Genomic DNA, 60,149 nt, shown 5'->3' on the forward strand with positions numbered 1-60,149 from the left:
AGAAAAGGCCTTGCCTACCATAAAAACTTGCGAGATATTTTATTCTAGTTTTAATGAGATCATGTGTTAAGCTGAAAGCATGAGAGGCGCAGCTTCAGAAAACTCTTTAAAATAACTAAATCCCACCATTATGTTATCATGAAGTTAGGCAAATTCAGGTCCTGTATCATGAAGTTAGGCAAATTCCAACCAATACTCAAATCCATGATTACATCAATGTGAAAATGGTTTTGAGCCTTGGCATTCATTGAAATTACACATTAGACTTTCCACTTTCCCCTTTGCCTTTTTGCCCCCCCCGCTAAGCCACTGAGAGAGACAGGGCGTATAAACCTGTACAATATTACATTCAAAAAGTGCCACTAAATGAGAATTTTTTTTACAGAGACAGCAATCACTATTTACCCCAGGGGGAATGGAGGATTTTAGGGGGATGGCAACTTTTTTAATTGACATGAGGAGGGGGGCCAGGAAATTTGACCTTGATATTGGAGGGGACATGAAATTATACACAAGGAATGGAGGATTTAAGGGGGACATGAAATTTTCCCTTCAATATGTGGGGGATGCGACATTTATCTGCAAAAATCCTCCATTCTCTGCCCTGGCGTAAATAGTGATCGCAATCAAAGAGAGACAGGGTTTAAACCTGTAAAATATTATAGTCAAAGAGTGCCACAAAATGAGAATATTTTACAGAAACAGAAATCGACCTTTCTCTGGCCATCAAAACCTGATTATTAGAGAGACAGAGTAAAACCTATACAACATTATTGTCAAAGAGTGCCACAAAATGAGAATATTTTACAGAAACAGAAATATACCTTTTTCTGGGCATCAAAACCTGATTACTAGAGAGACAGAGTGAAAGCTATACAATATTACAGTCAAAGAACACCAAAAAATGAGAATATTTTACAGAAACAGAAATGAACCTTTTCTGGGCATCATAACCTGATTATTAGAGAGACAGAGTGAAACCTGTACAATATTATAGTCAAAGAGTGCAACAAAATGGAAATATTTTACAAAAACAGAAATCGACCTTTTCTGGGCATCAGAACCTGTTTATTAGAGAAACAGAGTAAAACCTATACAATATTATTGTCAAAGAGTCCCACAAAATGAGAATATTTGACAGAAACAGAAATTGACCTTTTTCTGGGCATCAAAACCTTGATTATTAGAGAGACAGATTGAAACCTGTACAATAATAGTCAGAGTGCCATTTATAAAATGAAAATATTTTACAGAAACAGAAATCGACCTTTTTCTGGGCAACAAAACTTGTTTATTAGAGAAACAGAGTGAAAAAAGGTGCCACAAAATGAGAATATTTTACAGAAACAGAAATATACCTTTTTCTGGGCATCAAAACCTGATTACTAGAGAGACAGAGTGAAAGCTATACAATATTACAGTCAAAGAACGCCACAAAATGAGAATATTTGACAGAAACAAAAATCGACCTTTTTCTGGGCATCAAAACTTGTTTATTAGAGAGACAGAGTGAAACCTGTACAATATTATAGTCAAAGAGTGCCAAAAAATGAGAATATTTTACAGAAACAGAAATGAACCTTTTTCTGGGCATCATAACCTGATTATTAGAGAGACAGAGTGAAACCTGTACAATATTATAGTCAAAGAGTGCAACAAAATGGAAATATTTTACAAAAACAGAAATCGACCTTTTCTGGGCATCAGAACCTGTTTATTAGAGAAACAGAGTAAAACCTATACAATATTATTGTCAAAGAGTCCCACAAAACGAGAATATTTTACAGAAACAGAAATCGACCTTTTTCTGGGCATCAAAACCTGATTATTAGAGAGACAGAGTGAAATCGTTACAATATTATAGTCAAAGAGTGCCACAAAATGAGAATATTTGACAGAAACAGAAATCGACCTTTTTCATCAGAACCTGTTTATTAGAGAAACACAGTAAAACCTATACAATATTATTGTCAAAGAGTCCCACAAAATGAGAATATTTTACAGAAACAGAAATCGACCTTTTTCTGGGCATCAAAACCTGATTATTAGAGAGACAGAGTGAAACCGGTACAATATTATAGTCAAAGAGTGCCACAAAATGAGAATATTTGACAGAAACAAAAATCGACCTTTTTCTGGGCATCAAAACTTGTTTATTAGAGAGACAGAGTAAAACCTATACAATATTATAGTCAAAGAGTGCCACAAAATGAGTATATTTGACAGAAACACCACCCGACCCTACTCTCTGCATCAAAACCTGATTATTAGAGAGACAGAGTGAAACCTGTACAATATTATAGTCAAAGAGTGCCACAAAATGAGAATATTTGACAGAAACAGAAATCGACCCTTTTTCTGGGCATCAAAACTTGATTATTAGAGAGACAGAGTGAAACCTGTACAATATTATAGTCAAAGAGTGCCACAAAATGAGAATATTTGACAGAAACAGAAATTGCCCTTTTCTGGGCATCAAAACTTGTTTATTAGAGAGACAGAGTGAAACCTGTACAATATTATAGTCAAAGAGTGCCACAAAATGAGAATATTTGACAGAAACAGAAATTGACCTTTTTCTGGGCATCAAAACTTGTTTATTAGAGAGACAGAGTGAAACCTGTACAATATTATAGTCAAAGAGTGCCACAAAATGAGAATATTTGACAGAAACAGAAATTGACCTTTTTCTGGGCATCAAAACTTGTTTATTAGAGAGACAGAGTGAAACCTGTACAATATTATAGTCAAAGAGTGCCACAAAATGAGAATATTTGACAGAAACAGAAATTGAAAAAAAAAATTGGAAAAATGATTGTGAAATTATGTTCATCAGACATAGGCCTAAATATGCCTGCTTTGAACACCCCCCCCCCTGTCCCTCCGCATCCCTCCCCAAATATTGTACCACCAATGATGCCGTCGTAAAACAAATTTAATAAAAGAGCCTATTTAAAGAGATGATATTCCAGGTAATATTCCAGGGGTTGACATAGGACAAACGCACGGCGCATGCGCGGACCGGGAACTTTGAAGAAATCGGAAATGTCACTTTTTGATGTAAACAAAAGGTTCGTACATGGAAACTATACTGAAATTTCACCTTTTTACTGTCTATAAATAACGCGATCGGATGAAACTAACTTGACGAATATAATCACTACAGTCATAACTTTTATCAGCATTAATGGTTTGGCTTGGTTTGAAAAAATAAGATCGAAAAACATCGTTTTACATTCCGCCTTCATGTCAAAAAAAATTAACGTAAATTTCCGCATAATTTTAGTGTAAAAATGTAGCCAGAACCATGCCAATGGCAAGCTGAGTTTTTCATTTTAGGACCTGAAACTAAGAAATAATGTTTGGAGTAGTGTTTTCTAATTAAAAAATTCTGAGACGGAGGATTGGTTCACTGAAAGTGAAGTAACAATGCAAAATACGGCCGGGCATGATTTTCCCAAAACGACCCGTATTTGCTCAGTGCACAGTAGGTAAGCTGAAACGTCTCACAAATTCAAAATGTATCTAGTAGCTTGTATCAAAAAATTTTATAAGGACCCTGTTTACTCATAGAGATGACATGACTTTGCATCTTGCAAATGTGAATAAATTCAGTGCATTTTACATTTTCTCCATTTTCAATAGGTTTGAAGTCAAAACCTATTTGAGTCTGGGCAGTCGGAAATTGTCATTGGAGGTATTGTAGGCTCAACCCATGGCCTAACTGGCCTATTTTAACATGGTCTGTACAATAATTATGAGCCCTTGGATTGGAAGGGAAAAATTAGGGAAAAGATTTTTGGCAAGCCTCCATTTTAATAAGTTTGAATGCCAAGTTTGCATCTTTGAGCCTGCGGGTCTGTACAATATAGGCCCTAAATTATGAGCCCTCAGGAGGGTAAAATTGGAGGGTGGGGAGATTTTTGGCAAGCCGAGAAGGGGCATAAGCAATTTTTTTTCCATTTTCAATAAGTTTGAATGTCAAGTTGCATGTTTGAGTCCTTGGAGATGTTGTAGGCCTATGGTGTATTATATGAGGTATGTACAATTTATGAGCCCTCGGGAGGGTAAAATTGGGGGGATAAGATTTTTAGCAAGCTGAGAAGGGGCACAAGCAATTTTTGAGAATAGGGGTTTGGGAGGGAAGCAATTTTGGCACATATTTACTGGCACCTTTTGGAAAACACTTGCAGAAATATTAAATATGCAAATTTCCTGCTCGCTACACTCCCATCATATTCTAGCACATTTAGGGGGCTATCATTTTCTTCGGAAGGGGTCCCAATTTTTTTATTTTAAAGTTGGCATTAATAAAATTGCAACCACCTGTATTTCGGGAACAAAAAATTGATGACCCCCACACCACCAATACACCTATCCCCTAAACAGGCTAAAATTGTATTGAAATCAGTCTTTTTGAATAAAATAAACACACTATTTGTGTCATCTTGACTCCTACATTGTGGTCATCAAAATTGTATGAATATTTGGGAATATGATAGCCTGTTAAAGATTTGCAAATTGGGCAGTGCTGCAGTGCAAATTGGGGGGGCAAAGATTTTATTTTGGCAGGCCAAGATTGGGGGAAAGCAATGTTTGTTGGCAGGCCAAAAGGGGGGGGGGGGGAGCAATTAAAATAATTACCCCCATACTTTATTGCACAGCCCTTAACACAATCAATTTTACAATTCCACTGATTCAATAAGGTACATAGAAGTCACATGCATTGCCATATGACAAAGTGGCAGGATGATCCTCCATGCACTGCTTGGTAGAAAAAACCCATGGATGCACCACAGCAATTTATAGGCCTAATGCTGGTTTTGTACCATGCTGCTGAGCGGCGTGGCGCAAAATGTTCAATGTACCAAAGCAAGAAGGCCATGAATTGTCTCTATCAGTTAAAGCGCAATTCAAATTCATTTCACCATACTTTACAGAGCATCAGAACCTGAATTTTCAAGCTTGGAGTCCTGGATTAAGAAAAGATATCACACTCTAGAAAAAGTCCAAAGAAGTTGGTCCCAGAGATTAAGACATTACAGAGGAAAGACTTCAAAAGCTGAAGTGTATACCTTAGAGCAGAGAAGACTGAGGGGTGACTTAATTGAAACATTCAAGATTCTAAATCAATTTGAGAGAGTGGATCAAGAAAGTCAAGCTAGCAACCACAGACACAAGAGGACACAGTCAGAAGCTGTTCAAACCGAGGCTACACAAAGCACTCAGAAGACAAGATTTCTACTCACAGAGAGTCATTAATCATTGGAACTCCTTGCCAGCCTACGCATAAATACCAAGAATACAAACTTGTTATTGGAAAGATTTCTTAGGCGTAGTAAGTGTAAGAGACAGATTGGTTGAAAACTTGTACATGACGATATTGGCAAGCCTTGATTGAAAGTCTGACAGGGGCATTACACTAGCAGTGCTGTAGAGCTTGAGCCATGGACTTGGACTTAAACTGGATTTAAGTAGTGTTGCCAAAACTTTTCAGTGCATATTGGCTCACCAGGCAGCGGTAAAGGAGTCTCAAGTAGCCTTTTTTTAAGCTTAAAAAAAACACCATCCAAGTGCTAGCATTAATTCCACTGTAGCATTAATTGTAGTCCTCAATATGCCCGCTGCCATCAGTGCCAATCACAGAGTGTGCATGCAAGCAATATATTGAAAAAGTTGAACAAAATCCAACTCCATCAAGCGGACCCTAAATTTCCACCTTTTTTTACCAAAGCTTGTAAAACCCTGGCTCAGATTTTATAGCATCGATTATGTGATGTCAGACTTTAAATGCACATGTAGGCAGTGAAAGGAAAATACATTTTCAAAAATTTCCCCTGTCCCAAATTTAAAAAAACTTTTTCTTTTGTACTTCACCATTAAGAACCAAAAATATTTTGTGCAAAAGCTTGTGCTATGCTCCTTTTTTTGCCCATTGTTTTCTAGAAAAACAAGCTAAGCTAAATACTACTTGGGTGTATGTATGTAGATTAAAAGGGCCTGTACAAAAGGCAAGCATATAGTGCTACAGGTAAAAAATAGCACATGAGATCTTTTTTAACTGTGTGGGCAACAACAAAATTTTTTTTACCTGGGGGCTATGTGCAAAATGGCTTTCACATACTTGTGTTTGTGAGAGAGATACAAATGTTGGGAGGACATAAACATATTATGTTACAACACAATTTAAAAAGGTGATTAAAACATTTTATAAGAGTGCCTGGGGCAAGAACACCCAATTAAAAGGGGCAAATTGTCTGCAGGCCAATGCTAATTCCAAGTTGGATCAGTGAAGGTTGGAGTACTACTGAGCATAGACTATGTACTGAGTTGGTTTAAAATTTTACATTGTATCCCTACAGGGTTAATAGCTTGATTCAATTGATTTAAATCAAGATTTAAATCATTTTCATGATTTAAAATCAAATGATTTTTTAAGTCACTGATATAATCAATATCAGTGTATTTTTACCATTTTTGATCAAAAGTTAATCATTAAATTGACTGTTTTACTATATATATTAATGCTTCTCACTTTTTGATTACAATTAGATTACCAGTGCCCCTATCATGTCATTTTATCTATTGCTAAAAGGTGCAGAATTCAACAGGTTTTTTTTTTCTGGAAATTTTTCCATGATTTTAAATTTTTTTGAAATTTTCAATATTTTCACCTGTAAAAAACTACCCATAAAAGTGGTAATTTTTGTTTTACTGGGGGGAAAGAGTACTGACTGGGTGATTTTGCCTAAATGCTAAGTTGCTGTTCAAATTGACAAATTTAAGGGTCTTTGGGTGACAGATCAAATGGAAAAATAGGGGGTCTTTGGGTGACAGGGCATGTGTTCGAAATGAAAACAAAAATGGGTCTTTGGGTGACAGCGACGCTGAAAAAGGGGGTCTTAATAGCCCTACATACACATCACCTCAAAGTTGGTGTGCCTCCCCTTTCAGGGCCGGAGTTACCTTTTTTGGGCCCCCCTCACCATGAGGAAGGCATGTGCCAGGGATTGAGTTTTAAGGCACGCCAGTGTGATCACACATCTTAATTCACCTGCCCGAGTGCGGCATTTAAAATTTTTAAATTTCTTACAGAGAGCTATTTAACAGCACACCCAATAGCCAAGCTGACAAGATCTTAACATTTCTAGAAGTGTGATTTGTACACGCCAAGCCTGTATAAATTTTCAAAACTCATTGCAACCCCTGATGATGTGCACTCAAGTGGTCAAGTTTTGGTTTCATAATGAGTGGCGTCGGAAAGATTTTCAGGAGGACGGGCATATTTGTTTCGATAGGACTATGCTATTTGAAGGGCCAGTGACAGTGTGCAAGAAACCATCAACACAAGCAGAATTTTTGGCTGCTTACCCCCCCCCCTCGCCATGCCAAAATCTTTTCCCCCTTTTGATGTGCCAAAACCTTCCCCACTTTGTGCAAAAAATCTTTGCCCCCCTTACACATGCAAGATTTTGGGGAACCTTAAATTTAGGGATGTTTCACCGTTGTTCATCACCGTTTAACAATGCTTGATCGTCTGCGTGGTTTATTTCAGCGAGGGCAGCTTTAGCTGCCCGAGCAATAAACTGCGAGACGCTAAAAAACGGATGATGAACAACGGTAAACATGAATGAATCCTTTCAACAACGAAAAGAAGCTGAAGATCGTATAATTCACGATTATTTCACGAGGAAATGTCAGTTAATCATTGTCACTAAGCCTTACAAAAACTTCGACGATTTCTCTGTTAATATCAGCAATGACTACAGAATAAAACGGCAAAGTTTAGCCGCTACCTGAAAAATACTGAATTCAACTTGTAAGCTTACATACGCACAAAGGTTCCAGGCATGACGAATTTTGCGGCGCTCTAGCGTAAGCTGTAGTCTCGCTTCGCGTTGTCAGTATACGCTTAAGTAAAAGTGTGGATTCATCACGAATTAACAACGGTTGGCTCCTGTACAAAGGTATAGGAGGAGTTGTTGAATGTCTTATCATAGTACGAGCGCAGTGAGCTGGAAATTTTGCATATTTGAATGTGTCCTAATCCTAACCTTTTCCTACACTTTTTAGGGTGTAAGCCAAAAATCGCTTGACAATTGACCCCCCCATTTCGACCTGCCAAAAAATGCTTGGCCTGCCAAAAAATCTCCCCTATAATTCACCACCCCAGGGGTGCAGTGCAATTTGGGGGACCTGGGCCCGGGCCCAGCTGGCCCAATATACACTGAACCCTGCTCTGGATAGAGCTGCTGTACCAAAATACTGAACAGGTTTCAAATACTTCATAGCATTATTATAAGGACCGTTCACAAACACTTGTTAGGGGGAACCTGATGCAAAATGGGGGCCCTTAAAAGTTTTGACCCTCCTAAGGGGAGGCCTGAAAAAGTTGACCACAAATGTTCCTGAGAAAATTGTGTTTAGGCCTAAATGCTTTTCTATGGGGTTGACCCATAATTTTCATGTCAAAAAAAAAGGGGGGGCTGAAATTTTGAGATCCGAAAGGGGAGGGCAAACAATTTTGTGATGATTTTTTTTTGCATCAGGCCCCCTGAACAAATGTTTGTCACGTCTTTGACTTGTGAACGGTCCCGTGCAGTTGTAAGCTTACCTGTACAATTGAAGGCAAATCATTGCACTGTTCGCAGGTCTATGCCCGCCATATTTTGCTTTGTAACTTCACTTTCAGTGAACCAATCCTCTGTCTCAAAAAGTTTTTAATAAGAAAACATCTCTCCAAACATGATATTTCTAAGTTTCAGGTCTTAAATGAAAAACTCAGCTTGCCATTGGCATGGTTTTGGTAACATTTTTATACTAAAATTACGAGAAAATTTACGTTAATTTTTTTTTGACATAAGGCGGAATGTAAAACGATGTTTTTCGATATTATTTTTTCAAACCAAGTCAAACCATTAATGCTGATAAAAGTCATGACTGTAGTGATTATATTCGTCAAGTTAGTTTCATCCGATCGCGTTATTTATAGACAGTAAAAAGGTGAAATTTTAGCATATAGTTTCCATGTACGAACTCTGTTTACATCAAAAAGTGACATTTCCGGTTTGTTTAAAGATCCCGGGCCGCGCATGCGCCGTGCGTTTGTCCTATGTCTATTCCAGGGGCAACAACGTTCAGGGAAATTCCCGAATTGTGCAACACCGCCCTCTGTTGTTAAATAAAACTTAACATCAAGGGAACAAACCAAAAGATCGATAAGCCTATAATAAACATCACTAATTTTAGTAGTATTTCTTGACAGCGGACTTCCTCTCTCCCTGTCTGTAAGCATGGTAAGCAGTAATTGCGTGAAAATAACATGGATGTTTTATTAGAGTATAGGAGAAAGGTAATTGACATTAAACCCTAACGAAACCCGGACTTCTTCAATCTTTTGGTTTGATCCCTGACAAAAATAACTTTGAACGACTGGCCAAGAGGCTAATGCTCTTGGTGGCATACGCCTCCTGGACAAACATGTAAACAATGGTCACGATGAGATGAAAAAGCTGAAAAAAGGTGTTAATATTGCAAAAACAACTACAGTTTTGAGACGAAAGTAATTATTTGACCTTAAATATTCTTCATATGAATTTGGATTCATTATCAGTGATAAATATTTCCTGAAATTCCACGTTTACTTTGCACCCAAATTCTGTACTCGTTTCCCGAACTGCATGCTGTGTTTATCATGTTTATATAGCTTCGAATTTCATAAATTTAATTTTGGAAAGAAAAATAGGGGGGATACACAGATAGTGTGTTTATTTATTTAAAGACTGATTTTTAATACAATTTTAGCCTGTTTAGATAAGACAATTTAAGGTTTAAAATTCGGGTTCCCCAAAATCTTGCATGTGTAAGGGGGGGGCAAAGATTTTTTGGCACATCGAAAGGGGGGGGGGTTTTTTGGCAAAGATTTTTTGGCACGGCCAAAGGGGGGGGTGGCAAGCGATTTTTGGCAGACCATTTTGAGAATTCACCACCCCGGGGGTACACATAATTATTGCACCACCCCTTAGGGGTAGGGTGTATCGGTGGTGGGGGGGGGGGGTCATAAAAATTTGTTGCCAAAATAGGGGGGTCACAATTTTATCGACGTTAACTTGTTTAAATTTGGGAACCGGGTTTGTGACCCCCTTCCAAAGAAAATGATAGCCCCTAAATTTATTTCGCCATGGGTCAAGAAAACCCAGGATTCAAGTTCTGAATCTTTTGCGTAAAGTTCACTTCCACATCACTACCACGAGCTCTGCAGTGAGAATTCTCATCAGGTGCTGGAATTTTTATCTTGGATTTAAAATCAAGAGTTATATTTTGTGCAACTATTTTTTCTTGTTTTGATTGGCTACTGGAAAATCAAGGTAGGCAGAATGACCTTAAAGCCCGATGCAGACTCCATATCATGACCACGATATTGTTGCAGTACATTTAAAGGAGTATTTTGTGATCCTAGCTAGCATCCTCTTTTTATGACATTTTTCAGTAGATATCCACAAATAAAGCTTATTCCCAAAATTTGAGTTGGGATGATTGCGATTTTGCGTTTATGAGTTATGCATGATTATGTGTTCACTGCTCCATAGGCCACTGTTGTAATTTTGTTCTGGTATACCAGAATGAAATTCAAATTTGACGATATTTTTGCTAAACAGCTCTAAACGAATTAATCTGCAAGAAATTTTTGGTACATAAACATTATGTAGCCAGAGGTTTCAAGTGGTATAAAATACTCAACTTTTTTTGAAAAAAGTGGGGGCTGTGGATCACAAAATGCCCTTTTAATTTGATTGTGAGATGTTATGCCCGGGGGGGGGGGGTCACTCGCATACCAAAGTGGTATGCATGCTCATCCCAGCACCTCAAAAATGGACCCTATTAAATGGCGTAATCAGTGTGGAAAAATCTCACCCCTTATTGGCGTAAGGCTTTGTAACTCTTACCCCTAAAATATGGCGTAATTTGGCGTAAGAAACTAAAATGGACCCCTAAATGGTGTAAATTGTAAAATAAACCCACCGAAGTTGCAAAAATATACCCTAAACATTGAAACTTTACCTGAAAAGCACCGTTTTTTCTAAAAACGTCGACGCAGCCACAAGACCAAATATCAACCCTTTTTCGCCGTTTTTGAGGACGAGCATGCGTACCACTTTTGGTATGCGAGTGACCCCAGGATGTTACGTTGTAAAAAGCAGTGCAACATCATATCTCATGATGTTGCGATTTGGAGTCTGAATCGGACTTATGGTTGCCTATATTTTGAACAAACTCAAATTTAGTTGAAGTGCAATTTTTGCACTGACCATTTTGATGCAATCGCCCATCATTATCAGCTGTTTACTTCTGAATTTCTATTGCTTTACATGGTGTTGTGATTCAGTGATTCTGACTAGATTTCGAATGCACTGGTCTCTACCTCGAATATAGAGCTATCGGAGAGCAAATGCATGGCTAGAGTTCTCGAGCACCTGTGTTGTGAATCACAACTTGTGATTGACCATGCATATACCGACTAGGGAGATGTTTTTCAATCTTTCCAGTTTTCCCCATGGTTTTGGGCACTTACCACTTTGTACAACTTTTTAATTTCTGATTTTGTATGCAACAAACCCTCTCATGATAATAGGCTGAATTAATGAATAGACCAAGTATATATATAAATGTACACTGCTGTTTTCTTTTGTTGAGAGAACTGTTTAAAATATTCATTCTAACATGCTGTTTTCTTTGTTTTTTTTATGGATTTTATTTCACCATTTTCATATTTAAAGGGACAGAAACTCTTTGTTGAAACAGCGGGGTACATACATGCAGCAATGCATCTCGTTGTAAAGTTGTGTGAGTTGTTAACATGCTATGTCTAAGTGATTCTTATCTGCATGATAATTTTCCCCATGTTTTTTTCCATTTCAACATCAATTTATTAATTAGAGATTAATGACTGCACACCAGTTGTTTTGAGGGAATTGTGGAAAATCTAAACATTTTGTTTTAAAACCGAGGAAAATCCCGAGTGGTGCGAAGGATATTCCGTGGTCCACATGAGCTGTTGAGACTCTTCACATTACCTGAAAAATAACCGGCGCAAAGTCATAAAGGGATCTGGAATGAGCATTTTGACAGCATTTTTTGTGGGACATGAGAGCACATCGAAGAATGTCTTTCTGATATCAAATAATAGTCGACAGTGCTCAAGAAATAGTCGACATTGCTTAATCATACGATGTATACAGACACGATAATTGCTTGCATGTGGATTGTTCATTTCGCATACACTGAGGTTACTAAATAAGTTTGATTGGGCCTTATGCATCACTTTATTTATGCGGTTATGAATGTACTTGGATTTACCCGGTGTTCATTTAAGGTGAGGGAGAAAACAAGAGTTTAACCATTCTCCTTTGCAGGAATTGACCACAAACATCAATGGTAATAATTTCCATGTTCATTTCCTCGGTGAAATGATGATTTATCTAAATAATAATAAATGCAGCATCCAACAGGTAGGCAATTATTCTCATCATACAGAGCTAGACCGGCTCCTGAAAGCATTTTCTCATTTTTGGTCTATTTCCGATTGGGGGTATCTTTTTGTGCAGATCAGTGTGTGAATTTTAAAAGTTCATTTGGATGCCTATATGGTCAATATCGTAAACAATAGCAGCTATGCTGAAGTCATGACTGAATTTAGCATTCACAATTTAATTAATATGGAGTCTAATCAAAGGGATTTAGAAATTAAGCTCTACACAAACTTTGACCTCAAGTTAACTTAGCCTTTAACATGTTTCCCTCCTTTGGCTTTATATCCACCAAATTTGAGCCCAATCACACCTATTTGGACATTGACACCTAAATGACCTTTCAGCCAAAGATTAGGGGCGATGCTCCTCCGGCATGACCCACAGGTACATTTTGCAACATAGATAGTCACAGTTTACACTAACAAAGAGCAGCTACTGACATTGTCCTCATTCCCAATGATAAGAACATAATATGTATGGCCAATCCTTATTTCTGCACTAAGGATGATTTTGGTGAATACTCTTCATACTCTGTATAAAAAAACTAAATTCAGGAACACTGGTATAAATGAGTTTTTCTTATCTTTTATTATTCATAGTTCATATGTATACACATAATATATAAATGTTTCATAAACAGTAATATTATATCAAAAGGGATCAGCACATTCAATTCATGCTGTTTTAACCATAATTGGTGTATTCTGAATGGATAAAATAAATGTATCATTCGTTTTTAATTGTGAATACTCTACGAACAGATGATACTATTTTCAACAGCTATATCCACACAGCATTTTAGCATCTGCCATGTTCATGGGACTAATTTGAATACATATACCCATCTTTCAAATACATTAAGTATAAGCACATGTATACATTTTAATGATAATATCCCTCAATAATTTATGAAACTTTCACCACATAAATGGTACAGTTTGAAATACAAAGTATATGTATTTCACACAACATCAAAAGTTCTCAATAAATCATTATAGGTGTAATTTACAAAAGATTAAAGCAATAATGTGTTATCTGCATAAAAATAGATTCCTATTTAAATGTTAGTTTTCACTGATAGCTACTGATCGCTTTGTCCCCTTTTTATTTCGAGCCAAACAAATGAAGTAAAACTGGTATTTCATTCCAGTGCCTACAATGCGTGTATCTAGCTCGCCAATTATAATTACCATGGTTATTGGGAGCTCCACGCAGCTGATGGAATTCAAACAAAATGCCAAGACTAATAGCAATATACACACAGTTTATGTGTCAAGTCGACGTACAGCGGCTACAATGCGTGTATTATTTATCATGGTTATTGGCGGAGCTACACACAGCTGATGGGATGTTCAGACAAGACATACAACGAATAGTGAAATAAGCATACAGTTTATACGGTACGTCACTTAGGCAAAAAAAAAAGTTGTTTGCTTGTCCTCCTCCGATCGACTGTCTCGACAGTCCCGACCATAGAACTTTTTGTTTTGAAAAAGTTTTTTTTTTTAATTTTCTTGAAAATGTCAGGAACTTTTTGTTTGAAAAACTTAAGATTTAAGGCCAGAGTAATGGAAGACACATTCGTTCACCCCCGAATTTGAGATTTCTTGATATTTATCAACACTAAGATGTATTCTTTCACTTGAAAGTGATAAAATACAACTTTCTAATATTTACTTGTATTTTTGCTTGATTTGTTTCACTCTTTTCAACTCTAAAAAGTCACATGGCTCAAGACAGCTTAGTAAATTGGCGGAAATAATGAATCAGAAATGCGCGAATGCGAAATATTGTGATTATGTGCACGATTCGCGTTGCGTGACGCGGCACAACTCTGCCATTCGGTATGTTGTTCACGCCAGCAAATGTGGTGTAAACAAAACAAAAATTTGCAGTCAAAATGCCACTTAGATTTTTTAATTATTTTGAATTTTGGCGCACTGAAAGCAGACATAGATTTATTGGTGCAAAAGAATGCATATTTAGACCATGCACAAAATCGCTTAAATTTTTAGGATGATCTTATTTCATGTGGTTATACGCAAATATAATGTTCCAGACAATGCTAGTTAATAAATACATTAAGAAAAAGCACCTTAAAATAATTGTACTTTCTGTTTAGTATTCCATTTTGGACTTAAACTTTTTAATATGTTCTAGCAGCCCTATATAAAACTGTGACACTTGAAAGGCCATATCTCTGGAAACGTCCGATTAAAATTATTTAAACGCCAAAATGTTTCTTTCATCAATTCCAGCCAATAAGTTAGGTCTGAATCAATTTAAAAGTACTTCAATTTTTAGTGGACATGCATAATATTTAGTGGAACCAATGTTTTTGGCATACTTAAACCTGAAATGATAAGAATTTGATTGTTTCCATTTTTTCTTTGCCCGCTGTATGTTAATGGGTCAAGTCACAGTGGAGGCAAAACTTCCAAAATAGTCCCATTATGTTGTAATCCTCATCACAGGGAGTAAAAAAAATAGTCAATTGTCATAATTTTCTACAGTGCTTAGTTCAGGAGTTAAGGTCAAATGTCCAAAATTACATACACAGAGATTAAAATTAAAAAATGGTCAGGTCTCAAATTTCACTTTAAGTGCATTTTTGTATTTTCATCATCAGGGTTGTAGCTACATCACTCAGCTGCAATTTTGGCATTGTAACCCACCACTCAGTCCAAAATTGCAAAAATTTGATCAATTTTGACAACAAATTACCATGTATGCAAGATTGTCATCAAATGCTGCCAGCACTCAAAATGTCCTAGCTACAACCCTGGTCATAATGTCCCCTTTCAGAGTTCATGCAGCCGAAGTCCAATAGAAATATATATAAAGCATAACATTTGACCCACAATTTCATCCGATTCTGAGGTTATAAATTTCTCAAATAAATTATTATCCTATTTGCCGAGAGGAGTAATTTAAGACAAATTTCGATTGAATCGGTGCATTTTGAAAATTTGACTTCTGTGCATGAGATATTTTGACATTTGACCTTATTTACTCTATAAATCCTTAACTAAGCACCCTAGTGCATTATGACAATTGACTTTTTTTATTCGTACCCTCGGTAGGGGCTCGGTCGGGGCATAGAAAAAAATGTAATCAATTCTAATTTTATCCTTTAAGGTGTAAAGATGCCAAAACATGTATTATGTAGGAAAACTAGATGCTAACTCAAAAATATCCAATAGCACCCTGTACTAATTGTGGCTTTTTACAATTGTTTAATGCACCAGAGCTGCAAATATGCTAGGCTTTTTAGGTCACCTGGGAACCAAGGAGAACAGTGCCAGTGCATTGATTGGTCACCCCAGGTTAAATAAGAAATAAATAAATAAATAAATAAATAATAAATAACAGAACTTTTACTGTCATCATATCAGTCACATATAGCTGCAATTTCAGCATAAATACATGCATGATAATCAAAACTCCTGCATTGGCTTGAATATTGGCACCATTACTAGATTTAACTGAACATTCAGTGATTCATAGACCACTTAAAGGCTTAATGTACAATTTACTTCCAATTTTAAATTTGTCATTATATACTCAAAAATGCTGAAATAATACTAGTGATAATTATCGGGAATGGTTTCTGTCCATTTTGAGCTGAAATAACGACGTAAATACTGCTTGTTATTTTGGCTGTTTAACACGCAGTTCTATAGGAGGACATCCAAAGTCATAATTCTTGAATTATGACTTTATGTCGAACTTTGCTCAGTTTACCTACAAACACAACCAATTTGGCTGATTCCATTTAGGTGCAAGTTGTGACATGTGTAAACATTACAAATATGCCAAAAAATCACGGGGGATGGGATGGAGTTGGATGTTTGTAAAGTTGTTTGTTTCAATGTTGCAATATTGGGGCCGATTACACTGCTGCCTACAAATTGCATTGTGTTTGTTTAAGTGTGGTTAATGTATATTCGAGCAATTTGACCTGTGTGTCACCATTAGAGTTTGAAATAAAGCTTCTTTTTTCACCACATGGCAAGCCATGGGATAGCAAGCCATGTGTGTGACCATCACATCCTAATTGTTAGCAGATATAAACAAGTTTAAATGAAAAATACAGATAAAATGATTAAATACAGAAAATAGTATCTAAATAAATTAGTTATAACACTTGTACTGTGGCTTCTATAATGGAAATTGCATTTGCCAGCAGTAATATTACAAGTTGGAACAAACAGGGCATTATAAGATTACTCCTATAGTAGTACTTAGGGCATGATTTGAATGAGTTAAGTGGGTACTACACCCCTGACAAATTTTGTGCCTATTTTTGCATTTTTCTAAAGTATAACACATTGGTGACAAGTTAGATATGTATATTATAGGGGCAAGGGCTACAACTACTGTACTGAAAATTCAGCAAGTAGATATTGATTTACTGATTTATTGATCAAATATTGGGTTTCCCTCATTTTTGACTGTACCTCCACAACCCCAACAATAAAATGTCCAGTGCAGTAGTTGTAGTCCTTGCTCCTATAAATATACATATCTTACTTGCCCCCAATGCACTATAATTTTGGAGAAAACTGCAAAAATAGGCACAAAATTGGGTAGGGGTGTAGTATCCCCTTAAAGTGAAACTAAATGGAATGTTTACATGTGTAATTTCTTCAAGGCATTTGAAAGTTATAGTATTAAAGAAGTTGATTAGCCCATCTTGAATGATATCATGACCTTCAATGTACATTTTGCCAGATTACATCAACTGATTCACATAATGCCCATGGTGAGTACTACAATAAAGTACACTTGTATGATGATGAAGATGATTGCAAAATGTTGCAAATTCAATAATCAATGGTGAAGACGTAACAAGTGATGAGTCTACACTTTAATTCATCTGAATACCGAGTCTTAAAAATGAAAGATGCAGGAGATATCAAAAAAAATGCAAGATGCAGGAGATATTGAGCCATCGGAATGCTCAGAGACTAAATGCTGACTTTGTCAGCATGATTCTGCACTTAAACCACAACATCACAATACAAAAATTGTAAGGGAGACTTTTTGTGTCCCATGTGTATTATGGTTGGTGTACTCTTTCTGATCTGATGCCACAAGCCACAAAGCTAGCTGGTGCAGAGGAAATGCAGGCCATGAGCTTTGGAACTGGTGACAACCAGAGGCCTAATGAAATCATTAAAATGCTGCTTCATGCTCCATGGACACAAATATTTTGTTCATATGCCATCAAATGTGGGTCTTGCCAAAAACTCTCCAATGCTATATAGTTCACTTGAATTGACTCCCCTGGTTGCTATTCGACCATCTCCAGCATGTTGCTCCAACCTGAAAAGCCACACCTTTGGATAGAGGAAAGTTGGATCTCCAGCCATATCTACAGGATTGTCCCTGAAAACAACAAAGATACATGCAGCATGTTAAAATGAAAATTAAAACATCAATTCACAATGTACACACATACCCCTCACCCCCAGAAAGCAAGTTACACTTACATCGCATACTATATGCCTACCCCTGCCTGTAAGCGCCTCCAGACGAGGACACACATGCATGCAGTGAATCGACATACCATGGACATACTCATACACACTATGAGATGGTACTATCCAAGTGGTTACAGAATACAACCTCTATTATGAGACACACTTCGGAATTTGTATTTTTGTTATTTGCAGCCAAAGCTGGGATGGGCCCGGTTCCCCATTAGGTTCAGTGGTGATTACAAATGCCCCAAACAGACACCACCCACACACACCTACATCCATGCATTTTGTAGAGTGCAGAAATGGTGATTTTTCTGAGGGTGTAATTTCAATTATCTTATCTTTTTACTCTGAGGATTGAACAATTGAAATTTCAACATTTTACATGAAATAATATATTAACAATTTTGATGAGTATCCACCAACAGATTTCCTTTGGGATTATTTCACACATGTACACATTCAAAAATAAATTTCTGTCCCTTTATTTTGAAGTGCATGTACGTACAGAGATTCCAATACAAGCCAGTAGATTAGCTAATTGGTGCATTAGTATGTACCCGCTGAACAGGTTGTTCTTAAAAACAATGCTGGACCCTGGGGCTTGAATTGAGGGAAGCAAACCCACAAATACCCCTCTAGGACACTTGTGTGGTTGTTAACAATTATAATAGAAAATGAAAATAAAATGTTGATTTTAAGATGTGGAGCCATTTTTGATTTAACTCCTGGTGACCATTAGAGGTCACATGTCATACATGGGTCACTGATTAAAAATGCTCCGATCTTGTTGAAAGACATACCAAATTACTCCTCTGATTAGAAGGATTAAAACAATGTGTTGTGCTATATACTGTGCCATCTATTATGGAGTTGTTGCACAAAACCGCATATTGGGGTAAAATGACACATTTTTGGTCGTACATGGGTAATAATTTCAACTCACTTCGATTTTGGCAAATAAGGTGTCAAATTGCTCTTCATGATATAAGCCAAGTATTTGATATAAGAATAAAAATAGTATAGAATTCACCTTCTCAATTGAACGAGCAATTGAAGTTAAAGTTTAACAGTGGACTATGACCCCTATATGGCCTTTGACCTTGTTTGCCATCTATCTCAGTCAGTGAACACAGCACATATATGAAAAACTATTCATTTTCTGATTCGTGTCAGCTTTACAAACAATTTGCCACCGCATTTGTCAAAATTGAACCAAGTTGAAATTTTTACCGTGTACAACCAAAAAAGTCACATTTTGACCCAAAAATGAGGATTTTGTATACTCCATAACGATATGTCATATATAGCACAAACTATACATTATTTTAATCCTTGTGATCAGATGACAAGATTGGAGCAATTTCAATTTTCCACCCCTGTATGGCCTTCCGTGACATCTAGCATTTACTAGGGGTCAAATCCAAAATAGCTCCAAGTCCTAAAATCGACATTGGATCTTGAACTTGATGTGTGGAAACTCTCATGCTTCTACTGAAAGTACACAATGCCTTTAGGTTTGCAGCTCTACTATATAAAAGTGTTTACACAAATTTCCATTTCATTTCATTTTAAGGTAGAGATTGGCAGGGGTGGAGGTAGCCGCCCCCTGTTAGAATCTTGCCTCTGTAAAATGCTTCCTGCCCTGATATTTAAGATATTTTATTCTTTTTTTCTTACTTTTTTTGCCTATTTTTGATCATTTTAGTAAAATTTTGCCCCTTGAAAGTTGCCTTCCCTTGCCCCTGGCAAAGTCCTGGCTACACCACTGCATAGAAAGTTAAGCAGCCAGAAAGAAAGGCAGAAAGAAGGTAGATAGTGAGGGAGGGAGGAGGAGAGGAGATGGAGAGTGAGAGGGCTGGAAGAAGAAAGAAGAGGAAGAAATGAAGAAAAAAATGCAAACAAATAATGGGAATGAAAGAGAAGCTAGGAAGGGGATGAGGGAGAGAGAGTTGGAGAAAACGGAAATGACGAAGAAGAACGAACAGGAAAACAAACTCGAAGGGCTATTTCGTTGCTGTTGAATACCACCGACTTTATCACCATTTACAGCAACTGCACATGTAAACCCTGGATATAAACCATGCACATTACAGCACAAGGCAACCATTTGATGATGTCAAAGCATTCTTGCGTTATGTCATCAGCGCACCAAAGGCAGAATAGTTGACTGCAAACCAGCCAGCACTTGAAGTCTATGGTACATGTAGTACCATCAACCAAGTTATCGACCTCAAGTACTTGGGTTCCAAAATGGGCTCTAGTGTTGGAGACCTAAACAGAAGAAAAGCACTAGCCTGGGCAGCTTTCTGGAAAATGGAACGACTTTGGAGAAGCCCATCCCTGCCAGTTGAAACAAAAATCAATGGAAAACAAGATCAATGCCTTTGCAACATCTTGCTACAGAGTCATATTTAAACATCAAGTGTGTGGATCAGATTCCAAATTAAACGATCTACAATCTGACCAACACCACTCCACTCATTGCCAGAGTCAAGATTCATCAACTCAAATTTCTCGGCCATATACTGCATCTTGAAGACAACGAGCCTGTGAAAGAAATGCCCTTTGTATTCCACCACATGGGAAGAGGAAATTACCGGGACAGCCGCGCACACACTGTACTTAGAGTATGTCCAGCACCTCGTGGGAGATACTGAAGGGATGCTGTAGCCAAACAAAATTGTTTTGCCTGCCCAAGATCACAATAGTTGAGAGAAAACTTGTAGTCACCTGCAAGCAGCCCCATTTAACATCACAATAATCCAGGTTTATGTGCCAATTTCAGACTATATGATGAACATGTGGAAACCTTTTACACCCAACTGCAGGAAGTCATCAACAAAGGTTTATGTGCCAATTTCAGACTATATGATGAACATGTGGAAACCTTTTACACCCAACTGCAGGAAGTCATCAACAAAGTAAAAAAGAAGGACATTTTGATCATCCAGGGTGGCTGGAATACAAAAGTCGGTGAGGATGCACTGCAAGACTGTGTGAGGAAGTCTGCGGCCCCTCTTGCAATACTGTAAACCAATGAAAGAGGGCTAAGGCTGTTGGAATTTACAAGACTAACAACATGATACTTGCCAACACTCTTGGAAAACACAAGCCACCTCGCCGCTGGACCTGGCACTCACCAAATGGACGATACCATAATCAAATCGATTATACTGATGCAGAAGCGGTTTCAGTCAGGAATCAACAAAGAGACAACAAGGACCTACCCAGGTGCAGACATTGGAAGCAACCATGACATGGTGATATTAAACTTCTGAGTCCGGCTAAAGAATACCAAAAAGACCAAGAGCACCAGGATCAAGTTCAACTTGGACAGACTGAAGGACCCCAACATCTTTGCTTCCTTCAAAGCAACAGTTGGTGGGAAGTTTGTTCACTTGTTGATGCTCAATGACAATGACGGTGCCGAAAATGCTGACATCAAAATTCAACATCGCAGGAAAACACAACCATGGGTTACCGAGGACATATTGGATGTGTGACAAAAGGAGGAAGCTAAAGAATGATAAGAATACACCAGCAGGTACCAAAGGGTACAAGGAGATCAGGAGAAGTATGAACAAAGCTAAGGACTCATTGGATCCAGAAACACTGTACTGAGCTGGAGGAAAGCCTGGAGAAAAACTACAGCGGAAGAGCATTTCAGATTGTCAAAGACCTCACAAAACCTAGACAGCCACGAGTCAACACCATCCAAGACAAAGAGGGAACTGTCTCACAGAAGAAGAAGGCATACTAAAGAGGTGGACAGAGTATTGCTCAGACCTTTACAACCACCAGACAAATGGAGATCCTGGTGTAACCACAAGCCAGGAATCATCAAACAATGATGACTTTCCCGTCTTGAGGGAAGAGGTGGAGAAAGCCATTAAATCACTTAAGATTGGAAAGGCTCCGGGGGTAGACAATGTTACAGCTGAGCTCATCAGGCATGGAGGCGAAATGACAATTGACATCCTCCCAGTCATTTGCAATAAGATATGGCAATCTGGTGATTGGCCAAAACCATGGACTCAGTCGCTCATCATCTCGTTCCCCAAGAAAGGCAATCTGCAACAATGCCAGAATTACAGATCCATCAGTTTAATCAGTCACGTCAGTAAGGTCATTTGTAAAGTATTACTGAATAGGCTGAAACAACAGGCAGAAGAAATTATCTCGGAGGAGCAAGCCGGTTTCAGGAGTGGAAGAAGCACAACGGAGCAAATATTTAATCTGCGTGTCCTGGGTGAAAAATACAACCAACACCAGCAGGTCATCTTCCATGTGTTCATTGACTTCATGAAGGCCTTTGACCGTGTATGGCACAACGCATTGTGGGCCACAATGAAGAGCTACAACATGGGTCAGAAGCTAATCAATTCAATCCAGCAACTGTACAGTAAAGCCAGCATCGCAGTACTTGCACAAGGCAAAATCGGAGAATGGTTTCACACGTCAGTTGGCGTACGTCAAGGTTGCCTGCTATCTCCTACCTTGTTCAATATCTTCTTGAAAAGAATCATGACTGAAGCACTAGAAGACCATTGTGGAACAGTCAGCATAGGAGGCCAAACAATCACAAACCTAATGTTTGCTGACGACATTGACGGACTAGCAGGAAACAAAGAAGAGCTGGCAGACCTTGTAAATAGCGGCTGGACATATCATCAACCAGATATGGCATGGAGATAAGTGGAGAGAAGACAAAGCTAATGAAAAATAATGACGGATACAGATCTATTCACAGCTTAGTTGTTCTTAACCAATACACAAATCCCATGGTAATACATAAAAAGAAAAGCATAGTGAGACTGCAGCATAATATAGCCACAGAGTAAACAAAAGTTGTTTCACATACATAGCTGTAAGTTTAACATCATATTAAATAATGTTACTTGAAAGATGGACATGTTAATTTCACCAATGCAACTTTCAAATCTCTTCTTTATAAAGAATACCCTGTCATGGAAATTCTATCAAGAAATATATAATTAAGTATGAAGCCAAATCCAACAACAGAATTTTCAATTGTGATTTTCTCAAAAAGCGTGTTGCATTGAATAGAACTGTATGCAATGCGACCGACGACCTGCCTAACACAAGTTACCCAATTTTGGAAACGGGACACTGATCAAGTCAAGTCAAGTAAAGTAAAACTTTATTAAATCCGCAAGGGAAATTACACTCATGGGTGCTATACTGCTCATAATTGTACAATCTCATAAATGATTGTACAATCTCATAAATATTGATTAGCAACAGGCTAGGGGCCTCATTTTGCAGACCTGTTACTTGCCCACTGAAGCCCTTTGAGAATGAAAGTCATGATACTAGGCTACACTTTTTGTCTGAATCCATGCATAAAATAGGAAATGGTGAACCAAATATGGGGTTCTCTGCAATTTTGAGGTCAGAATTTGAGTATTATTGTTGACTGTAGGCTATTGAACTATGCCACTGGATACAATGTATATGACCTTTGGCTTAAATACTGACTGTTGCTATAAAACGAATTCTGTTTTAGAGTAAAGTGAGTCCTGATCCTGAGTAAATTGAACCCGACTTACTTTTCTCCCAAATTAAGTCCTGGTAAAAGAGCTCTTATTTTCACTCTTATACTGATCAATAGTGTGAACAAAACGCGTCTGTGCACTTAAAACAAAGGCATCATCTTAAAGACACTAAACTTAAATTACCAAATAATGTAATTGGTTAATTGATGGATAATTTTGTTCACAGTGGCGTAGCTGGGATTTTTTCCAGTGGGGCAAGCCTTTATGGTGCGGGGGCCCACATCCACCAAACAAATATTTTGCCGCCCTTCCTCAACAGCCCGAAAAGGTTGACCCAATTTTTTCCAGGTGGTTTGAAAAAGTGAAGAGCAAAAAAAAAAAAAAAGGAATACAAGGGTAACGCCCTAAAAGCAACTCATTTAGTTCCATTTTTTAACAAAATTTAAAAATTTTCAAATTATATCGTTGGCCTGTGGAACTCTCTTTCTCTTTGTTTTCCCCTTTTTTCCATCTCTCTCACTCCTTTATAATTTTGCCCTGCGCTGGGGGGGGGGGGGCCCAAATAGGGCGGGGCCCAAATATGCATTGCCAGGGGGTACTTGCCCCCCCCCCCACCCCCCAACAGCTACGCCACTGCTTGTTCAGCATATTTTGACACCTCATTCGAATTATGCGGCATTTTCCCTCAAGTTATACCAATTTGAATGGAAAAAAGAGAGGTATTTCAGAAGTGACACATGTTGGCTATTTCTTCCCCACAGAATTCAATTCCCACAGGCTTTTGTAGATCAACCTCTAACTTGCTGTGCTCATAGTCAGCATGTTTTGGACAATCTCCCCCAACTTCAGTATTTTCACACCCAGTTAGAAAAACACTGTATTCCATGTCTTATGTACAATAAAATCCTATTTACTGTTCACATTTTGCTCACCATTTTTAAGTATTACATCAGTCAAGTTAATATTTTGATAATGATGATGATGATGAATATATGATAATGGTGACGATGATGATGTTGTTGATGAAGATGATGACAATGATGCTGATGAAATTGTTGATGATCAGGTGTTGTGCGCCACAAATTTAATACAATCACAAATTTTCCTTGTCGGCCATGTATTGAACAGGATTATTTTGAAATTTTAAAATGTCTTAGAATATCACAAACCAAACAAGTATGTTAATATCAAATATGAATACAAATTAAAATCACTGGGGTTTGATAGGAGAGTCGCCATAACTGTTTTAAATACGCCCTGTTGGTTAGGCTCCAATCACTCAGTGTACAAATTGAATGGCGCATACAGGTGTTTACGACAGCTGCGAAATTCATTCCCACAGTATAGAACATATGGTACATTTCTACTGTATATGGTAAGTAGTATACACAATAGCTATACCCAATAGGCCCATATGATATACCACACTAGTTGTTGCAGGGATTTGAGACCATCCATGTTTTTATATTTATCTATAAAAATCCTGGTTCCTTGATCAGCATAGCCACTTTTGGATCAAGAAATCAGGTTTTGTAAATCAAGACGCCAGTCTCTGCACTGAGGAAACCAGTCTTCTCTTTTATTGGACAAAATAACATGCCAGACGAGTTATTCCTGTAACGCACACCACCTGATGATGATGGTATTATGATAATGATGACGACAAAGAAGATATGGAAAGTATGATGATGATGATGCTGATGACAATGTTGATGATGACGATCATGACAGCAGAGATATGATGATGTAATTATAGCTGCTGTTGATGAAATTTATGATGATATGATATGAAAGAAGATGATGATGCTGATAATGATCAATCCAAAATAATGAGCACTACAATCAAACAGAAGTTTACCTTCTGGATCCAAATTTGACAAAACTGCTGGGTTAGACAACAATCTGCATATCTGGAAAATATAACCATGTGAATGGATAATAATTTTGTCAAGAAATTTAATTAATTTAAACACAACTATAGTCTTTATTTGAAAACTTCAGAAAATATTTTGAGGTCTGTGCTATTTTAACCAAGAATAGTGTAAAAATTAAATGATTTTGGGGGCTAACTTCTGAAGGGCACATCCCCTCAACTTTTGAGGGGACCATCCTCCCTCATAAACTCCATGCATTGTGTAAGTTAGACCCACATTTTGAGGTGTGTTATTCAATATGGGGGTAAAAATGTGCACCAAATGGCTTCAACAATCAGACTTCGCTTTGAAAAAAAAAACCCATCTTCTGGTGGGGCATATCCCCTCAGACTCCCCAATCTGTCCTGCAAGCATTGAAAGAAATGATCGAGCAAGACATTTACAAAATTAACTGTGTGAGCACTTAGCCTGAGTGTATCATGCATATTCTTTGGCATTGTAGCTGCAAAACACCATGCTCCTATGGTTGTTGTCTTTGTTTAGCAAACTGTGGGAGGTGTGGATTTACCGGATGTAAACGTAATTAACAGCAAAAAGAATGAGAGTTGTAGCATTCTATAGCGAGCTTTGATCAAAGTGCAAAATGTGATTTCCTTGATTTTCCACTACTTTTCAATTTAGTGCTGGGAGTTACCGTTTAATTTTGTATCCGTTTAAACGGTCGGCATGTTTGGGCGTTTAAACGTGTACATTACCGAGTGGAAATTACATTTTGTGAACAAAATAGCTCCATCATTGGCATATACGAAAACTCCTCAAAAAAAGTTTGGAAATTTTCAAAACGGCTGTATATTAGAAATTTTTGAAATCTATTTCCATGTTGTTTCATATATCAGTGAAAACATTGTGAATGAAAATGCTTGGATGTGATTAACAGTTCTTCAGGTGAAGAACGCAAGTCAATTTCTCTTGCTGATCACTTCTTCGTAGTGGTCATTTGCAAGAGAGTTCTAATCAACCATGGTCCGGTTGTCAGATCTGGATATTAGGCTCGAGCTATTGGTCAGCTTGAGGCTAGCATAACTCCAGCGAAACAAGTTGCGGCAACTTTAGGGGTAATTCTCGCAGTATGATCTCCAAGCTCAAAGCTAAGTTTCGTCAGACCGGGGATGTCAATGTCAAGGGTAATATGATAATATTGATAACAGGAGAGACCAGACTGGTTGTAGTCAATGGAAATCTAAATGCAATCAAATATCGAGATGACAATGATTTGGCACATTTCGTTTGAGACCTCCTTGTCTTTCAAAGACAGTTACTCAACCATGGAATAAATTACGATTACAAGTTTGGTGTCATTGTATACAGAAAAGAACAATTGTATTGATATGAAACAATACGGAAATAGATTTCAAATATTTCTGATACTTAGCCGTTTTGGAAAGTTTCCAAACTTTTTTTGAGGAGTTTATTTAATTTAACAGCAGAATGTGACATGAAACAGGATCTAATTGTTTTGTTTTTAAGCCTTTCCTAATGTATAAGTAACATGCCACTTTTCCATTTTCCATTTTCAAAACATAATGTTTCTATATTAAGTTGTTTTGGCTAGATACAAACAAGCTAATTAATATATGGTATAATTTTTTCCTGATAGCAATTACAAATTGTATGATTGAAAATTGTGCACTCACCCACATGTTAATGCTCCTCTCCAATATTTAAGTGGTACATTCTCACACACCAGCACTCAGCTTTTGCCTAACATGTTAATCAAGATTGGTGGAATTTTCCCCAGCCATGTTAATAATCTACACAGACAACAGAAATACAAACAAATTGCATAAGCACAAGAAGAAAATTCACATCTAGACAACTTTAGGGTTGCAAACATGACTGAGTAAACAACCAAAATAAAACAAAAATGGCCTTGGGTTATCACACAAAATAACAGAATGAAGCCTAGCCTAGAGAGGTAACAATGACAATTTGGGTTACAAGCTCTGGCCTGTAGAAATGATGATGAATATTAGGGTTGCAAGTCTTGCGTAGGGTTATTGGTGAAAATTATGGTTAGCACTGATGAAAATTAGGCCTATGATTCAGTTAGGGCTAGGCCCGGGATATGGTTACAAAAATGTAGGTTTATGGCAGGGTCAGGGTTATAGACAGTATCAGAGGGGCATGGATTACTCAGCAGTCAAGTTAGCTCAATTGATAAGGCGTTCGACTATATGGTACGACTGCGGGTTCGAACCCTGGCAGTGCCTACACATGGAAAAATGAGTTAGCTTGAAATTCCCTGGACAGGAACTTACTGCTAATCGTTGTAACCTGTACGAAACTCGGGGAGCTGATCCTGGTTGCGAAGGTGATTTGTGGAATACTCTTGAAGCAGTAAAGTCCCTGATTTGTTGTTTAATGGTTTATGGAATGATGTGGAGCCGTAGTGGTCAGCGACAACCTGTAAAGTGTGCCGAGGCTTGTGGATCAACGTCTAGGCGTTGTGCCTGTGCGTAGGGCACTACTATATGCCAACAATATATAAGCTTACCAAAAATGGTGCAATTTTAAGTTTATCAACTAATTTTCATGCAGTGACAACTTGAAAATTATAGCAAATCACACAGCAGTCACTTTTTTAAATGTTCAAACCATCGGTGGATATGATTTTCTCCAATTTTCGAACAGGAAATTGTGAAGCCTTGCACGGCATAATGCGTCTATGCTTGTTGCAATGTCGCTACATCAGTTTCAATTGGCCACCATATAACCCAACTTCAGTACCCAATAGTCACAAATCACCAGGTTTATGAAGCTAAACAGGCAAGAAAACACCACCAAATTGATATGATAGACCAGGGGCTATTTTAACGTGTCTCACCGTCACGTTCGTGCAATGAGATAAAAGTGTTGATGAAGTAGAGAGCGTTTCAAAAATTTAAAAAATGACATTTTTACCTGAATGTGACCGTAAGAAATAAGGCTCTACCATTGTCTACTATTAAAGCATATCTACACGGATGGTTAATTGTCACTGCACGAATATTTTATCTCGTCACGTACGTGACGGTGAGGCACGTTAAAATAGCCCCTGTGATAGACATTAAAGTAAACTTGAAGCATTTGATCAAAGGCAGTTTGAAAATTGCAATAAAAATGCACCAATAAATGCTTCCCCATTGAAGTAAGTAGGCCCGAAGAAGAAACCCTGATAATCCACCCAAAAATCAGGAAAGAAGACATGAATTTGGCCTTAAAAGCCTCAAAATTGGCTGACAATATATAGGAATTCCTGATTAATCCTGAAAACATACATCTTTGAAAGGGTCCTTCTTTCTTGACCTGAGAGCTTCTTAGCACTTTGAAACTTACACTTTCTGAAAATTGAAGGTCAGCTGGTGGCAGCCAGTGCAGAGAAAGCAGAGTCAGTGGGATTTTGCAGAAAATTGCTGACTAGATCACCCTATGACCATACAGGTAAATGCCAGATCAAAAATAGCTTGTTGTTTCTGAAATACAAAACATTTTGAAAGCTTAGTAAAATCTTCATAACAAGTAAGATCCTTCTCATTTCTTCTTATAATCCAAGCCTAATACTGATTTTGATTGTTTTCTATTTAAAGTACTATGTGTATTTAGCTTTCAATTTTAGCTTTTAAAAATTGTATGTTTCTAACAGAAGATACAGGATATTGCATAAAAATGGTTCAAAGTTTTGACAAAACAACTTATTTTGAAAATCTGTAAAATTACTTATCGTTCAGCACAAACTTATTTGGAAAATGTTAAATGCAGGTATTTTTGTTGTGTCCTGTCGATTTCTAGTATTTATGATGTTATAAAGCAATCCTTTTATGGAATAAGTACATATCCTTGATTGACCTTATAGGCCTACTATTCTTTCTTAATTGGCAGCAGTTTTGAAGATAATTATTTAGGTGTGTGTGAGTTTCCTCATTTTAAATGCTGGCAGATATGCATTTGTCATAAAATTACAGAAATGTATTTGTTCACAGTATTTTGGCAAACTTAATTGCAGCTAGGTTTAAATGTGAAGATAAAATGTGCTGCAAGGTTTCCTCAAGGAAGTTATTTTTTTGTAATTATGACACATTGGGTAAAAAAATTGTGTTTAAACTGACATAAAAAGTACATTTTTAACATATCTGAACTCATATTGAAATGTTTCACTTAAACAGTATTCAATTGTAGGCTCTACATCTGTACCAAATTTAGTGTATTTCCTAATTCTGTTGGTCAGGCTGACGTCTCAAAGGGGAAATAGCCTTGTAAAACCAGTCTGCGCAAATGCGCACACTTGTGCAAAGAGGACGAAGGGGACAATGTTCCTGGATGTCCGACCGAGTGAATGTATGGTTTCTCCAATATATTGTACAATACGGCTAGACAATGGTGATAATTAAGCATCCACATGTTATGAGGCCTTTGTATTTAAGCTGCAGAATGGATTAATGGAAATGTAGCCAAAATATGCAAATTAGCTCATTAATATTCATAAATAAGTTGATCACTTTATTGCATTTAAACTGCACAATGGATTAATGAAAATCTAGGCAAAATATGCAAACAAGCTCATTAATATTTATAAATATGCAAATAACATCACACAAAAATATAGGCCTACAGCACATGAAGCCACCATATCCTATCATTATACCAAGTTTGATGTTCTCAAAATGTTTTTGAGATACCGGTACAGTACATTTTTATATACCATGTCCCACATGCATACATCACTATATGAAACAAATTTTTGGTGTTTTTTTACCATCCAGAGTTCAATTTTTGCAGATAAACGAGGCAAAAACTGGCAAAAACCTGTTTTGCATGTTTTTGCCAGTTTAATTCCTGGCAAAAACTCACAATTATAGTTACTCAAACATTAAAAAGTAGCACAAAACTTTTAATGAATCATTCAACATATTTTTTTGTCTCATCAAGTCCTTAAAATGAAAAAGTTTTGAATTTATTATATATGCCGCATTTCGGTTAAATGGACAAGAGCAATGAAAACTCATGCCTTTTATCCAGTACCAGTACAAATATCATATGACTGCATGGCGACGTCAGCAATTAAGCCTTTTGATTTCACACCACCAAACAAATCCCCATAGAGATATGTACTAAATTTGCCTTCAGAAAACATCACTTTTTCTTTGCAGCTGAGAGACTCGGTACTTAGCGACAGCTATGATGGTTGAAATTAGCCCTAGCCTGATCCCTCTGGCTGGGTAAAATTATATTGACCACCATTATCTTGTCACAAAAATCGTGCAATATTGTCAAAAGTGAACTCTAAAAAAATTGATGTTTTAATAAAAAAATGTCAAAATTATGCACAAAACATCTTATATTTTAAAACGGTAAGACTTTCACGCTTGTAAAAGCTGTTTCTGGTGCATGGTCTAAATATGCATCTTTTTGCACCAATAAATCTATAATGTCTGCTTTCAGTGCGCCAAAATTCAAAATAATTATAAAATCTTAGTGGCATTTTGACTGCAAATTTTTGTTTTGTTTACACCACATTTGCTGGCGTGAACAACATACCGAATGCGCCTAGTCTGCATTGAACATACGCGCAGAGATGCACCGCGTCATGCTACGCAAATCGCGCGCGTAATCCCAATATTTCGCATTCGCGCATTTCTGATATATATATTCATATTTCCCGTCAATTTACTATGCTGTCTTGAGCCATGTGACTTTTTAGAGTTGATAAGAGTGAAACAAATCAAGCAAAAATACGAGTAAATATTAGCAAGTTGTATCAGTTTCAAGTGAAAGAATACATCTTAGTGTTGATAAATCTCAAATTCGGGCGTGAACGAATGTGTCTTCCATTACCCCACTACACCCCTGGCCAATGCTGTGCCTATTTTTGCATTTTTTGTCAAATATTATAGTGCTCACAATTGATGACAAGTAAGGTATGTTTATTATAGGGGCAAGACTACAACTACTGTACTGAAAATTCAGCCACTCAAAGCAAGTACTTAGTGATTTATTGATCAAATATTGGTTTTCCCTCATTTTTGATTATAACTCCTAAACTGTTGTCTGTGCTGAAATAAAATTTCCAGTGCAGTAGTTGTTGTCCTTGCCCTTATAATATACATACCCAAATACTTGTCCCCAATGCACTATGATTTTTGATAAAAATGCAAAAATAGGCACAAAATTGGGCAGGGGTGTAGTACCCACTTAAAATCATTAAAACATACTTGATCTCTCCCATCTGTGGTATACTTGCAGGAATTAATATTACTAATTAATCATGATCATTAACAATCCAAATTTGGCTAAAATTATGTAAATTTCTGCTAATTTAAATGCTGAAATTGGGAATGCATGTTTTTTTTTCTGATTTGAAATTCAAGGAAGCACAACCATAATACTATTTGGTCTATTTGGTGGTGTGAAATCTGAAGACAGCAGCATGTGTCTGATGATTGTTTCCTATTTCAGACTATCTGTAAATTAACTTATTTTTAGCATAACTTGAGCAAGAAAGTTGGTTAAAATTTATTTTCAAGCAGAATCATTGTGTACCGGTACCTGATATCTGCTATCTACTGAAGATAGCATTGTGATTACCATGACACCATATCCCACATTAGAACAGGCAGCAGTCGATCCACTCCCAACAACCACAATGACATTCTGGATGATCCTCTTTGTGTTTCTCTACCTTCTGCTCCACTAGCCACTACAAATTGTCAAGGTTCATCATCAATCCAAGGTCTATAGTCACGCATGTATATACATGCATGCAAACAAACAAACATAAAAACAAACAAACATGAAATTAAAAGCTTAGGATTTCCTGAATTTACAGTCAAGAGTGCCAGGCAGCTAGACAGACACGCAGAAGCAGTTAAAACATGACCAACGCATGAGTTATAAATGTTGAATTACATGGGTCTTAGGTGAAATCTTAAGCTTATAACCTAGTACATGTACAAGGTAAGCTTACCTAATCTTGGCGTTCATTTCATGATCTCCAGCGCACGAGTTCACAATGAGTTCATGATGCTTTCTGCGCACTGTCGGTAATGACATTGCATTGATGCATACATTATGATTGTAAACAAAACGTGCACACATGGGTGTAAATCCATCTATGAAATTTAAACACGCACAAACTCTCCCATTATGGGTCAGAACTCACCTTAGCATTTACAGAACTCACCTTAGCATTTAATACTAGTAAATGGTGCCTTTTCTGCAATTTTAGCTTTCTACATAACTCATAATCAAAAGTGTCTCACAATGAATACAAACATCGATTCTGCAATAATGGTTTGAAGGAACAAGCTTTCAAATGGGACCAATTAATTCATTACTGTGTGACAAAGTAGCATAACTTTTTGAACGCCCCTCATACATATTAACTGAACCTGGAACCTTTGAATCACCGGACCGATGCCCTACCAACAGAGCTATTGTTTGTTTACCCAGGTTGGTCCGTGAGGAACACATATGCTAATCCATGGAAAACCATGGACCGCTCCAAGCTCATACAAATGCACAAGCCTGAATAGCCAGTGTAGGCTAATATATGCATGCTGGCCTGATAGCTTTGATAAACAAAAAGCAAGAAATGGAAGAAAATAGCTAGGAAAGAGAGAAAAGAGAAAGGCCACTCCCAAACACAATTGTACAATTTTACTCTTAGCCCTTACTTCGTGAGAAAGGAAACTGGAATTCCAATCTCAGGCCCCGATGCAAAGGCTGTGAGTCAGATGGAGAAGAGCAGTGATGATATTATCTTTATTAGTATATAGGGCTTCGATTTAATACCTGCAAACTCAGTGTACCGTACTATAATATAAGGGGCTGTGCAATAATTATGAGCCCTGATGGCTTATATGGGGGAGGGTAAAATTGATAATCAATAATGATTACATGGTCATTTTTTTAGAAATCTTAATTAAAGCTTAACCACCTTGTACATGTACAGGGTAAGCTTACCTGATCTTGGCGTTCATTTCATGATCTCCAGCGCACAAGTTCACGATAAGTTCATGATGCTTTCTGCGCACTGTCGGTCACGACATTGCATTGATATCCATATCATGCACATTATGATTGTAAACAAAACGTGCACACATTAAACATGCACAAAATCTCCCATTATGGGTCAGAACTCGACACCTTACCATTGGTACATTACCAGTAAATGGTGCCTTTTCTGCAATTTTAGCTAGTAAACTACATAAATCATAATCAAAAGTGTCTCACAATGAATGCAAATGCTTATAAATCAAAACTTTATTCAGCACAGGGCTCAATCAAAGTTTGCTCCAGCTAGACTCATACACACAGGCCAATGCAGATTTCACACCACCAAATAAATCCCCATATAGAGATATGTACTAAATTTGCCTTTAGAAAACATCATTTATTCTTTGCAGGAGCGACTCGGTTCTTAGCGACAGCTATGACGGTTGAAATAAGCCAGCCTGATCATTATTTTTTATGACTGTACCGGTACCTCGAAGCCTATGATGTCTGGAAATTACCTAATTTACAGGCAAAATCGTGCCAGGGTTTCTGTAAAGAAAAGGCTGCTTAAAATCATTTTATACTTCATCTCTCCCATCTGTGGTATATACTAGCAGGAATTAATAATTAATCATGATCAATCCAAATTTGGCTAAAAGTATGCACATTTCTGCTCATTTTAATGCTTAAATTGGGAATTAATGCATGGGTTTTTCTGATAATTGAAATTCAAGGGCTCACAACCATATATTACTATTTGGTGTTCTGAAATCTTTTGGACCTTGATGATCTTCAAGGACGCTCATGCCATCCTTGAACTCGAAGGACTATTTCGTTGCTGTTGAATACCACCGACTTTATCACCATTTACAGCAACTGCACATTAAATTGAATTTCATTTGAATTTTCACCTCCGTAGGGAGCAAATTAAATTATGATGACCATTTTGGTAGAATTCAAGGAGATAGGCTTCTTCTGCAGGGTGTCCTAACCATATACAGTGATGCAAACATCGAATACTGCTGCAATAATGGTTTGAAGGAACAAGCTTTCAAAAATGAGACCAATTCATTACTGTGCGACAAAGTAGCATACCTTGTTCTACAAACTTGACCGCCCCTCATACATAACTGAACCTGGGACCTTTGAATCACCGGACCGATGCCCTACCAACTGAGCTATTGAGTCGGATGGAGAAGAGCAGTGATGATATCATCTTTATTATTATACGGCTTCAATTCAATAACTGCCCACTATCATATGGAATATATATGCTTTGAATTGAAATAAAATAATATTGTAAATTCACAGCTTAAACTTCATTTTGCAGTTCTTGGGGTGTGCGGTTCTCGACACAAAGTGTCAGCCTCAATGCTTCCACCATGAGCTAGGGGTAAAAATCATATATAGGGGAGACCTGGGCGAGTCCGCCCTATTTTTTTCAATCTCGCCTAGAGAGGACAATTCTCATATTAGAAGGGGCGGATCCAGAAATTTTCAATAGAGGGGGCGCCGAGCCGCCGCCACCGCGGCTCGGCGCCCCACACAAAGTCAGACGCCGCTCTGCAAAAATACACAGAGTCAGGCGCCAATCTGCAAAAAATAGAGGGGGCGCGCCCCCCTCTAAATCTGCCCCTGGCTATAGTTTTTACATTTTTAAGCTGTATATGTACTATAGCTAAATACTACCACATTTGTAAGGACATTGAGCTTTCATAAACAGTGGTATGTGTAATACTGATACCACTTAACTTTAACTAGAGCGGTTACCGCCCCATAGCTGAACCATGGGGCTTTGGCAGTATATTGTGGTACATGTATACCCCTTTATGACCCCTTAATGACCTCAAATGAATTTTAAAATATTTTTAACATGTTTAGAGTGTCATAAGGATCATTGCATTTAAATATCAGCTCAATTGGAGCATTTTTGAAACCTTGACCTTTGAACCCTTTATGACCCCTTAATGACCTTTTAAAAATGAATTTTAAAATATTTTAAACATGTTTAGAATGTCATGTCATAAGGATCATTGCATTTAAATTTCAGTTCAATTGGACCATTTTGAAAACTTGTCCTTTGACCCCTTTATTGACCCCTAATGACCTTAAATGAATTTGAAACTATTTTAAACATGTTTAGAATGTCATAAAGATCATTGCATTTAAATATCAGCTCAATTGGAGCATTTTTTTTTTTTTTTTTTTTGACCACTTTATGACCCCCTAACCCTAACCGCCTAAGGGCTTTTTGGCGACGGGAAGGGAAAGAAGGAAAGAATAAAGAGAGTAAAGAGAGAAAAGAAGGAAAGCTCTGGGTGGGATTCGAACCCGAGACCCCTCGCATGCCAAGCACTCGGTCGGCGACACTTTGCCACGGGTCTTGGGCTTCGCTGGCCAGCGAAACCGTGCCTATATGTCACTTAGGGCAATTGCGTCATCACACCACGTGGGATGCATGCACGAACAGCGCATATATCAAGTAGTATTTTGTAGCATTCAGGAGGGTTAGGGTTAAGGAAGCCTATACTGAGTTTCGATAGTGGTAACCTAACCCTAACCGCCTAAGGGCTTTTTGAGCGACGGGAAGGGAAAGAAGGAAAGAATAAAGAGAGAAAAGAAGGAAAGAAGTTGTTTGCTCTAGGTGGGATTCGAACCCGAGACCTCACATGCCAAGCACTCGGTCGGCGACACTTTGCCACGGGTCTTGGGCTTCGCTGGCCAGCGAAACCGTGCCTATATGTCACTTAGGGCGATTGCGTCATCACACCACGTGGGATGCATGCACGAACAGCGCATATATCAAGTAGTATTTTGTAGCATTCAGGAGGGTTAGGGTTAATGGCCTTAAATGAATATTAAAATGTTTTAAACATTATATTTAGAATGTCATGAGGATCATTGCATATAAATTTCAGCTCAATTGGAGCATTTTCGGTTAAAATGACCCCTGTGACCCCTTGGATGACCTCTGATGTTAGGAAATATTTATTATATTCTTTACTCCTTCCTCTTTCATTTGACACCACTTGGGGGGTTCATACCTTCGTGGCATTTAAAAATATGTCCATTTCAGACCAAATGGTTGGTAAGGAAGTATTAAGTAAGTAAGCAAGGAAGTAACATACACTATAGTAATATAGGTTGATACCATTTCATGGTTCAGCAACAATATGCTTGCATGTAGTTTTACTCTTCTTAAGGTATTATTATATTTTGCATAATACGCCGATAGCGAGATCAATAAATTCAGGTATCATGCGAAAGTACCCGTCCAATTTTATTATTATGTCTTCAGAATCTTTTTTTGTCCAAAACATTTTTAGTAAAAAAACATGAGTTTTACTTTAGTAGAAAACACTCTTTTGGTAAAAAACATGACATTGCTTAAAATTTGATTTCTGCTCAAAGTGTGATTTTTGGTAAATAATGTGATTTTTGGTAAAAATGTGATTTTTGGTCAAAATGTGATATTTGGTCAAAATGTGATTTTTGGTCAAAAATGTGATTTTTGGTCAAAAATGTGTTTTTTGGTCAAAAATGAGTTTTTGGTTAAAAAGTAATTTTTGTTCATACTACGGCAAAAAAATCACACCAAAAGAGACATACATGGTGACTTTTGTATAAACTAGATGAAATATGAACTCTATGAAGAGGTTACAGACCGATACACAAATTTATCGGACAGCCGATACACAGATTTATCAGACAGCCAGGTTATGTACAAAGTATAGGATGCAAGAGATTCTGAAGACATAATGAAGTTGATAGGTCCTTGCACTAAACTGCAGAGTATATTATTGACAAATTTATAGGCAGAATATGCAAATAAGTTTGTCATTATCGCAAATAACAAGTCAAGAAAAACATGCTTTACACATTGTATGCGGAAGTGAAGACAAGATGGTGACTTTGGACGAAATGCAAACTCAGTATACTCAGTAAATCATCCAAATGACATGGAAAATATGTGAAATTTTTCAATCAATCATGAAATATTAATGGAATCGATGCATGCCAAAAAAAACTTGAGTAGATCCGTATAGTTAAATAGTTAGTACGGTACCAGGGGGTATTAAATTATTATGTAAGCTTTCTTCGATCTACATCACCAATTAATTCACATACTTCACGAGTATTATTGCCTATGTGAGAAAATGTTTACTTGCTCAGTCCATGGTGATTGGACGCGCGCAAACATAGCCTACATTGCTCGCACGTTGCATAAATAGCTCGCGAGTATGCATGCGTATATCTTATAAACATCTCAAAAAAAGTAACTACCCCCTAAATAATGGCCATTTACACATGCAATTTACTGCAACTTTCAAATCTTGGGTTTATAATACATTGATTTAAATGTACGCTGTGACATCAATATTTAGTCAATTTCTACAAATGAGGTGTCAAAATGTGCAGAAATAAATGCTGCTTTCAACACATTTTACAGATTTGTAATACAATCACCCATTTTGAATATAAATGGTCTTTATTTAAGGATGATTAGAGATTTTTGAGATGTTTATCTGTTCTAGCAGGGCTTGCATTGTTTAGGAACGGAAAGCCGGGTGTAGATGTTGTTTATCCATCCCGCCCATATCCAACACTTCAATTCCGTGGTCCAAGCTGTGCGCCAAGCGTAGACGAGCGTACACACAAAAGAAATAAACAAGCCGATTGAACCATTGGTCGTCGGCCCGGTGCGTAGTAGGCGACCTTGTCACGTCTACGCGATCACAATTCACCAGCGCGTACCCGGACCACGGAATGCGGAAGTAATAAAAATTAACTTTAGACGAGCTAGAACAACTGGTAACCAGCGCCAGTGGCACTGTGCAGTACCGGTCTGCTTTTCAATTGCATGGTGCACACATGTATGCACAGGTTACATGTATAAGTAATTTACGTGTAAAATGCCTATACGGTGATCCACCCAAAAAAAAAAAAAAGAATCATCGTATAGATCCCTGTACTACTATACTATACTATGCAATAACATGAAACTACGCTGCATGGACATACATGGTAATGCAGATGTGTTTAGGACTATGCCAGACTAGTAGTCTACATGTATGCCACTGGTAATGGTATGAACATGATGAACGTATTTTGGTGATTATGATTTAACATATTTATAATTACATTTTTGCAACTATCTCATTTTTTTTCAATCTTAAACCCATTTTCTGCTTATATTTATGGGTCAAAATGTTATACTGTAGCGTTTTGTAGGACAAAATTCCGAAACATAACGATGAAAATGGTTCCGAATTTTGACCCACGTACGTACTACTGCCTGCACTGACTGGCATGATGACCACGAATTATGATCGACGAAACATTCTGTTTCCATACAATTGTAGGGTATTATATGGAGTACGCCAAAAGAAAAAAACCCGACACATCTTGGCCGGGGTTTACATTGACACTTACCTTTTCATAAAATCATGAAATGTCATGACTAAATCATGAAATTATAGCTCCTATCATCGCATCATAAACAGCACCAGCAGTGCAGTCACATACTCACAATGCACATGATGTTTTGATTTTCGGTGGCTCCCAATATTCATCGAAAACGCTCCCTAACGTGTGTGGAACCGCTACAAACATGGTACAGTGTAAATGTATGCTAGTATCCCTTGTTCATCGATTACTACAATACCATGTGAGACTACAATATATTTTAACACAATGGGCAATGCATACTATCTTTTTCTCGTATCCATTGGTTAACATGTACTAATATGAGAATAGGCTGATCCTATAGATTTTATTTAGATTTATAGCAGAATCATATTATTGTCATCATTAATGAAATAATTGATGACTAATGAAATGCATAATTTTATGAATTATTTGGACTGTATAAAAAATATCTTACACTTCTTGACCATACATCTCAGCCCCCACTGAGTAACTTGGTGCTCATCCATAGGGCTAGGGTGTCTGTAATTTGTATGTGCTCACTAATCACTGCACATTTGTCTGGGACATTTGTCCAATTTTGAAAGGATGTTTACAATTAATATCACATAACCAAATATTTCTGAAAAGATGACTTTCTGTTAGTATCTATATAATAATACGGACCTGTCTGTGTGTGTGTATCTGTGTGTGGGTGCAGCTTGACCCCATACAGAACAAGTTTGTATTGGTTAATGTTCAAGGTCTCCCAAGGATAACCTTGGGGTCATATGAGGTCAAATTAGCAAAAACTGTCGTATGGGCATGAAACTTGGTGGGTGCAGTAAACATTTAGAGCCAAATTTTTGACGGTCATTTTGGGGTCATCTGGGGTCACTCAGGGGTCATCTGAGGTCAAATAACTTAAAACTGTCGTATGGGCTTGAAACTTGGTGGGTACAGTAAACATTTAGAGCCAAATTTTCTTGAAGGTCATTTTGGGGTCATTCAGGGTCACCCAGGGGTCATCTGAGGTCAAATAACTTTAAACTGTTGCATGGGCATAAAACTTGGTGGGTACAGTCAAATTTTTGGAAGGTCATTTCGGGGTCACCAGGGGTCATTTGAGGTCAATTAAGTAAAAACTGTCAAATGGGCATGAAATTTGGTGGGTAGTCACCATTTCGAGCCCAATTTTGGGAATGTCATTTAAGGGTCACCAGGGGTCATATGAGGTCAAATAAGTACAAATTGTCGGATGGGCATGATACTTGGTGGGTATGTACAGTCAGGTAATCGTGCCCAGCCGAGATCCGCCAAATACGGGTAACCGCCTAGTTATTAATATTATTATTATTATTATTATTATTATTATTATTATTATTATTATTATGACAATGATGATAACGATGATGATGATATTATTTTTCTATAATGTATTTGAATACGTTGCCCTTCATTTACATTTTTGGATCTGAGCTTCACACAAGTGCTGTTGGTTGGTTGAGTCTTTGAAAAGTGGGATTGTATAAGGGGTGTGTGGTGTAGTGTAGTGTAGTGTAAATGCCGTAAAAGTATGCGGAGACTTTTAAATTGTCTTTTTTTCAGCAAATTTGTATTGTAAATTTTAAAATTAGAAACAAAATATAAAATGTTGCCCCATTTTTTTGGATATGTTCTATTTGATGACCCATTTTTAAAAAATGTTATGCCAAATGACTCTCTTCTTTCAAACAATTTTATACCTATTTACCCGTTTTTATTTTTTTACTCGGGTCTTATTTTTGTTGGACTCGGACTTGGCTCGGACTCGGCACACCGGACTTGGACTCGAGTCCGAACTCGGACACAAAAGGACTCGGACTTGGCTTGGACTCGGATACAACTGGACTCGGCTCGGCTCGGACTCGGATGAGCTGGACTCGGGTACATGTCTGGTATATACATTATTATATGAAGCTTGCCATATCTGAGTGCCGCACCCACCCTATATTAGATTAGTGACCTACTTTTTCCACATGCAGTGTTGCAGAAAACATTCGTGCTGGTATACGCAAAACCCTACAAAGTGGTAGTTTACGTCGAGTTTTGTAATTTACTTGATTTTGATATTTAGGGAATACGATAAAGTCATCATAGGCAGTAATGTGTTTGTATTAAAGGAAATAACAAAAATAATTGTTTAAGTAATAGAAATACTTGGCTGCCCAGATATGATGTGGTTCTAAAATTATAATGAAGATAAAGGAAAATCTATGTTTGGGCTTTGTCAGAAAGATAAAACATTAAACAACATTTTCACCAGAGATTTGTCCGTATTCGATACATCAAATATCGGTCTAAGCTCGACCTTCTAAAAAAACAATGATTACAAGATCATTCCCGTTGGTTAATTTTCTTGTATAGCTTGGACATCACGGGAAGCTTGTGGAACCTGCTCTGCATTATGTTCTGACGGTGAACAATCTTGCACCGGAACCTGTCTTTCTTGTGATGACCAATCAACTGCCTGTATTAGTGCAAAAAGTGACATACATACACATGGATGTCCAGATACTATAATAATTTAATTTTAACTTTGACAATACAGCAAAGTGTGCTTAATGCAGCCAATGCGCATGAGATATTTATATTCCATGGGACCAGAGGAACAACATGTGATAGTTTAGAACTTGATTAAAGCATTTCAATAATATTTAAATCCTTTGTGTGACGTTTGACCGTAATGACTCCCAGTGGAATCTGAAACTTAATACTATAATCTACTATAAGTACGCAACTTCACGTCACGTTTATACTGGATCGTCAGTGGTCTCTGACTCAACTCTCCTTCACTACACTGGAGTGGGGGAGTTAGGCAAAGTAGATGAATTGTCATCAATAGTAGTGTTTTAATTTGAATTTTCGAGTCATGTTTCAAAATTCATTCTACCATGTTCCACCCATCTGAATCGCAGCTTTTTTTATTTATTTTTTTTATTCTTTCTCTTTTCCCTCACAATCTAAATCTGAATTCGCCAATTTGCGTCGTAACTCGTCCCCTACGAATGAGAAACAAAATGAGAGATGGTACTATAACCATGCGATAACCGCGAAATCCGGGCGCGAAATTAAAAAGAGAAAATCATTTATCACTCGAATTTCACGGTTATAGCCCCATCATATTTTTTTTCTCTCATTAGCAGGGGCCGACTCAAACACGGAGAGGGCACTCTACATATAAAGATGACGGTACCAGCCAATAGGTCTCCTGTTTGGTTTGAAACCAGATTATACACAATGACCCTCTTTTAAGGTTATTAATTATTTTAAACTGTTGTGATTTGGTAGTTCACAGCATCTTACGAATAGTAGTGAGCTATAGCAAAAACTGCAAAACAACAATTCATAGTGAGCGTATACGCCGTAGAAGTGACGTCATAATCAGATTAACTACCATAGCAATAGATGAATACAATTTTTGCATATACAGCGCTGCACTACGGCAGGTTGCACCCATTACCTGTCTTCAATCATATAGATAATAGATAGATAATAATAGATACCGCTCTTTTCAAATCTTACAGGTGCAATCTATGGTTCAATGCATCGGTACCGCATGAACGTTGTAGTGTGGGGCGATATACCCAAAATTGTTATCATCTATTGCTATGGTAGTTAATCCGATTAACTACGTCACTTCTCCGGCATATAGAAGAAGTAAAATATCACATATATACTTTTATAGGTACTGCGGTACTTGAGTTACGTTGTAAAGAGGGCTGAAACAACAACACTTTTTAAAAACGTACACAACTCATTAACAACAATACATTAAGCAAGTTTGCAAAGTATACGATTTGTAGAATGAACGTTTGCAAAACATCAAGGTGTTAATTTTTAATAATATATTGATCTAGACAATGACAATCTATTTTTTAGGTTGCTTCAACCAACAATACGTCGTCTACCCTTAAAGTCATACCCGATTGCCCTTTTTTAAAGATTCCACACCCCAATGGCCCCCTATTGTTTGTTGTTGTATTTTTTTTTTTTTTTTTTTTTTTAAAGAAACGAAAAATATCAGGCTGCAAGGTAGTCGAACCCATGTTGAAGAATGATACGATCATCTGTGTGCAGCATTTACATTCCTTGTATACAGACCCCATCATATGTTGACGTGTTTGTGTGGGCGGGTAGCGTACTACTTTTATCCTTTATAACATTAACGTATCACTCTTGCATGTGCAAACTGGTTGTCATTATAATAAATTTAGTATAGAGACGTACATTAAGAATCATTATTTTCTAAATTAAATCTAATACTGGAACTAAAATTTGCAACTCACTTTGTTACGTTGCGTCCGACTTCGTCAAGCATCTGATTGATTGATTGATTATGTTGTGATGACGTCAGGTGTTGTGACGTCAGGAGGCGATGAATGTCTCGTAACGCCGGGTCCTATGCGTGTGACAACTGAAAGCGGAGCCCCCTTTCTTGTTGATGGCGGGCTCCGTGCCTCGAACCATCTCTCCTCTCTATCAAGGATGACTGCTTCTTCAGGATTAAAGAAGTAGTTAAGTAAGGTTTGACGATTGATTCTATGGACCATTTAGAAAAAAAATTGCCCCCGTGTCCCTCGCGAAAATCCCGGCATTTTTCGCTACAGGCCAAAATCCAAAATTGCCGCCGCCACCATTTTGAAAAATTAAGTTTTGAACCAGAGTAACAAAAGAAATCTGTTGGGCTGTGAATGTGGTCCAGGAAGGTGTTCCATGTCAGTGCATTTTGCTGTTGTGTCAGTTGGACAACTGCTTGGTTACTGACATTTGTTTAGAGTAGAGTATTGAAGTAGCATTTTTATAGACAGGATTTTAAGATATGACCTTGTGAAAAAAAAAATTTTAGGCCAGTTTACATGCTCTATATTCCATGCTTGAGTGGTCATAACTTGAAGCACAATTAATTATAATATCACACTTATGTAAAATAAAATTGGAATGATCGAAACATTTATGCTTGAATGAAATTTAGTGCCAATCCACGCAAACAAGGCCTTCTGACCCCTGAACACAGCAACATGATTGCCCCCTCATGTTTTTCAAGAATTCTTGCTTCAAGTTACATGAATATCCTCAAATTACTTTATTGGGATCGGGGGAAATGCGCGTGAAGTCTGTAAAAATTTGCAATTTTAGTGATAAAATGGCCGAGCAAAATTAAGACAAGTGTGGCCGAAGACTAAGGCAAAGGATGATGCACATTACAACTTTCTCTTCCTTTTATAATTTGATGGAAAACAAATGGTACAAAAAAACAGCTCTACAAATATAGGTGTCGGGGACCAAATGACCAATTTTCGTCAGGGGTTGACAGCCCGCTCTCCACTACAGTCTATTATCTTTAGCAACTCGTTTAGAAATGATAAATAAAATGGTTATTATTATGTGTATGGGCACTGTACATATCTTGCGTACGCCCGCTAGTATCCTTTCAACTATCTTCCGTGCTATTCTTATTTCAAGTTCTCGCTATCTCATAACCTACCAATTTTGCAAAGTAAGCCCGTTTTATGGTTGTAACGCTGTACGCATGCGTTGGTGTTCATAGCAACGGAGCATTGTTGCTAAAAGCGTCGTTTTGGTCGCACTTAGACTATACGTCACTTCAGAACCAAACCTGTTTTGACTCAATTCGGAGGAAGGACTGGTAGAAGGCAAATTAAATGGAGTAGATCTTATAAAAAAGTAAGTCATGTATTATTGCTTTTCTTTTTTTTTGTGACCCACTAGCACACAAGCTACAAAAGTAACTTTACTTAAAGCCATGATTTATGAAATTGGTTATTTTTTTCAAACCTTGGTTTTTTGGTATATTACACATGTACCAGTTACATCTCATTGGAATCAGCCACGCTTGTTGTGTTTGTAAGAAAATGGAGCAATTGTGAATTGATGTCGTTATTACAACATTAAATCACCCATGCGATAGAGCTCCACGGTAAGCGGTCCTTTTTTAATTAAAATAATTAATTAAAATAACTACAAGATAAAAGTTATTTGATTAACATGTGATTTTATTGTTGTTAGGATGTGTTGGTTAAAGTGAATACAGGTTTGGTTCATCGGAAACGGTCTGAAAAGAAAAGCTGATTTTGAATAAAAAAAGGTTGCCAAAATATATGTGGAAATCATTGCAGAAGTTAAAATCAAAATAAAAGTCTTATGCATAGTTTCTGTATTTTGTAAGTATAGGCCTATACAAGGTTAAATTGTTCATTTTATTTCCACACCAAGATGCACCCATTGCCTAAAATAGGACGTAATTACGAATTACCCTTAAACTTGGGGTCTATAGTCAAATCGGGCAAGTTTCACTAACAATTGTGAGTCTGTTGAATCATTCAATATTTTTGTCGCATATAAAACATGTTTCATGTTGTTTTGAAATTCCAAGGCATGCCAGGGAGCTCAACTAGAACCAAAATATTTATCTTGAGAATACACAGCAGACTAGAAATTACGTTTAGTGTTTTTGTCGTCGGATGCATTTGCTGTTATTCTGTAAAAATAATGTTTGAATTATAGTTGTTGGTTGTGTGTTCGGCGTTTGTGTAGTTGTATAGTACCTGTCACAATCATTATTGTTTGTTTTGTTATTTTGCTTGTTGATAACGTTAATCTTATTATACTTAAGGTCTTCTCATAAATTACGAGGAATTATTTTGTAATTAGTGTGCTAGATTCAGTGGCCTATATCGGCTGATCCTTATTATACCGAAATTTCGCTGGTAACCTAACCCGAAAACTAAACCTAACCCTAACTTTCAGACTAGCGAACCTTTTTTACCTACTGAACCTTATTTTCGGACTAGCAAACCTTAGGATTAATAGTCAGTCCCTGTTTCATTGAGATATAAGAAAAAAAAGTAAACATGCATCATTACTGATTCTTGTACTTTTAGCTCGTTTATCATGTGGGTGCTCTACCGGCATAACACCTTACTGATGATTCAACTGCTGTGTGTTCTGACAGGTAAGCAAATACCAAAAACATACACACAATCCCGCACGTGAAGCACCCCCACTTTTCACGTACTTTTTGTAGGACCGAGAGCACATCAGACATATCTACGAATTGAATTTTGAATTCGATGATTATAGTCCTTTGTATAAATATAATGATATGAACATAAAGTGTAGGTAGTTGGGATGAAAAGCCGACGATCATATGAAAATTTTGACCTGTCGTATTGAAGATATATATATTTCCCCAAAACACCAAAAATATTTAGGTCTTTGGACCTTGAATCGGCCATCTTGTCTGTAGAGGAAGAACCGGGCCTCGTCACCGAAAATCACATGACGCCAGTGGCCTACTGTCAAATTCTTATGTCTCTGTGACCAACGCAAACGCGCATGCCGATGTCTTTGCAGAAGTATAGGCTTTCTGAATTGGTCGTCTGGTGCGAAAACCAGCACTAACCAGTCTATTGTTCACAAGATTCCTGGTAGCAGGTGCGTTTATGAACCTCAACCATTCTGTTCGTAGCCGAGATGCAGGCTTCGTGCAATCATTGCGGCAAAGTCTCGGGAGAGATCGATAATCTCTGGTGGCTGTCTTTCGGGACCGCCATAACCGTGGTCTAGGACTCTCGACGTCTCCTCAAAATTTTAGAAACTGCACCTTTTGTAATTCCTAAAGCGGCAAAAATATCCTTCTGTTTGTAGCCGTGATTACGAAAGGCAGTATAAATCTGTGCTCAACTCGCACCCCATGATCAGAAATATCGTATACAACAGCCAGATGGTTCGTTGGTCAGGCTTAAGAAGCCATTGTCATACATTGCGTATTGTGTGATATGGAATGGTACCTAAGACCTTGCCAGACACCCGTAATCACGAAAGGCAGTATAAATCTGCGCTCAACTCGCACCCCATGATCAGAAATATCGTATACAACAGCCAGATGGTTCATTGGTCAGGCTTAAGAAGCCATTGTCATACATTACGTATTGTGTGATATGGAATGGTACCTAAGACCTTGCCAGACACCCGTAATCCGTTTTGCTTGACTGTCGGGTCATCGATGGTAGAAAATCTGTACTTAATAAAAGGGCTATGCAAAAAAAATATTCCAAACTTTTGTCCATGACTGTATATAGTGATTCAGCATTAAATCATCGTGTCGCTATGATATTTCCAGAATAACAAAACCGTTGGTAATGGCAACCAAAACGCTAATGTTTTACTCTAATTGTAGCAATAATAACCTTTTTTTTACCATGCAATGTATTTTGTTGTCATCAATCGGGGACTTTTCGTAACAAGAAATAAAACCAATAGTATTATATTTAAATCACCAATATTTCACTTAAAACATAACCTTCTTTGTAAAAAATGTAAAAGATGTTTTTCGACACTGTGTGAAATATTCATCAAGCGACTTCCTGTTATGTGTGCTGAATCTTGTGCCTAGCTCACTATAAATCACTGTGCCTAGACTTTGATCCACAAGCCTCGGCACACATTAATAGATAATAAAACTTTGTAATAATTATTTCATTCTCGGTTGAATTTTCAGACCGCGTGGTTCATGTTCGACCACACGCATGTGAAGTTGGTCAAGAAAAAGATAAAGATAATATTTGGCGATGGTCTTTGCCTTATGAAGATCCATGCCAATGTACAAGCGTTAGATTTGGAGGGTTGAATGCATACACACCTGTACGGCCATTTGAACCCACGTACGTTGACACACCATGGGTTGGTGACGACGTAGAGAAGATATGGGACCATTACAACTTGACTTGCAACGGTAAGAATCTATGAATCTATCAACTTTGTAATATGTTCTAAGCCATACTCATTGCTACTTTGCATCACTTTCCACTGCAAACTTGATTTGAGTATAGCAATTAGCCCTGATATTAGCAGTTTAAGCATACAGGTGTACTGTGGTAACTACTTAACTGGACTGGTAAAATAATGATTTCATGATAAAACGATGGTTGACTTAATATTGCAATGCATTTGTGTTCGTTTACACACATAAGAGCACACGTTTATTCTAGTACATGACATTTTATGAAAGTATTCACCCTTTTCAAAAAAAGATTTCTGTATGTTAATAAATATTCAATTGCGAAACAGTGTACACATAATATCTGATTATGAAAGAAATGTGGCCTTAATGTTGCGGGACTAGCTAAGTAGGCCTAAATGTAGGCCAATCTTTTGTTTGACCTCATGGAGGGGAGGGGCTGAAACGTTATTAACAAGCAATACCGTATCTGCATTGTGCATTTAATGATACCGAGACAAATGCCAAATTAATGTAAAAGTTATTAATGTGCGAGTTTCGGAAAGGTATAGTAGAAAAACTTGTTTCTTTGTCTTTTTGTAAGAATATGTACGAATGGGATGTAAAAATCGCCTTTCAGTTTCAATTGCATTAGAAATTGACAAACATTATATCATGATATATACATATTTGGAGATTTAATCGTACGACCATATTGAGCATCTCCAAGTGGAACAGGATGTCAAGTTTTATCTGTAATACGTTTTTGTTTCCATTTTTATCAAAATTGCATGTTCTGAGGAGTAATTTACACAAAGAATAAATAGCATATTTGTTTAAATTTGATATGTCATCAAATGGCGGTCACTTTTAGATGTGGCAATATATGGAATCAATGTATCATTGATCATTGCTATATATTGTTTTATTAATTTTCGAACAACAACTTATTTAATATGTACCTTCCTTTACATATTTACGGTCATTTTGGAATTCAAGATGGCGTTCAGAAATGTCAAAACCAATAATAGTTGTATCCTTATTTTATTAAGCATACTTACCTTACAACTATGCAAATCTTTTACGCCTATATACATGTTTACTTAAGAGATGTTCGAACTATGAGCATATCATTGTCTGAGCATATCATTGTCTTATGAAATAATTGCATTTACGTAGCCTGGAAATCATGGGGAGCATGGGGTACCTGTTCTGCATCATGCTGTGGTGGTGAACAATCTCGTGCCAGAACATGTCTTTCAAGTGGTTACCAGTTTTGTGTAGGATCAGAAAGTGACACACGGGTATGCACGGGCAAACAGGGATGTCCAGGTATGATAAAGATCTAAAAAATAGAACATGGATAAAGGAAACGTAGCATTTGTCAGAAAGACTTGCCTGACGGACCTTCTTTATAAAAGATTAAACATCAGAGATTTGTAAATTTTATACAATTCAAAAATACGTCGACGGGCCACCTTTATCAACAATATTCCATTATGACATTTGTCATAACTGTTTTGGCTAGTGCTTTCAATTTAATCATTTGTTTATTGATTCATTTTCTTGTACAGCTTGGGTATCGTGGGGAGCATGGGGTACCTGTTCTGCATCATGTTGTGGTGAACAATCTCGCACTAGAACATGTATTTCATGTGGTGACCCGTCAACTGGTTGTGTCGGTGCTGAAAGTGACGAACAAGCATGCAATACACAGGAATGTCCAGGTATGATATTAAGGGTCGAGTAATATGTTGTGGACAAAATGTACCGAAGCTTTGTCAGAATTATTAGCCCGGCACACCTTTTTAATAAAACATTAAACATTATATTCATCAGGGATTTTAAATTGCTTCCAAATTGTTAATTACCAAATTTAATTTTTTTATAAATTCATTCGTTTTTTTTGTATTGCAAAAATATTCCTATATTAGTCAAATTGTTTTCTAAATTATCAATTACCGAATTTCAATATTATTCTAATTGATTCATTTTTCTGTATAGCTTGGACATCATGGGAAGCTTGGAGTAGCTGTTCTGCATCATGCTGTGGTGAACAATCTCGCACAAGAACATGTCGTTCATGTGGTTACTCGTCAACTGGCTGTAGTGGTGCAGGAAGAAGCGAACGATCATGTAATACACAGAGATGTCTAGGTATGATATTAAGGGTCTAAAAATTAGGTTGTGGATAAAGAAAAATTTTTGTTGAGGCTTTGTCAGAAAGATTTGCCAACAGACCGTGTTGATACTTCAAAAATAGGCCAAAGCTCATCCCTCCATAAAAATATTGCAAGAATAATTCCATATTTTTTGTGTCAAATTATTGTTTTTAATTGATTCATTTTCCTGTATAGCTTGGACATCATGGGGAGCATGGGGTACTTGTTCTGCATCATGTTGTGGGGGTGAACAATCTCGCAACAGAACATGCCTTTCATGTGGTGACCCGTCAACTGATTGTGTCGGTGCTGAAAGTGACGAACAAAAATGCAATACACAGGAATGTCCAGGTATGATATTTAGGTTCTAAAAAATAAGGTTGTGGTTAGGGAGTGTTCAGAAATACTTTGGGGGGGCTGGTAAAAGGGAGGGGGACCAAAAAGTTTTGGACCTTAAAAGAGGGGGAACCAGAAAGTTTTAGGTGGTAGGAAAGGGGGGGCCAAAAAAGTTTTCCTCTTCAAAACCCAAAATTTTCACGCGCTTCGCGCGCATTGAGACCCTCTATATCACTTTAAACATGGGCAAGTTTTGGTTTTCAGTGGTTTTGTTTCAAAAAATGATGGCACTTTAGTGTACACATATATGACAGCGTTCAAGCTTTGACTTTTTTTGTATAGCTTGGACATCATGGGGAGCGTGGGGTACCTGTTTTGCATCATGTTGTGGTGAACAGTCTCGCACCAGAACATGTCTTTCATGTGGTGACCCGTCAACTGATTGTGTCGGTCCAAAAAGTGACGAACAAACATGTAATACACAGGAATGTCCCGGTATGATATTAATGGTCTAAAAATAAGTTATGGATAAATAAAAGTTTCTGGTGAGGCTTTGTCAGAAAGATTTGCCCAGCAGACCTTTTTGATTAAACATTAAACATATTTTTTTTTATCATGGATTTGTCCGTATTCGATACATTAAAAGTATGATCGACCTTCGATAAAAAAAAGTATTGCAAAAATATTCCTATATTAGTCAAATTGTTTTCTAAATTATCAATTACCGAATTTCAATATTATTCTAATTGATTCATTTTTCTGTATAGCTTGGACATCATGGGAAGCTTGGAGTAGCTGTTCTGCATCATGCTGTGGTGAACAATCTCGCACAAGAACATGTCGTTCATGTGGTTACTCGTCAACTGGCTGTAGTGGTGCAGGAAGAAGCGAACGATCATGTAATACGCAGAGATGTCTAGGTATGATATTAAGGGTCTAAAAATTAGGTTGTGGATAAAGAAAATTTTTTGTTGAGGCTTTGTCAGAAAGATTTGCCAACAGACCGTGTTGATACTTCAAAAATAGGCCAAAGCTCATCCCTCCATAAAAATATTGCAAGAATAATTCCATATTTTTTTTTTCTTTTTATTGTTTTTAATTGATTCATTTTCCTGTATAGCTTGGACATCATGGGGAGCATGGGGTACTTGTTCTGCATCATGTTGTGGGGGTGAACAATCTCGCAACAGAACATGCCTTTCATGTGGTGACCCGTCAACTGATTGTGTCGGTGCTGAAAGTGACGAACAAAAATGCAATACACAGGAATGTCCAGGTATGATATTTAGGTTCTAAAAAATAAGGTTGTGGTTAGGGAGTGTTCAGAAATACTTTGGGGGGGCTGGTAAAAGGGAGGGGGGACCAAAAAAGTTTTGGACCTAAAAAGAGGGGGGACCAAAAAGTTTTAGGTGGTAGGAAAGGGGGGCCAAAAAAGTTTTCCTCTTCAAAACCCAAAATGTTCACTCGCTTCGCGCGCATTGAGACCCTCTATATCACTTTAAACATGGGCAAGTTTTGGTTTTCAGTGGTTTTGTTTCAAAAAATTATGGCACTTTAGTGTACACATATATGACAGCGTTCAAGCTTTGACTTACGTTTGGCGGACACGCGTGTGAAAAAAATATTTAGGGGTGAAAACAGTCAAAATTCTTGATTACTTCAATGTTTCAAGGGGTAAAATGTCACATATTTTCATATTTTGGCACTTAAAACCCCATATTTAACACAGATTTTGAGAAAAAAAATTGTTTTTTGGTCCAATTTTGGCCGAAAATGGCTGTTTTGGGGGTGACAAAAATTTTGACTTCTGATTTCCTGTGAGTGTATGAACATGAAAACTACTGAGTAGATCCTAATTGTTTATGCTAATCATGTGACAAGGGTACATTTGTGATACTCAAATCATAAAATGGGATAAATCAATTTCTTTATTTTTAAAACAGGGTTAGAAAGTTGGGGGTCAGTGTGACAATTGATTTGGGAAAAAATGCAATTGTCTCCTAATTTTGAGCTTGGTATGAGCTATTGAGATACTTTTTGTGTCTTTTTGTTCAGTATTTCAATAGCTAAATAGTGGTATAAAACTTGACTAAAATGTATTGACAAAAAATAAAGTAGTAATGTGTTACCCCTACCCTTAACATTTCTGTGGGTGTGGAAAAAATAAAGGCCTTTGCAAAAAAATAAGTCCTTCAAAACTGTGAGGTTTGAGGCTAAACAAATATAAACTTGCTATAGCCAAGATCTCCCTCTAGAGCAAGATTATATTTGTTTAGCCCTGAGAGTCCCAGTTTTGAAGGACTTATTTTTTTTGCGACACTTTTCGCTCAAATTTGAGGACTTCGGGCAAATTGATAATTATGCATTTTTTATGTCAGATTCAGTTTCTACACAAAATTTCACCCTAGAAAATGCTCCTTTTACGCTGAACGTTGAACGCTGTCATATCTATTAATTAAGATGATCAGCAACATGCAACATCTGGGTTGGTCTAAGAAATACTTGCACTTTTTATCTTAGAATTTTATATCTCTTCAAAGTAGACTACAAAATACAACTAAATCGAAGGTGAGCGAAGGTATTTAAACATTATTTTGATAACATACACCATGTTTATTTGTTTCTATTCCTTTCATATCTTATGCATGTCCATATAAACTTCTGTAACAGTAACGTGTTAGAAAGTCAAGGTTTATTCGCTACAAAAATAATTATGTTCCTGCAAAATAAGAGGCAATAATTATGTCGAGTTGATCAGTAGTCGAGTCACAGGCTAAGTCAAATTTTCAAGGACAATTCTAATTACATAATATTCATTGTTTTTGTTTTTTTGTTTGTTTGTTGTTGTTTTTTTTTTTTAAGAATGGGCGTCGTGGGGATCATGGGGCAGCTGTTCAGCGGAGTGTTGTGGTGGTACACGAACTAGAAGAAGAACGTGTTATTCGTGCGATGGTGGCTCGTCAAGTGGCTGTTCTGGGTCTAGTAGTAATTCCGAAGACTGCAACACCCATAGCTGTCGTTGGCATAATCCTGGGTGTTGGGGGTAAATTCAGTTTTTTATTACGGCAGGTGTAAAAGATTGACTGCTGATAACACGTGTCGGTTTTATTACATGTAAAATAAACAACACGAAAATACAATCACAAACACAGATGGCAGAGGATTAGGTTACACATATTAGGTAGCAAATTAGTCTAAATGCAGAAACATTTTAAAATTTAACGTATTAATTATTAAAACATGGGGATGAGATGCCTTATCAGTGGTTTATGTTCTTTATTTAGGGTTAAGGCCCCTTATTTGCGGTTTGGCCTGCTTTATCTGGGGTCTACGTCCCTAAATCTGGATTTACCGAGCCGTATATGGGGTTTAGATACCTTATCTGGGGTTTAGACTGTGTTATGCTAAGGTTAGGGCATCTTAGCCCCAGGTAAGGATCGTAAACCCCGGATAAGGCCTGCATTTTAGTGGTAGTTATTTTTAAATTTTGGCGGCCATCTTGGAATTTTAAGGTCCTGTGCTGTTCTAGATTATTCCAATGAATTTCTATACCCTGTAAACATGGGTATAGACACCAGAATCACACTTCTAGGACTTTATGCACCCGAGATACAGCCAAATTAATTTTCACTGGTGGCCATTTTGAAATTTTGGCAGCCATCTTGAAATGATAGGTCCTAGGCTGTTGTAAATGACTCTATTGGATTCCTTGACCATAAAAACGTGGGTATAGGCATCAGAATCGTGCTGCTGGGTGCTTCTCTGACCAAGTTATGGCGATTTTAAGGGATTTTGGCGGTCATTTTGAAAAATGCCCTCTAGCGAGAGTTCCCCACACTTTTCGATGGGTCAGACCCCTCTCATTGTATTCAGCGTCCTCCAATTTATAGAAAAACACCTTCAAAACTTCTTGTAGAAGACCCGAGAACGGGACTTCCATTCTGTACCCTACTATCATGGGTAAAATTTGCTGTAATCAACGAAATCTGGCGAATGATTCATTTTCATTCCAGGTTGACACCAAACATATTACCAAATTTGCTAAATTTGGACGAAAATAGGATTTTCCTTTGAATTAACACTTGTTCAATTATTTTTCCGTATCAACCAAATAGAAGAGAAGTTCCAAGTGGGCAAATTTCCCTAAATATAATTATAGTAACTTATACCACATACATCCATCCCTGGTATCTGTGTTTTTTTCGCAAAAGGTTATAAAATGTTGTCAGAATACGTTTAAATGTCGGGTTATATAAAGGGTATATTAAGGGTATAAAACGTTTTCATAACATTAAAAATCATTTTTGATGCTCAGCTGCTACTGCTACTGCTCAGCAAACAAAAAATGTTTTACAGAAAACGTGTAAATGTCGGATTATATAGAGGGTATAAAAACGTTTTAATAACATTCCAAAAACATTTCTGAAAACTTGATACAAAACATTCTATACAGAATGTTATTTTGGGGTTGAACAAATATTTTGCGAGAAATGTTCGCCCAAAATATTTGCAATAACGTTTTAAAAACGTTTTCATGACCTTTATATAACCCGACATTTAAATGTTATTAGAACGTTTTGAAAAAAACCATTTTAAGAACATTTCTGTGTTTGCTGGGTGCAAATATTTTTACATAATGTTATTTAAGTGTTGACAAAATAGGTAGTGGTAGTTATTTTTGTTTTACTCTTTATTAGTCCAATATACAAGTCATGTGGAGTATAATAAATATATAAACATACATTATTTTGTCTCTTGATGTGATTTGTCGGTGTGATGACAGGCTAGCGTACAGGTTCATTATAAACCTGAGGTGACCCTCTAATTGTACTATTTGGATAACGTGGGTAAACTCTACCACTGTGCCATATTTGCTGCAATTTCGTCATTGAACACTCGCTTTATATTGGATAACGTGTAAACTCAGTTCATCAAAACTATAAAGGGCGCTGTGCACCGATAGGGGGCGTATTTGTATGCCTCCCTAGCCTAAAATTTTCAAGTCATTAAACTCTACCACTGTGCCAAAGTTTGTGCTTTTAAGGAAAATTGCACAATCTTAACCAAAATCTGCTAAGCTATTTTGGCATATACTGGCCATACTGCAGTTATTGTCCGTTTTGCTATACACAATACACAGTGCTCTTCCCATTGACGCGTACGTTAGAAGAATGGAGATTTGCCTAGTTAACGTCGCTGTGTGAAATATAACCGGCCGATATTAAAAGTAATCTTCTAAAATTCTAGAAAATATAGTTTTGTCCTAATTTTTAGCTAATTTAGATGTTTGGAAATATGAGTACTTTGGTGTTTTAGTGTATGTTATAGGTAATAGTACATTGCCTAGTTAACGTCGCTGTGTGAAAAATAACCGGCCAATATTAAAAGTACTCTTCTAAATTTCTAGAAAATATAGTTTTGTAACATATCCTAAATGTTTAGCTAATTTATTTAGATGTTTGGAAATATTCGTACTTTAGTGTTTTAGGAAGGATATGTAAACGACAGATAACACCAAAAAATATGAAGAAATTATTTCCAAACCGTGTTAAGGTTGGTCTGAACCCTGGAATTATGGAAACTTTCGGACCTCATAACTGCTAAATTATTAGTCTATTTTTTTTTTAAATTTTGACCAACTTCACCAAAAATATTTGAAATTTGGGCGAAAATCAGGCTTTTTTATGATTTTATTGACAATTTTGCATTTTTTGACCATTTTTGGTGCAAATTTCTCAAAGTTGGTGAAAATTCAAAAAATAAAAATACGGGTCCTAGATATTTTTATCTAGTTTTTAAAAAGATTTGAAAAAATATATTGGGCCAAACAATTTTTTTGTTACATTGCGCGAAAAAATTTGAGCCAAAAAACCAGATTTTCTCCAAAAATGAACATTTTGGCCCAAATTGGACCTCACAGATGAATTTATCAAGTCATTTCCATTCTAAAAATGTATTCTTTTATACTCTTTAGACTAATAATTTAGCAGTTATGAGGTCCAAAAGTTTCCATAATTCCAGGGTTCAGACCAACCTTAAGTCAACAATCATTATGTTGCTCATTTTCAAGAATGCTGGTTAACAAAAAGCAGGCCATTTTCTCATTTCGTGAACAAAGGTCCACATACCATTGTTTCCTTGCGTTTCCTTTATAATCGGTTACCCAACTGAAGCTATAAATACCAGCTCATTGCGATACCACACATATAAAACAGACACATGTGCACAACCAGAGAAGATCTGATTTAATCAGTTGAGCTGTTTTCAATGAGTGTTATCTTGGTTTAATAGCTTTTAATGGGATTTAAGTCCTGCAAAGGTCGCGGTGAATTCTACTGTAGACATGACTGCATCATGCTTTACCCCTTACATCTACAGGCCTATCTACATGCACTGAGAACGATCTTTATCATGCCAACACCATATGCATTTTCTTTCTCTCTGTTTTTCTACTTCCACCTCCACCCCCCCCCCCCCCCCCCCCCCCCACACACACACACACACACCCATATAGAGTCAGTTTTTCTTGATACATACTACTTTATAAATTATATGACCTTGCTCTACTTGTGTTTTATTTAGCATTTTTGGATCTTTCACTTTTCTTTACACATAGACCTACATGTATTGTAATATACATGCCATTTCTAATTATATCTTTGAGTGGAGATCTTTTTCTATAATAGTCCACTTATCCTTTATTCCATTTATTCCTCTTCTATTGTTTGCGATTCCTCTTCATATTTACATCTTGTCAATTAGGACAATACCCTATTGTCCTCCGATATTGCTTATTACATTGCTTCACAGACTCTCTACTTTCTATCCATGTCATTTTTTGATATCTTAATTATAAGCTGCTAATAATCAATAATTAGAATTGAATTATGGGCTTCTATTCATGCCATTTTAATAGAATGATGTACGTGCTATATTCAATGCTTCGCTTGTTTCTCGATTTAAACCAACCTAGTTCTGAACTCAAAAGACGAAGTTTTGGATAACTAGTATAAGTTGTTTTGCTCTTTTGGACCCAGAAACGGTTTCCCAATAAAACTAGACTTTTCAAATTCGATAATTAAACGTACTTTCTCAAATAGAGAAAGCAGCTCTTTACTTGGAACGCAATTTTGCCAAAAAATAGTAGCTTTCCATCAGGGAACAAGATTTATCGAAACAACATAGTTTTTCCCACATTATCACCAGATATATTAATATACACACACCAGACACGTGGCGCAATGGTTAGGGTACTTGCCTTTAGTGCATGAGGTCCCGGGTTCGATTCCCGGCGGTGGCGATTTGCTGGGATATTGACTTGGAAAAAAAAAGTCTGAAATTAATTGGCAACTTCTGTAGATTAAATTCAGACTTCCGCTTTCCCCATGGTTCATTTAGAATTGGGTAAATGAATCATGGAAGTACTCCGTCCTTCGGAGGGGACGTTAAGCCGTCGGTCCCGTGTACAGAGAGCCATACATGTACATGTATCTCGCAGCCAGTTTCGAAAAGAGTAGGGTGTTAACCTCTGACTGTTCCCAACCCGCCCCAATGGAAATAAGCTTCAATAGAGGCTTTCTTGGGTTATCCAGGGTTGTCAAAACCCGAACAAATCAAATCAAAATATCCACACATACACAACCCCGCGTACAAACATACTATTCTTACTCTGTTAGACCACTAAAGAGTCAATAGGTTGAAATGCTGTTGATTAAATGAAGCAAGTTATCAAATCTTCGTCTCTTTTCCATCTTGGCAAATACTTCAGCATCAAGAATGATAAACATGATTACATCTTCCGAGGGGCGGTCAGTAAGTAATGAAAGTTGTCTTGTGACCCCATATATGGATTATTTTCAAATCATTTCTCTATGGTCACACAAACATTGTACCTGTGTCTTTCAAACAACACATGTAAAAATGATATCGCACACTTGATTACGTCACATCATTAGCATAAAAACAATGGTCTACAGTCACTGGCTGAAAACGAGTTGATTTATTAAGGGTAATAAGATGCTGAAATGAGGTATTGTTGTATTTTTTACATTTTCACAGGAATTGAAGTATGGAGAGTGCTGTCTTTTGGTACAGTAGTAGAACACAAACTTCTATCTCATAAAACATCCTTTGCCGAGCTGTTAAGGTTTTTTTTTATAATGTGTGGTCAAATATGTGTTATTTTGACAAAAACAAGGCTTTTCTTTAACTAAAAATTTGATATTGCCAACAATAGCACACGCTGAAATTAAATTGTTGCCAGTTCTGTTTACTAACACCCAGAAAAAAATATTTCAAACCGTGATTAAATATAATTGTTATTCTACTATTGTTACATTTATGCAAAAAGAAGTGGTACAAAGAGAGAAGTTTTCATTTGAAGGAGAAATTTATATTTAAAGATTTTCTGATTATTTCAGGTTGAGATCATCAATAAAAAAACACAGGAATTATTAAATTTGTATTTACATAGCATTTTGTAATATTTTGAGCCCTATTTACATGAAATTTGGGTAATTTTCATACATTTCCAGCATTTTATATCGAAATGCGCTGATTGTTTCTTGATTTGTATCAGTTAACATTGTCCTGAATACCCGCTCTCACACGATACCTGTCATTGTATTTTCCTCTGTTTCGTTTTGGAGGTAATTAATGTCATTTGTAATATCTGCTTTATCGTTTTCGACATTTTTGCAGAATAATGTTGCTTCCCTTCAAGTCCTAAAATTGTTAATATTCAAAGACGTTCCGTTTTCAACCAAGTATAATGACAAGTCTCGCATTTTACCAACTGCAGACTCCCAACGAGTTACTAGTCATGACATGCTAGGAACTCGCACAACCCCCTTTTTTTATAAACTTTTTAACTTTGTATGGAATCTCAAAATGAAATTGAAGATCAACCTAGTTTTCACGGTTGATTATCGTATGAGACATGCAATTAACGTAAATTATTAAGAGATGGTAATTGACTTTCAGAGTTTGGCGATTGAGATCTGACCAGATAGATGGGTTCTTTTTTATTGTTTGAAACCGTACCCGACCCATTTCATTTGTTAAAAATTAATTGCTCGTATATGGATAATTTGAAAATTCCCTTTCTCTTTCGTTATTGTCTGATACCCGACCCATTTCATTTGTGGTGTCTATTCCGTTAATTTAAAACCCTGTAATTAGTAACATTAGCGCTTCAACTTTAACCAGCTTATTGCCATATTATAGAATAACAAAGCCGTTGGTAATGGCAACCAAAAAAGACAGTAAAAATTCCTTGGACTAGAGAAGCACATGTTCGTATTTAGAAACACTGACAACATCATGACTTTTTGGACATTTCAACAAACGTAAAATGGGCAATCAAAGTAAAACAATCGTATTTTAGTTATTTCGATGGACCGATCAACTTATAATAGAGGGCTCTAATTTAGAATTAAATATTGTACTATGCAAGTTTATTAATATTATATTTAAAATAAAAATCGTAAACAATGCGGGTATATATTGAATGAACACCTCTATTGAAATTATACAAATTAGTTTGTATTATGTCTCCTAAAATGTCTGCCTTGATAATTGAATAATGAGACGAGGGAATCAATCTATCTTTGTCCCCCTCTCCCAACAAAACGCAAAGATCCGATAAATTAGTTTACAAAAGCCATCTGGTTTTACATCACTTCAACAAAGGATGTTTGCAAAACTAAAATGCAGTACAGTACAGGCCACGATACTATAACAATAGAGGTTGTGCACATGACCAGAGAAGATGTAAGAAAGAGGAGGGTTAACAGAATTATATACTTGAGATAACCCCGTAGGTAATCCTGTCGCATCTATTCACAGTCCTTTATTCTCAAGTAGTTAGACATCCACTGTAAATGTCCTGTGATGTTATGTGTGTGACCGCCCACGGTTGACCGATTAGCACTCCAGAATTGGAAATATTTCCAATGTTTCTATACAGAATTTGTTGAAAAGTACGAAATGTGTGTGTTAAGGACCTGCTGCTTGGATGGGGTA

The 60,149-nt window shown here is 37.0% G+C and overlaps 1 protein-coding gene and 1 long non-coding RNA gene across 3 annotated transcripts; one reads left to right on the forward strand and one right to left on the reverse strand.

The window, feature by feature from the left end:
- Window positions 1-25,383: 25,383 nt before the first annotated feature.
- LOC140168903 (uncharacterized) lies at window positions 25,384-38,962 on the reverse strand. 2 transcript variants are annotated; one of them, XR_011861276.1, is made up of 5 exons: window positions 38,874-38,962; window positions 31,992-32,177; window positions 28,785-28,921; window positions 27,104-27,220; window positions 25,384-25,445 (listed from the first exon to the last, which is right to left on the reverse strand). It is a non-coding gene; the product is annotated as an uncharacterized lncRNA (long non-coding RNA). The 2 variants fall into 2 exon arrangements; XR_011861277.1 differs by lacking the exon at window positions 38,874-38,962 and adding an exon at window positions 32,626-32,717.
- A 6,838-nt stretch (window positions 38,963-45,800) lies between these two features.
- Window positions 45,801-53,173, forward strand: LOC140169134 (coadhesin-like). Its single transcript, XM_072192392.1, has 9 exons — window positions 45,801-45,861; window positions 47,410-47,643; window positions 48,808-48,960; window positions 49,203-49,355; window positions 49,633-49,785; window positions 49,986-50,141; window positions 50,894-51,046; window positions 51,247-51,402; window positions 52,989-53,173. Exons 1-9 carry the CDS (start codon window positions 45,801-45,803, stop codon window positions 53,171-53,173), a joined length of 1,404 nt encoding a protein of 467 aa, XP_072048493.1.
- The last annotated feature ends 6,976 nt before the right edge of the window (window positions 53,174-60,149 follow it).

The sequence above is a fragment of the Amphiura filiformis genome, chromosome 14 (genome assembly GCF_039555335.1).
Source record: "Amphiura filiformis chromosome 14, Afil_fr2py, whole genome shotgun sequence".
Lineage (NCBI taxonomy): Eukaryota > Metazoa > Echinodermata > Ophiuroidea > Amphilepidida > Amphiuridae > Amphiura > Amphiura filiformis.

Coding starts and splice junctions, on each gene's coding strand:
- LOC140169134 (XM_072192392.1), top strand. CDS start 45,801: ATGTGGGTGCTCTACCGGCATAACACCTTACTGATGATTCAACTGCTG. Junction 48,961..49,202: donor GGGCAAACAGGGATGTCCAG/GTATGATAAAGA, acceptor TTTCTTGTACAG/CTTGGGTATCGTGGGGAGCA. Junction 50,142..50,893: donor CAATACACAGGAATGTCCAG/GTATGATATTTA, acceptor TTTTCTGTATAG/CTTGGACATCATGGGAAGCT.